General features: G+C 47.7%; 1 protein-coding gene across 1 annotated transcript; it reads left to right on the top strand.

Annotated features, from left to right (window-relative positions):
* Positions 1–16,031: 16,031 nt before the first annotated feature.
* Positions 16,032–71,246, top strand: LOC134965213 (potassium-transporting ATPase alpha chain 2-like). Its single transcript, XM_063941721.1, has 22 exons — positions 16,032–16,124; positions 51,633–51,767; positions 52,818–52,877; positions 53,961–54,164; positions 54,279–54,392; positions 54,503–54,637; positions 54,731–54,848; positions 55,017–55,285; positions 55,393–55,591; positions 55,758–55,867; positions 55,988–56,122; positions 56,494–56,686; positions 56,863–57,038; positions 57,215–57,351; positions 57,446–57,596; positions 58,184–58,352; positions 58,767–58,921; positions 59,625–59,748; positions 61,691–61,836; positions 63,839–63,972; positions 70,872–70,973; positions 71,111–71,246. The coding sequence occupies exons 1-22, from the start codon at positions 16,032–16,034 to the stop codon at positions 71,244–71,246; spliced, it is 3,195 nt and encodes a 1,064-aa protein (XP_063797791.1).
* Positions 71,247–72,089: the final 843 nt, after the last annotated feature.

The raw sequence follows: 72,089 nt of genomic DNA, 5'->3' as shown, positions 1-72,089 counted from the left end.
CCTGAGGTAGCTGTATGACTAAGCCAAGCGACACAAACAATTCCCACTTGAATTATACGTCCAAATCACTGGAATTATATGTCCAAATCACTGGAATTAAATGGCAAAATCACTGGAATTATACGTCCAAATCACTGGAATTAAATGCAAAATCACTGGAATTATACGTCCAAATCACTGGAATTAAATGGCAGTACCACTGGACTTATACGGAAGTGTCAGACAGGATGGCACTTTAAAAAAAATAGTCTCCAAACAGCACATGATGATAAGAAGATAAGAAGAAAAAAAGGTGCCCACCCTTATGTTGTATAAACAGGACATGCACACTTTAACAAACCAATCATTTCAGCGACAGGGTCTCCCACACGACTGTGGCTGAAATGACTGGTTTGTTTGGGGCCCCACCAATAAAAAGAGGGTAATTGAATAAAGCCTGTTAATACTTCACCAAGAAAGGCTGGTGGATGTAATGTTCGATGGTATGGCTGAATGTTAAACGTGCCAATCCCGCAGCTGTCTCCTATAGATAGAACTTATTTGGTTCACTCACTGTTTGAATGGATGTCCGCACTGCGGCGGTTCTCCTGAGCAATACTTGCTGTAGTGTGCTATCTTGTAGCACTGAGCCTGGACAGGAGCGGAGACGGGGATTCGTGCATGCAGGTCCTGGATGGCAGGGGACGCTGTGATGCCGCGATCCGCGGCTTCCGGGTTCGGGGCTTCCGGCTTCCGGTTGCAGTCCACCTGCGTTCCACAGTCGTAACAGGTCACCTGACACGTTTCTCCGCCTCCAAAGTGGGCGGTTTCATCAGAGGAAGTATTAACAGGCTTTATTCAATACTACATAGCCTCCTTTCCGCAAAGTGCAATTTGAACATATTATGCACTAACCCTAATTGCAACTAACAACAAGCTTTTGCATGCAAGAGAACTAACTCATATTAGGGTGGGTACCTAAATATTTACAAGTCCTGAGGCCCTGGACACAGTCATTATTATTTTTAATCATTGTATTAATTTGTCTTGTAATTATATGCATCTTTTTATTTAAATGTGCATATGTATTGCTAATGGCCTTATAGCCACTTAATGTCTATTTGTGAGAATTTTTTTTACCATTAAACAAAGTTTTTTACTTACAAAACCAGCAGCTGTTGATTCACGATCCCCTTTGAGCGCCCACATTACCCTCTTTTTGTTTCTGTTCTGTACGGTGGACACCCAGGTCCACCTTTGTAGGCAGCTAGAAGGGTGATATATATATATATTATATAAAGAAATTCTTTTTTATATATAAAGAATTGATATAATAGTATTTACTCAATTTCTAAGTTAAATACATTTTTAATCAGCGCCCACTGTTGTCTTCGGACTTCCCCCACCAATAAAAGAAGCAATCAATCTCTCCTTGCACAAACTGGCTCTACAGAGGCAAGATGTCGACCTCATCCTCATCCTCCAATTCCTGACCCCTTTCACTGTGTACATCCTCCTCCTCACAGAGTATTAATTTGTCCCCACTGGAATCCACCATCACAGGTCCCTCTGTACTTTCTGGAGGCAATTCCTGGTAAAGGTCTTCCTGGAGGAATTTATATTTCATTTTGATGAACATCATCTTCTCCACATTTTGTGGAAGTAACCTCCTACGCTGACCGCTGACAAGGTTACCGGCTGCACTAAACACTCTTTCGGAGTACACACTGGAGGGGAGGCAATATAGGTAAAATAAAGCCAGTTTGTGCAAGGGCATCCAAATTGCCTCTTTTTCCTGCCAATATACATATGGACTGTCTGACATGCCTACTTGGATGCTGTCACTCATATAATCCTCCACCATTCTTTCAATGGTGACAGTATCATATGCAATGACAGTAGACATGTCAGTAATCATTGGCAGGTCCTTCAGTCCGGATCAGATGTCAGCACTTGCTCCTAACTGCCCTGCATCAGGGTGGGCTAGGAAATCTCAATTTACTCACCAGCAGGTCTTTGCACCTCTGCAGACTTGTGTCTGCCGGAAAGAGAGATACAACATAGGCTTTAAACCTAGGATCGAGCACGGTGGCCAAAATTAAGTGCTCTGATTTCAACAGATTGACCACCCTTGAATCCTGGCAAAACGAATGAAGGGCTCCATCCACAAGTCCCACATACTTTGCAGAATCGCTCCGTCTTAGCTCCTCCTTCAATTTCTCCAGCTGCTTCTGCAAAAGCCTGATGAGGGGAATGCTGAAGAAAAAGTTGATGTACCTCTGTGCGCTAATGCTCTGCAGCCTTGGCAATATATTTTAAAATGGAAACACATCAAATCCCAACCATACAAACAATCAATAAATTACAAATATAACGCCTAGGCGCTCACAAACATGAATTTGCACTTCCCTTAGTTTTTAGGCGATGTGGATCAGATAATTCCCATTTTCCTATTCCAGGATGTATTCATACATATAAAAAATAAAACACAAAACAAGATCCTTGTGTGGTACAGTACAATAGTATTGGCTTTCACACTATATTAAGACTGATGGAACAGATTAGAATTTCGGGGAGATCCCCCTTCCCAACCACTCACAATGGTGCAGAGGGTGAAAAGCATATAGACTCAAGTTTTTTACACCAGGGTGGTCCGTCACCACGTGGAAAATGATCTTGGGGTTGCCCCCTTTATATAGCACTCACAATCAGATGATATTCAGCATGCATATCTGATGGATCTCTTTCCTTCACTCATGCAAGTTATTCTCCTCCACAGAGTAATCTCCAAAATATGTTAAAATATAAAGATGTTTTATTTTTATACAGACAACATATTAAAAACAAGTAAGCTCATACCCGGGGTTCACAGAGTGAAACAGAAAAAACGGGACCCCGTCTCTCCGATGTTCTCCGTCTCCCTCAGGGTAAGTATGTCCAAATGCAGGCCTCCCCACCAAATTGCGGGCCACTTTTGACATTCTGCCACCGCGTGCCGAAGACTGGAGCACCAGCAAACACTCTATATGCTTCAGAGGATGGAGGAGCAGCAAAAGGCCATTAAAGCCTATACATCCACCTACGATATAGGCAAAGGAGGGGGAATGACCTGACTCAAGCTGGCAGTGTCTGAACTGACTTCACGTGTGACTTCACGAACCTTGCACAAGACAGAAAGCATTCTCCACTGCGCTTGAGTCAGGTGCATTCCCCCTCCTTTGCCTATATCGTAGGTGGATGTATAGGCTTTAATGGCCTTTTGTTGCACGCGGTGGCAGAATGTCGAAAGTGGCCCGCAATTTTTCGGGCCACCGACAGCATCTCCTGTACACCCCTGTCATTTTTCAAAAAATTCTGCACCACCAAATTAATTGTTTGTGCAAAACAAGGGACGTACTGGAATTTGCCCAGATGTAATGCACGCACAATATTGGTGGCATTGTCCGATATCACAAATCCCCAGGAGAGTCTAATTGGGGTAAGCCATTCTGCGATGATGTCCCTCAGATTCCGTAAGAGGTTGTCAGCTGAGTGCCTCTTACGGAAATCTGTGATACATAGCGTAGACTGCCTAGGAACGAGTTGGCATTTGCGAGATGCTACTACTGTTGCTGCTGCTGTTGCTGCTTTGGGGGGTCGTACATCTACCCAGTGGGCTGTCACAGTCATATAGTCCTTAGTCTGCCCTGTTCCACTTGTCCACATGTCCGTGGTTAAGTGGACACTGGATACAACAGCATTTTGTAGGACACTGGTGACTCTTTTTCTGACATATTTGTACATTCTCGGTATCGGTTGCCTAGTGAAGTGGAACCTAGATGGGATTTGGTACCGGGGACACAATACCTCCATCAATTATCTAAATCCCACTGAACTAATGGTGGATACCGGACACACGTCTAACACCAACATAAGTGTCAAGGCCTCAGTTATCCGCTTTGCAACAGGATGACTGCTGTCATATTTCATCTTCCTCACAAAGGACTGTTGGACAGTCAATTGCTTACTGGAAGTAGTACAAGTGGTCTTTCAACTTCCCCTCTGGGATGACGATTGACTCTCAGCAGCAACAACAGCAGCAGCAGCAACAGCAGGCGTACCACTCAAGGATCCTACGGAGGAATCCCGGTTAGGAGAGTACTCCTCAGTCTTGACAGTGACATGGCCTGCAGGACTACTGACGTTCCTGACTGAGGAGGAAGTTGACGTTGAGGGAGTTGGTGGTGTGGCTTGCAGGAGCTTGGGTACAGGAGGAAGAAGGGATTTAGGTGTCAGTGGACTGCTTACGCTCTTACCCAAAGTTTCATAACTTGACACTGACTTATGATGAATGCGCTGCAGGTGACGTATAAGGGAGGATGTTCCTAGGTGGTTAACATCCTTACCTATACTTATTACAGATTGACAGAGGCAACAGATGGCTTGACACCTGTTGTCCAGATTTGTGGAGAAATAATTCCACACCGAAGAGGTGGCTTTTTTGGTAGTTTGCCCAGGCATCACAATGGGCTTCTTCATCCCATGGACAACAGGTGTTTCCCCCGGTGCTTGACTTAAACAAACCACATCACCATCAGAATCCTCATCGTCAACTTCCTCCTCAGCACCAGCAACAACCATATCCTCATCCTGGTGTACTTCAACAGTGACATCTTCAATTTCAATATCAGGAACTGGACTGTGGGTGCTCCTTCTAGCACTTTCAGGGGGCGTGTAAATAGTGGAAGGAGCCACCTCTTCCCGTCCAGTGTTGGGAAGGTCAGGAAATCACAACCGCTGACACACTTGGACTCTCCTTGGGGATTTGTGATACCATCTCAGAATGCACAGTTCTTTTCTGTGCTTTTTCCATCTTAACTCTTTTAATTTTTTCTAGCGGGAGGATGAGGGCTTCCATCGTCATTTGAAGCTGAACCACTAGTCACGGTCCGTATCGTAAATGGCATATTGGCAAGTTTACGTTTCTCCTCAGAGCATTCAAATTTCTTTTTTTTTGGTCTTTTTACTGAACTTTGGCTTTTTGGATTTTACATGCCCTATATCTATCACATTGGGCATCGGCCTTGGCAGACGACGTTGATGGCATTTCATCGTCTATGTCATGGCTAGTGGCAGCAGCTTCAGCACTAGGAGGAAGTGGTTCTTGATCTTTCCCTATTTATCCTCCAAATTTTTGTTCTCCATTATTTTTCTGGAGTTATATAATACAATATGCGGCACAGGGCAGCGTACCCCCACACCTCACAGGGCAAACCCTGTAAAAATTATTTGGATTAAATATTAATAACCCCTTCATTTGGAGTAAATAATATACAGCACAGGACAGCACCACTGAACTTATGTGGCAGCACCACTGGACTGGATTTATACGGAATTATATGGATTTATATGGAATTATATGGCAGGATAACTGGAATTATATGGCAGTATCACGGGAATTATATGGCAATATCACTGGAATTATACGGCAATATCACAGGAATTATACGCCAGTATCACGGGAATTATATGGCAGTATCACAGGAATTATACGCCAGTATTCCGAGAATTATATGGCAATATCACAGGAATTATATGCAAGTATTCCGAGAATTATACGGCAATATCACGGGAATTATACGCCAGTATCACGGGACTTATATGGCAATATCACAGGAATTATACGGCAGTATCCCGAGAATTATACGGCAATATCACTGTAATTATACGACAGTATCACGGGAATTATATGGCAATATCACGGGAATTATACAGCAATATCACTGGAATTATACGCCAGTAACACTGGATATATGGCAGCAGAGGACACCACCACTGTGACTGGTCACTGAACTGATGCTGCACAAGAGAGACACTACCCATGGTCTGATGCAAGACAACACAGCAAAACTGCAAGGGACTTATACAGCAGCACTGGGGACATATAGCAGCAGAGGACACACCACTGTGACTGGCTGGACTGATGCAGCATAAGACACTGACTACACCAGAGCCGGATTAAGAGGGGGGCCCTGGGGATAAGTACCCCGGGCCCCCTTTTTGAAAGGGCCCCCCGCTGCCACCACAGATCGGATCTCTGGTCCAATCTGCGGCACTGCGCTCCCGGTCCCATCTCCCGGCGCTACGCACAGCAGATGAGCGATGGCTGTCCCCAGCGGCTCCCCACGCTAGCATTGAAAGGCTGGCCACTGGCGCCGCACGCAAGGAGTGTATACAGGAAAGGACAGCTGAGCGGCGGCTCAGCTGTCCAATGACTTGAAGAGCAGCAGCCTGCGGCTCAGCCATTGGCTGGGCGGGCAGGCTGCAGGTTCAGTCAGTGAACAGGAAGGAAGACAGCGCATCGAGGCAGCCAGCACCCAGCCAGCAGAGTAAAAAATAATAATTTACTCACCGGTAATTCTATTTCTCGTAGTCCGTAGTGGATGCTGGGAACTCCGTAAGGACCATGGGGAATAGACGGGCTCCGCAGGAGACTGGGCACTCTAAAGAAAAGATTAGGGGGGTCATTCCGAGTTGTTCGCTCGCAAGCGGATTTTAGCAGATTTGCTCACGCTAAGCCGCCGCCTACTGGGAGTGAATCTTAGCATCTTAAAATTGCGAACGATGTATTCGCAATATTGCGATTACACACCTCGTAGCAGTTTCTGAGTAGCTTCAGACTTACTCGGCATCTGCGATCAGATCAGTGCTTGTCGTTCCTGGTTTGACGTCACAAACACACCCAGCGTTCGCCCAGACACTCCTCCGTTTCTCCGGCCACTCCTGCGTTTTTTCCGGAAACGGTAGCATTTTTCTTACACGCCCATAAAACGGCCTGTTTCCGCCCAGTAACACCCATTTCCTGTCAATCACATTACGATCGCCAGAACGATGAAAAAGCCGTGAGTAAAATTCCTAACTGCATAGCAAATTTACTTGGCGCAGTCGCAGTGCGAACATTGCGCATGCGCATTAAGCGGAAAATCGCTGCGATGCGAAGATTTTTACCGATCGAACAACTCGGAAAGACCCCCTAGGTACTATCTGGTGTGCACTGGCTCCTCCCTCTATGCCCCTCCTCCAGACCTCAGTTAGGGAAACTGTGCCCGGAAGAGCTGACATTACAAGGAAAGGAAATTTGAATCCAGGGTAAGACTCATACCAGCCACACCAATCACACCGTACAACTTGTGATAACCTTACCCAGTTAACAGTATGAACAACAACTGAGCCTCACTCAACGGATGGCTCATAACAATAACCCTTAGTTAAGCAATAACTATATACACGTATTGCAGAGAGTCCGCACTTGGGACGGGAGCCCAGCATCCACTACGGACTACGAGAAATAGAATTACCGGTGAGTAAATTCTTATTTTCTCTGACATCCTAGTGGATGCTGGGAACTCCGTAAGGACCATGGGGATTATACCAAAGCTCCCAAACGGGCGGGAGAGTGCGGATGACTCTGCAGCACCGAATGAGCAAACACAAGGTCCTCCTCAGCCAGGGTATCAAACTTGTAGAACTTTGCAAATGTGTTTGAACCCGACGAGTCCTCAATTCTGCCCTGTCCATATGGAAGATCAGATATGGGCTTTTTCATGACAAAGCCGCCAATTCCGACACACGCCTAGCCGATGCTAAGGCCAACTGCATGACCACTTTCCACGTGAGATACTTTAGTTCCACGGTCTTAAGTGGCTCAAACCAGTGGGATTTCAGGAAATCCAACACAACGTTAAGATCCCAGGGTGCCACTGCATACCCTCCACCTACCTTTTTGGCAGGTACAGCACCCGCAGCGCCTCCAGACCCCTCCCCAATGCACCACACCTCTGCACCTTCCCCTCCACCACATGCGGCACTCCACCCCTCCCCCACATGCACAGCCTCCAGACCCCCTACACCACCCGCGGCTCCCACTCCTCCGCCCCTTCACCACCCACAGCACCTCCAGACCCCCTCCACCATCCACCCCCCATATATGTCTCCCCCCACACCTGCCCCCCTCCACCCGCAGCATCTGCAGAACCCTCCTCCATCCGCGGTCCCCCCCTCCCCCACCCCTCCCCCACCCATGGCACCCCCGCATTTGACCCTCCACCACCTGCAGCACCTCCGGACCTCCTTCCCCATCCGCTGCACCACCCGTACCTGCCTCTCCCCTACCCACGGCACCTGCAGTACCCCTACCCCACCCCCGGCACCCCCGCCCCTTCCCATCCCACAGCACCTCCGGAACCCTTCACCCATCCGCAACATCCCCACACCTGCCCCTCTCCCACCCGTGGCACCCCTGCCCCTCCCGCACCTGCAGTGCCTCCGGACCCCTCCCCCATCTGCGGCCCCCACTCCTCTGCCCCTCCCCCACCCACAGCACCTCCCGACCCTTCCCCATCCGGGCCGCCCCGCTTCCGCCCCCCCTCCACCGCAGCATCTACAGACACCCTCCCCCATCCGCAGTCCCCTCCGCACCCGCTACATTCTGTACATCGTGCCCTGCAGGTGCTGTTTACGCCGTCGCAAGGGGCTGCGCCTCCTTCACCATCGCACGTCCTTTCATTGTGCAATATTTAACCACTAACAAAGGAATGCAGGTAATACTCCATATAATACAAATATTGACCCCCAGAAAGGCATGCAAGGGTTAAGGGGGCGTAGCCCCTTGCGACGGTGTGAAGAGCACCCGTAGGGCGCGATGAAGCACCTAGTATATATATATATATATGTAACAACACACTGCTTACGGTACCGACCTCCTGTCTTCTTCCCTACACGTTGTGGGCAACTACTAGTACAGTATAATGGGCTCTGAGAATCGTACCTTCTTATCTAAGACCTTCGTCCTCTTCACAAGAATAAGGGATCAATCAATGAATTATCAATAAAACAAACCTGTATTTTATTTCCCAATAACAGGACTCTCATATACTTGTACGGTATAATAAAACATAGAAGGCAATAGATGGCATTGAATACAGTTCGATTATATACAATACATTTTTATATCATAGTACCATGCAACAACATTCCATCATACACTTAATGAAATGAATACACGTTCTTGCTTTATTTTACTGCATATTAGGGATCCCAGAAGATCTCGGTCCTTGAGGGTAAAAGAAAGGTTAAGGTATCAACCCCAAACAAGCCCACATATATTTTTACCTGAATACCCTTGCAGTGTGCCAGATACAATACAATGTTGTAACCAATAAGACTTTTGAGTATCTGCAATTGTATCTATTCTATACTCTATACTAAATAGTCTAATAACCCTTAAGTATTTATACTGCGCAGTGAACTATGGCCATTCAGTTGGTGCACATGGAGTCTTTTAAGCATTAATGCATTACAGGTGAAGCTCAGTGAATGGAATCCTTGTTTATATTGTAGAGTTATTCCTGAATAGATACTCCTAATAATTCCTCGTATCCTATCCAATATGCGCGGGTGCTGCGGTCCTCAGCCGTTACTGTCATCTAAATAACTTTGACTACTAGGAAGTGTTCAGTAGCTGTAGGATTTATTAGATTATTTGTCGTATGTATATCTTAAAATGTGTAATTCTCTTGTCTACTCTGTACTGGGTTGGTTACCTTGAAGAACACCTGAAGAAAGCTGATGTAAATTATTTTGTTCTTTCTGTTTCCTTTACTGTAGTTTTCTACAATGTGCAAGGAAGGCTCACTGACTCTACAGCAGCGTGTCAAGATAGCAAGGGAACGGCTTTATAACTATAAATCTGTGTGTGCAGAGGTAATCTCACTCCGAACAAAATTACAATATTATATCCAGTTAACTATTATTGCTTCTCCTCACTGGTTATTATTTTCCTTTTCTTACTGACAGTCAGTTTATGTTAGGAATATCCCTCATCTGTCACTCATGGATTAAATGCATGTCGAGTCGTGAGGTGTTGCAGCAATGTTCCTTCAGGGAGAGTTAGCTGTGAATGCTGTCTCACCAGTTCTCATGCGTTAGAGCACTGTACTGATAAATCTAGGTATTTCTTTTCTAGCTTATAATTTATCAGAGTTTTAGTGTTGACCTTGATAACTCTCTGTAGTGTACTGCTCTCCTAATCCACTGCCTCTCTATTCCGCTTTGTGCCTGCCTCTGACCTGGTACGGAGTCTCAATGAACTACCTCCCGTTCTCCCTTGTCCTGTCACTCACATACACCGGGTCCCTGTTAGCCAGGGCAGGGTAGCCGATTCTTCCTTTGTTACGTCCCTCAGGGTATCCCCAGGGCGTTTTTTCCCAATCGGTCCGCCCAAGGTACCTCCTCTGTTTACGTCGTCACCTCACGGACCTCCTCTTTCAGTAAGATCTCAGGAGACTCGTTGTGCCGCACGGGATCCCTGGAGGCAGCCTCAGGTATGTGTCTGGGTGTCTCTCCGTCACGATCACCGGCTCAAGCTCCCTCTCTCTTTACTTAACTCTCTGACGGTCACAGGAACACAGCTCTGGCGTTCACTCTCTCCTCCGCCGACATCCAGGACATCCCACCGGCCCGCTCTGTGACCACACACTGTGCCAGGGACAGCTGCCGCACCTCCGTATCCCGCGATCACCTCAGCACCACACACACTCCTTTTCAGTTCTTATTCTTTTTATAGGCTCTGTTCAAATGCCCGGATCAGTCCCGCCGTTATTTTTCCTGCACGCGCCGACTATATCTTAGGCTTATAGGGGACCAGAGCTCCCCTATAGTCAGGTTAATAAGCAAGTCTGAAAGTCACGAGCCCGTCTAACCCCTGGGCCGTTAACTGCTCGGCCTGTCCCATTTACTCTCCATGAGGGTTATAAACTACTTCATAAGTTCTTTGCCCTCTGTGAGGGTAACATAACCTTTAATATATTACTTTTAATTTATATTTTAATATTAATATTTTATAGTTATATTAACATTCTATTAACTGCTCAAATTAACTTATTACAAGAACAGGGTATTACACGTTTCCCCTCTGGAACTATGCGTGTCCCCACGCATCCTATAAATTTGTACTTGGATCAACTCATGTATACATTTACAAACACAATAAGTACCAGTATGTTCCAAAGTATCTTAATCACGATATCTTAGAGGTAATATACCTTTAGTACTTCGTTTTGATCTTCTATTTGTTGGGGTAAGTACCCCATTATTGACATGACCATCCTCAACACAAGAAAAGTCATTGTCTTCAAACAATTTCTCTACCCTGGTTTTTGGGACCATACTTCTTGCTGAACTCTGTGGACCGGTGCCGCCCATGAACAACAGGAGCTCTATAGGGTCATGTAGTGGAATATTCTCTGTGATTGGTGATTCGGCTGTCACCACCACGTCTTCCTTTACTCTCGTGGCTTCCATTGTGCAGGGTTTTAATTGATCTCTGGATACAACTCTGACTGGTCCTTTTTGACCACAACGAATTCGATATGTGTAGATATTACCGGCTGGAACACTAACCACGATGTATGGAACGTTTTCCCACATGGCATCAAGTTTGCTATAGCGATGATTCTTTTTCAACCAAACCTTATCTCCTTCATGTAACGGAAGGGGCCGAGCATTGGCGTTATAAGCTTTCTCCTGCCGTTGGTGAGCTGCCTCCATCCTTTGTTCCACAATACGTCTGGCGGTTTCAATTCTCTGCTGGTGTTCCTGTACCCAATTAACTCGAGGATCTACAGGGTCGATCACAACGGGGTTCAATTCCAAATCTCGGGGCAGCTTGCCTTGCCTGCCAAACATTAGGTAGTAGGGTGTGAACCCAGTGGAACAGTGTTCGGTGTTGTTATATAAATAGGTAAGTTCAGGGAGAAGGGTAGGCCATTGAGTACGCTTCTCTGCGGATAGACTTCGGAGCATTCCAATGATGGTTCGATTTACTCTTTCACATAACCCATTCCCCTGTGGGTGATAGGCTGTTGTCCTAACTTTTAGATAGCCGTATAGAGTACACAGTTCATTGAACAGCTGTGATTCGAAGGCGGGGCCCTGATCGGTCAGGATTCGGTCAGGATACCCATATGGTCTTACAAAATGTTTTAAAAAGAGCTCGGCCGTGGTTCTTGCAGTTAAGTCTCTGGTTGGAACAACAACAATGAACTTGCTGTAATGATCCGTCATGGTTAGCGCATATTGATACCCAGTGTTGCTGGATTCAAATTTCACATGATCTAGGGCGACGATCTCCAGGGGACACCGGCTTTTAATAGAATGCAGAAGATCTTTTTGACTGTTGTCCGGATACCTTTTGATATTGCAAGGTACACAGTCACGGCACCATTTCTCAATATCTTCCCTCATCCCGATCCAGAAGTACCTTTTTCGCAATATTGACTCGGTTTTCTGGGTACCAAAATGTCCAGACCTATCGTGATAGGCCTCTAGCAGAAGAGTCGCCTGACGTTTTGTAACTACTACTTGGGTAATGGTTTGATGTGTATTGGGGTCAAGGCTGCTACGTATAATCAGCCCTTGCTTTATCCGGATGCGATCTCGATGTCTTAATAATTTAATTAATTCTGGATCAGCTTCGAATCGCTGTGTTTTGTTCAGGTAGCGCTTCTGCTGAATAAGACTCATCAGTTCATTCAAAACTGGGCTCTCTTGTTGAATTTTTTTTCCATTCTCCTGCAGAAAAACCCAGATGATGACTTTCGGATTGTGTAGGAGCATCAACAGAGACCGAACCAGACATCCAAACCCATACTTTACCCCCGAGATGGAACACCGGGGTCTCTACCTCCTCCATGTCGTCTTTATCCAATTCGGGAAGGTCGGCAATGGGTAGGCGGGATAAGGCATCGGCATTCCCATTCATCTTTCCGCTCCGGTAGTTGACGGTGTATTGAAAGTTGGCTAGGCGAGATACCCAACGTTGCTCGAGTGCTCCCAACCGTGCATTGGACAGGTGAGCCAACGGATTATTGTCGGTCATAATAATGACGGGAGAAGCAGCCAGATAGTTCTTGAACTTCTCGGTGATGGCCCATACGAGAGCAAGTAACTCTAACTTGAATGTACTGTAATTCTCGTTGTTGCGCTCTGTTTTGCGAAGGCCTCTACTGGCATATGCTATTACCCTTTCACGACCATCCTGCATTTGTGATAGCACAGCTCCTAATCCCCGATGACTTGCATCTGCATAAACTTGGAAAGGTTTTTCAAAATCCGGATAGGCGAGTAGAGGAGCAGTGACCATAGATGTCTTAAGCAACTCGAAGGCACGTTGCTGATCTTCACCCCAGGGGATTAACGATGAACTCCTCCTTTCCTGTCCAGACTTGCCACGCAGCAATTCTTGTAGCGGAGCTGCCAGTTTAGCAAAACCTTGTACAAATCGCCTGTAATAACCCACAAAACCAAGAAAGCTTCGGACATCCTTCACTGTCTTTGGTATAGGCCACTCTTGTACGACACATATCTTCTCTGGATCTGGCTTAACACCCTCAGCGCTGACTATATGTCCCAAATATTGGACCTCTGGTTTGAGTAGATGACATTTTGCTGGTTTAAGCTTCAATCCTGATTTGATGAGTTGCTTGAACACCTCCTCTAGATGTTTGAGATGCTCTTCATAACTCCTTGAAAAGATGATAACGTCATCCAGATACAGCAGGACCATTTCAAAGTTATGATGTCCCAGACAGTGCTCCATAACACGTTGGAAGGTAGCCGGCGCATTGCAAAGTCCAAAGGGCATTCTATTGAATTCAAATAACCCCATTGGCGTGGTGAAGGCAGTTTTTTCCCGGTCCTCCGGTGCCATCGGAATTTGCCAATATCCGCTAGTGAGGTCTAGAGTAGAAAAGTAGGCCGCGGTCTTCAAAGCCGTCAATGACTCCTCTATTCTTGGTAACGGATAGGCATCTTTATGGGTCACAGCATTCAATTTGCGATAGTCCACGCAAAACCGGAGACTTCCATCCTTTTTCTTGACGATAACTAGAGGAGCTGCCCATGGACTGTAACTCTCACTGATGACACCTGCGGCTCTCATATCTGAAATCATTTTTCGCACGGGTTGATACATGGCTGGTGGTAGGGGTCGGTGTCTCTCCTTGATGGGCGGAGTACTCCCTGTATGAATAGCATGATACACCCCTTCAGCCATTCCAAAGTCAGAAGGGTTCTGACTAAAAGCCCCTGAATTCTCTCGTACTAGTTGTAGCACCCCTGCTCGCTGCTCCTGGGAAATGTTCAAGTCACCTATTTGGATTTCATTCCACCAAAGATCCTCATTTTCGGCAGCAGAGACGTTTCTGGTTGTGGCTCCTTGATGTGCCGATGGTATGTTTTCCTCCAATACATCTTGGAAATTGACTTGAGACACCCTTGCTACCATGCAGTGTCGAAAGAGTCGTATAGGGTAGTTTTGAGGATTCAAGATGCGAACGGGTACTCAACCTTTCTCTACCCTTGCCAATGTCCGGGCTACTACAAATGGTTGCTGACCATCTGAGTCACAAGATTCTATGAGGGCATCATAGCCTTGTCCGCCAGGGCCAATCCGAGCTTTGCACCAAACTACATGTTCTGAGTTGGACATTAACGTTACAGGCCGTCGGTCAGCAATTCGTGCCTTTCCAACCTCCCCTCTGTCATTTGTGAATTTCCTCTGACCCTCCAGTAGCCGAACAGTCTGTTGAAGTGTCCTCCGCTCCCGCGGGGCTGCTGTCTTCATTTCTATGCGCAAGGCTTGGACTAATTCATCGGGACAATTTCTGAGGACATTCATCCCGAGAATGACTGGGGGCAGAAAGTCATTTGGAACCGTTGTCACTAAACATCCCTGTCTGATTAAGTTTGCTCTACCCACTTTCATGTCGGCTTCCCAGTAACCACGGTATGTGATAGGTTGTCCGTTACTGGCTAATAGATGTAACCAGGTAGTTGGTGGGATGACTATGTTTTGCTCTTCCCAATGTTGGAGGAATTCATGAAGTCGAATGGTCGAAACTTGAGATCCTGTATCCAGGAGAGCAGCCATCTCCACACCATTGATCTGAATGTTCAGGCGAGGACACTCACCGACATACCTTGGCCACCACTCCTGCGACGTCGGACCTATTGGTACATTTCCTCCCGAGGGTCGGTCCCCTGCCTCGGGGTCTCCTCGTTTAAAGCTTCATTGGGACAATTTCTCTCAATGTGGCCACTTTGCCTACAACCCCTGCATATAGGCTGTCCTTGAGCGTCAAACTGGTCGGTGGAACGTCTACCTGTTCCCCTTGGTGTATCCCATCGAGAACGATTTCTGGCACCCCTATCTTGTCGCCATTCCCGACGTCGTCCGACGTTTTGGCCTTGACTCAACTCCTCGAGTTTCTGATCCATTCTAGCTAGGTGCAAGGTAAGTTCCGTCAATTTAGAGTTTAGGGTCCCAATTGGATCCTGATTGGATGGAGCTTGTGCCTGTTGAGTGACTGCCTTAGGCAATACCACCTCAGTTTTGGTGTGAGATCTTGTTTCCTTTATCCCTTCATCTGACTCAACTGACGCCTCATACTCAGCATCATCACAGGAATTTAGTCCAAGAATTTGAAGGATTTCTTCTTTGAACTTAGAAAAGGAGCACTTTGGCTGTTGACGCCGCACCATTCTCATTTGGGCCTGAATGGTTTCCCCTTGAGCCCCTTCGATAAAGAGATTAATTAATGTCTCATCAGCCTGTTGTACTTCACATGGGTCTAAGGCTTGAACTGCCCTCATGGCTTCCTGCAATCCCAACGCAAAGTCCCGTAAAGTTTCGCCACCTCTTTGTTTTCTAGCGTATAGTCGACTTTTTAAATTGGAAATTGTCTTTAGGGCGAAGATGCACCCCAATTTTTCCAAGATGCCTTCCGCAGTCTCTTTCTCTTCTTCCGTCCATGCCTCTGCCTCACGCAGCGCAGAACCTTTTAACTGTCCCAATACTATCTCCACTTTCTGTACCTCGTTCAGCGGGTACAATCTAAACATGGAACGCATCTTATTCCTAAACTCCTTCAGCTGACTGGTTCCTGGGGTACGCTTGTCTCCCGAGTAAGTAGGAAGCCATGAAGCGCCAAAGTAATATGGCATCGTAATAGGTGATGCCATCCCTTGGTTCTGACCTGCCGGAGATTGACCAGGTGACGCGGGCAATCTCCTCCGGGTGGATGTTGGTGCCGGAGTCTGATGTTCCGGTGATTGCGACATTCTATCCTGTTCGCAGACGCCAAATTTTCTGTAACAACACACTGCTTACGGTACCGACCTCCTGTCTTCTTCCCTACACGTTGTGGGCAACTACTAGTACAGTATAATGGGCTCTGAGAATCGTACCTTCTTATCTAAGACCTTCGTCCTCTTCACAAGAATAAGGGATCAATCAATGAATTATCAATAAAACAAACCTGTATTTTATTTCCCAATAACAGGACTCTCATATACTTGTACGGTATAATAAAACATAGAAGGCAATAGATGGCATTGAATACAGTTCGATTATATACAATACATTTTTATATCATAGTACCATGCAACAACATTCCATCATACACTTAATGAAATGAATACACGTTCTTGCTTTATTTTACTGCATATTAGGGATCCCAGAAGATCTCGGTCCTTGAGGGTAAAAGAAAGGTTAAGGTATCAACCCCAAACAAGCCCACATATATTTTTACCTGAATACCCTTGCAGTGTGCCAGATACAATACAATGTTGTAACCAATAAGACTTTTGAGTATCTGCAATTGTATCTATTCTATACTCTATACTAAATAGTCTAATAACCCTTAAGTATTTATACTGCGCAGTGAACTATGGCCATTCAGTTGGTGCACATGGAGTCTTTTAAGCATTAATGCATTACAGGTGAAGCTAAGTGAATGGAATCCTTGTTTATATTGTAGAGTTATTCCTGAATAGATACTCCTAATAATTCCTCGTATCCTATCCAATATGCGCGGGTGCTGCGGTCCTCAGCAGTTACTGTCATCTAAATAACTTTGACTACTAGGAAGTGTTCAGTAGCTGTAGGATTTATTAGATTATTTGTCGTATGTATATCTTAAAATGTGTAATTCTCTTGTCTACTCTGTACTGGGTTGGTTACCTTGAAGAACACCTGAAGAAAGCTGATGTAAATTATTTTGTTCTTTCTGTTTCCTTTACTGTAGTTTTCTACAATGTGCAAGGAAGGCTCACTGACTCTACAGCAGCGTGTCAAGATAGCAAGGGAACGGCTTTATAACTATAAATCTGTGTGTGCAGAGGTAATCTCACTCCGAACAAAATTACAATATTATATCCAGTTAACTATTATTGCTTCTCCTCACTGGTTATTATTTTCCTTTTCTTACTGACAGTCAGTTTATGTTAGGAATATCCCTCATCTGTCACTCATGGATTAAATGCATGTCGAGTCGTGAGGTGTTGCAGCAATGTTCCTTCAGGGAGAGTTAGCTGTGAATGCTGTCTCACCAGTTCTCATGCGTTAGAGCACTGTACTGATAAATCTAGGTATTTCTTTTCTAGCTTATAATTTATCAGAGTTTTAGTGTTGACCTTGATAACTCTCTGTAGTGTACTGCTCTCCTAATCCACTGCCTCTCTATTCCGCTTTGTGCCCGCCTCTGACCTGGTACGGAGTCTCAATGAACTACCTCCCGTTCTCCCTTGTCCTGTCACTCACATACACCGGGTCCCTGTTAGCCAGGGCAGGGTAGCCGACTCTTCCTTTGTTACGTCCCTCAGGGTGTCCCCAGGGCGTTTTTTCCCAATCGGTCCGCCCAAGGTACCTCCTCTGTTTACGTCGTCACCTCACAGACCTCCTCTTTCAGTAAGATCTCAGGAGACTCGTTGTGCCGCACGGGATCCCTGGAGGCAGCCTCAGGAATGTGTCTGGGTGTCTCTCCGTCACGATCACCGGCTCAAGCTCCCTCTCTCTTTACTTAACTCTCTGACGGTCACAGGAACACAGCTCCGGCGTTCACTCTCTCCTCCGCCGACATCCAGGACATCCCACCGGCCCGCTCTGTGACCACACACTGTGCCAGGGACAGCTGCCGCACCTCCGTATCCCGCGATCACCTCAGCACCACACACACTCCTTTTCAGTTCTTATTCTTTTTATAGGCTCTGTTCAAATGCCCGGATCAGTCCCGCCGTTATTTTTCCTGCACGCGCCGACTATATCTTAGGCTTATAGGGGACCAGAGCTCCCCTATAGTCAGGTTAATAAGCAAGTCTGAAAGTCACGAGCCCGTCTAACCCCTGGGCCGTTAACTGCTCGGCCTGTCCCATTTACTCTCCATGAGGGTTATAAACTGCTTCATAAGTTCTTTGCCCACTGTGAGGGTAACATAACCTTTAATATATTACTTTTAATTTATATTTTAATATTAATATTTTATAGTTATATTAACATTCTATTAACTGCTCAAATTAACTTATTACAAGAACAGGGTATTACATATATATATTTTGTATAGACATATTTATGTTATAAATTGTGATGAGCGGATTCGGTTTTACTCGGTTTTACTCGGTTCTCAAAACCGAATCTTATTGGCTCACTGATGTCACGTGTTTTGGATAGCCAATAAGATTCAGTTTTGAAAACCGAGTAAAACCGAATCCGCTCATCACTAGTTATCTCCTATATAATAGCCCAGATCTGTGACTTTGTGATTCATTTGCTAACGCTGGGCGGAGTCACAACACTGGGCGGAGTTAGTCAAATGAGTCACAGATCTGGCCAAATCTATAGGAGACTAGGAGCAGAAGCAGATAGTATGGGCATGGCACAGGCAGGAGTGCACACCTCCCAGCTTTCTGCAGGAGCTTTCTTCAGGCAGAAGGAGGGACACACACTCGGCGAAAAGGGGGCGTGGCTTCACGGGAGGGCACCCGTTTTCGTCAATGAGGGGGCATGCCCAGTGCTCTGTGAGCTGCTGGCATGCCCCCAGGGGCTTGTTATGAGTCCGGGGGGCCCAGGGCACTTGTGACAGGGGAGCCCTATCTCATTGCTGTGCCTGCTGTGGGTTGGGGGCGTGGCCTAATCGCGGGACGCGAGGCCACGCCCCCTTACGCAAATGCCGTGGTTTTTTTTTTTTTTACATGGAATTTTGGCCCCTCAGCTAGGGGTAAATCCAGAGAGGGTGGTCGCTCCCCACTACACACCCGCACAGGCAGAAGAAAGCAGGGAGACTGCTGCCTCTCTGCAACACCACAGACCTGCCAATACGCAGCAGCATGTGCTGACAGTAGCACAATGCTGCCGTTGTTGCTGGCAGGACAGGGGGGGGAGGAGCTTCTGAGCTGGGACAGAGCTACTCGAGCCGGGGGGCCCCCTAAAACTGTGGGGCCAACGGTACGTACCCCTGCCCCCCCCTTAATCCGGCTCTGCTGCTGGAACCCCCCCTTAATCCATACCCCCTGATGCACCCTCTCCCTCTGTCTCCACTATTCACCGCTGCTCTGCTAAGCAGAACAGCGAGTACAGGAGCTTTCCAACTGACCCGCCCGTTACCGCGGGACACTGCGACCCGCGGGTGGGACAGCGGGACAGACCCAAAAAAATGGGACTGTCCCGCGAAAATCGGGACATTTGGGAGGTATGGGGGTGTGTGAGGGGGTATGCCGTACAGACAGACGGGCACCGGCTCACTGTGTGCTTGACCCCCCCCCCCCCTCTTTGGCGCTGAGGAGCGTCACTTTCTGGCACACTCCACGCTTCTTAGCTGCAGTTTTGTGGGGCACCTGCCACTGTGCAGGTTCCGTACTGCCTCTGTTATCTCCAGCCCCGGCAACCCCACCGCTAGCTGCAGCGCTGCCACCCACAGTGAGGTGCGCCCAGCTCCTCCACACACTTTAGCCGGCGGGTAACGCTGCAGAAGTCCGAGCTGCTTGCAGGCTCCGACCCCCTCCTCCCTCCAGCCGCAGCATCTCCTGGGGGCTAACCAGTCACTTCCAGTCTCCCCTTACCACAGTGCCCGGCAGCTGTGCGAGGTCTGCGGTGTGTGACTGAGGAAGGGGGGAGGGATGCGGACGGGCAGAGGAAGCAGGACTCCAGCCTAAGAGAGTCAGCCATGCCAAGTCTCCACCAGCAGCAGATCCCAACAGGTTGGAGTGGAACAGCAGCAGCCAGCAGCAGTGACTCTGGTAAGACACATCTGTCTGTCACCACTGTTTTGTCCCTAATACCAATCTCTCCCGTGCCCTGTGTTCTGTCATGTCCCTGGCCTTGCCCTGCCACCCTTATCCTGGCCCTTTCACCCTTATCCTGGCCCTGTCACCCTTATCCTGGCCCTTTCACCCTTATGCTGGCCCTGTCACCCTTATGCTGGCCCTGTTACCCTTATGCTGGCCCTGTTACCCCTATCCTGGCCCTGTTACCCCTGTGCTTGCCCTGTCAACCCTATACTGGCCCTGTCACCCCTGTCCTGTTCCTGCCACCCCTACCCTGGCCTGTCACCCCTACCCTGTCCCAGTCATTTCTGTCCTGGCCCGTCGCCCCTGTCCTGGCCCCGTCACCCCTTTTCTGACCCTGTCACCCCTGTCCTGGCCCCGTCAACCCTGTTCTGACCCTGTCACCCCTGTCCTGGCCCTGTTACTGCATACCCTCCAACTACCTTTTTGGCAGGTATAGTACCGGCAGCGCCTCCAGACCTCTCCCCAATGCACCACACCTCCGCACCTTCCCCTCCACCACATGCGGCACTCCACCCCTCCCCCACACGCTGTGCCTCCAGACCCCCTACACCACCCGCGGCTCCCACTCCTCCGCCCCTTCACCACCCACAGCACCTCCAGGCCCCCTCCACCATCCACCCTCTTTATATGTCTCCCCCCACACCTGCCCCCCTCCACCCGCAGCATCTGTAGACACCCTCCTCCATCCGCGTTCCCCCCCTCCCCCACCCCTCCCCCACCAATGGCACCACCGCACCTGCCCCTCCACCACCAGCAGCACCTCTGGACCTCCTTCCCTATGTGCTGCACCACCCGTACCTGCCCCTCCCCTACCCATGGCGCCTGCGGACCCCTACCCCACCCCGGCACTCCCGCCCCTTCCCATCCCACAGCACCTCCGGAACCCTTCACCCATCCACAACATCCCCACACCTGCCCCTCTCCCACCCATGGCACCCCTGCCCCTCCCCCACCTGCAGTGCCTCCGGACCCCTCCCCAATCTGCATCCCCCACTCCTCGGCCCCTCCCCCACCCGCAGCACCTCCCGACTCTTCCCCATCCGGGCCCCACCCCCACTTTTGCCCCCCCTCCACCTGCAGCATCTACAGACACCATCCGCAGTCCCCCCCGCACCCGCTACATTCTGTACATCGCGCCCTGCAGGTGCTGTTCACGCCGTCGCAAGGGGCTGCGCCTCCTTCACCATCGCACGCCCTTTCATTGTGCAATATTTAACCACTAACAAAGGAATGCAGGTAATACTTTATATAATACAAATATTCAACCCCAGAAAGGCATGCAAGGGTTAAGGGGGCGTAGCCCCTTGCGACGGTGTGAAGAGCGCCCGTAGGGCGCGATGAAGCACCTAGTAATATATATGCATGTATAATAATTAGTATTGATTAGTCTTATAAATCAGTGTTATCGTGTGTATGTTTATCGCAGTACTTGTATGCAGGGACGTAGCCAGAACATTTGTGCGCCCCATAGCAACATTTTGAAAGGGCCCCTGTTGCAATGCTCTAGAGAGACACCTTTCCTCAGCATTTGGTAATTTTATGCCCTATAATTGCATAGTAGTGCCTCAGTTAATTTTATGTCCCATAGCTTGTTTTATGAACCATAGCAGTGCCTTAGTTTATATTATGTCTTATTGTAGGGCTGCCAGTACACATTATGCCACACAGTACCCCCAATTCATATTATGAAATTTTTCAAGTTTTGTGTTTTGGTTTTGGATTCGGTTCCGCGGCCGTGTTTTGGATTCGGGCGCGTTTTGCCAAAACCTCCCTGAAATTTTTTTGTCGGATTCGGGTGTGTTTTGGATTCGGGTGTTTTTTTACAAAAACCCCTCAAAAACAGCTTAAATCATAGAATTTGGGGGTCATTTTGATCCCATAGTATTATTAACCTCAATAACCATAATTTACACTAATTTTCAGTCTATTCTGAACACCTCACACCTCACAATATTATTTTTAGTCCTAAAATTTGCACCGAGGTCGCTGGATGGCTAAGCTAAGCGACACAAGTGGCCGACACAAACACCTGGCCCATCTAGGAGTGGCACTGCAGTGACAGGCAGGATGGCACTTCAAAAAAATTGTCCCCAAACAGCACATGATGCAAAGAAAAAAAGAGGCGCACCAAGGTCGCTGTGTGGCTATGCTAAGCGACACAAGTGGCCGACACAAACACCTGGCCCATCTAGGAGTGGTACTGCAGTTTTCTAGCGAGAGGATGAGTGCTTCCATCTAGAGATGAGCGGGTTCGGTTCCTCGGAATCCGAACCCGCCCGAACTTCATGTTTTTTTACACGGGTCCGAGCGACTCGGATCTTCCCGCCTTGCTCGGTTAACCCGAGCGCGCCCGAACGTCATCATCCCGCTGTCGGATTCTCGCGAGGCTCGGATTCTATCGCGAGACTCGGATTCTATATAAGGAGCCGCGCGTCGCCGCCATTTTCACACGTGCATTGAGATTCATAGGGAGAGGACGTGGCTGGCGTCCTCTCCGTTTATAGAGAAGAGAGTGAGACAGTAGAGAGAGACACAGTAGTAATTTTGGGGAGCATTAGGAGGAGTACTAGTTACTTGCTGAAGTGATAGATAGTGTGACTGTATATTATCTGACTTGTGGGGGAGACACTGACAGTGGGGAGCAGTTAGAGTCTGAGAGCAGGACTCAGGAGTACATATAACGTACAGTGCACACTTTTGCTGCCAGAGTGCCACACTGCCATTGTGACCACACTGACCACCACTATAATATATATTGTGATTGTCTGCTTAGGAGTACTACTTGCAAGTTGCTGATAGTGTGACCAGTGACCTGACCACCAGTCACCACCAGTTTAATATATATATATATAATTGTATATAATATATATATAATATTGTATACCACCTACCCGTGGTTTTTTTTTTCTTTCTTCTTTATACATACTACTATAGTAGCTTACTGTAGCAGTCTGCGGTGCTGCTGAGCTGACTGTGTCCAGCAGGTCCGTCATCAGTCATTACATAAATATATATACCTGTCCGGCTGCAGTACTAGTGATATTATATATATATATATATATATTGATTTCATCTCATTATCATCCAGTCTATATTAGCAGCAGACACAGTACGGTAGTCCACGGCTGTAGCTACCTCTGTGTCGGCAGTCGCTCGTCCATCCATAATTGTATACCACCTACCCGTGTTTTTTTTTTTTCTTTCTTCTTTATACTTACTACTATAGTAGCTTACTGTAGCAGTCTGCGGTGCTGCTGAGCTGACAGTGTCCAGCAGGTCCGTCATCAGTCATTACATAATAAATATATATACCTGTCCGGCTGCAGTACTAGTGATATTATATATATATATATTGATTTCATCTCATTATCATCCAGTCTATATTAGCAGCAGACACAGTACGGTAGTCCACGTCTGTAGCTACCTCTGTGTTGGCAGTCGCTCGTCCATCCATAATTGTATACCACCTACCCGTGGTTTTTTTTTTCTTCTTCTTTATACATACTACTATAGTAGCTTACTGTAGCAGTCTGCGGTGCTGCTGAGCTGACAGTGTCCAGCAGGTCCGTCATCAGTCATTACATAATAAATATATATACCTGTCCGGCTGCAGTACTAGTGATATTATATATATATATATATATATTGATTTCATCTCATTATCATCCAGTCTATATTAGCAGCAGACACAGTACGGTAGTCCACGGCTGTAGCTACCTCTGTGTCGGCAGTCGCTCGTCCATCCATAATTGTATACCACCTACCCGTGGTTTTTTTTTTCTTTCTTCTTTATACATACTACTATAGTAGCTTACTGTAGCAGTCTGCGGTGCTGCTGAGCTGACTGTGTCCAGCAGGTCCGTCATCAGTCATTACATAATAAATATATCTACCTGTCCGGCTGCAGTACTAGTGTGATATAATATATATTGATTTCATCTCATTATCATCCAGTCTATATTAGCAGCAGACACAGTACGGTAGTCCACGGCTGTAGCTACCTCTGTGTCGGCAGTCGCTCGTCCATCCATAATTGTATACCACCTACCCGTGGGTTTTTTTCATTTTCTTTCTTCTTTATACATACTACTATAGTAGCTTACTGTAGCAGTCTGCGGTGCTGCTGAGCTGACAGTGTCCAGCAGGTCCGTCATCAGTCATTACATAATAAATATATCTACCTGTCCGGTTGCAGTACTAGTGTGATATAATATATATTGATTTCATCTCATTATCATCCAGTCTATATTAGCAGCAGACACAGTACGGTAGTCCACGGCTGTAGCTACCTCTGTGTCGGCAGTCGCTCGTCCATCCATAATTGTATACCACCTACCCGTGGTTTTTTTTTCTTTCTTTCTTCTTTATACATACTACTATAGTAGCTTACTGTAGCAGTCTGCGGTGCTGCTGAGCTGACAGTGTCCAGCAGGTCCGTCATCAGTCATTACATAATAAATATATATACCTGTCCGGCTGCAGTACTAGTGATATTATATATATATATATTGATTTCATCTCATTATCATCCAGTCTATATTAGCAGCAGACACAGTACGGTAGTCCACTGCTGTAGCTACCTCTGTGTCGGCAGTCGCTCGTCCATCCATAATTGTATACCACCTACCCGTGTTTTTTTTTTTTCTTTCTTCTTTATACATACTACTATAGTAGCTTACTGCAGCAGTCTGCGGTGCTGCTGAGCTGACTGTGTCCAGCAGGTCCGTCATCAGTCATTACATAATAAATATATCTACCTGTCCGGCTGCAGTACTAGTGTGATATAATATATATTGATTTCATCTCATTATCATCCAGTCTATATTAGCAGCAGACACAGTACGGTAGTCCACGGCTGTAGCTACCTCTGTGTCGGCAGTCGCTCGTCCATCCATAATTGTATACCACCTAAACGTGGTTTTTTTTTTTCTTTCTTCTTTATACATACTACTATAGTAGCTTACTGTAGCAGTCTGCGGTGCTGCTGAGCTGACAGTGTCCAGCAGGTCCGTCATCAGTCATTACATAATAAATATATCTACCTGTCCGGCTGCAGTACTAGTGTGATATAATATATATTGATTTCATCTCATTATCATCCAGTCTATATTAGCAGCAGACACAGTACGGTAGTCCACGGCTGTAGCTACCTCTGTGTCGGCAGTCGCTCGTCCATCCATAAGTATACTAGTATCCATCCATCTCCATTGTTTACCTGAGGTGCCTTTTAGTTGTGCCTATTAAAATATGGAGAACAAAAATGTTGAGGTTCCAAAATTAGGGAAAGATCAAGATCCACTTCCACCTCGTGCTGAAGCTGCTGCCACTAGTCATGGCCGAGACGATGAAATGCCAGCAACGTCGTCTGCCAAGGCCGATGCCCAATGTCATAGTACAGAGCATGTAAAATCCAAAACACCAAATATCAGTAAAAAAAGGACTCCAAAATCTAAAATAAAATTGTCGGAGGAGAAGCGTAAACTTGCTAATATGCCATTTACCACACGGAGTGGCAAGGAACGGCTGAGGCCCTGGCCTATGTTCATGGCTAGTGGTTCAGCTTCACATGAGGATGGAAGCACTCAGCCTCTCGCTAGAAAACTGAAAAGACTCAAGCTGGCAAAAGCACCGCAAAGAACTGTGCGTTCTTCGAAATCCCAAATCCACAAGGAGAGTCCAATTGTGTCGGTTGCGATGCCTGACCTTCCCAACACTGGACATGAAGAGCATGCGCCTTCCACCATTTGCACGCCCCCTGCAAGTGCTGGAAGGAGCACCCGCAGTCCAGTTCCTGATAGTCAGATTGAAGATGTCAGTGTTGAAGTACACCAGGATGAGGAGGATATGGGTGTTGCTGGCGCTGGGGAGGAAATTGACAAGGAGGATTCTGATTGTGAGGTGGTTTGTTTAAGTCAGGCACCCGGGGAGACACCTGTTGTCCGTGGGAGGAATAGGGCCGTTGACATGCCTGGTGAAAATACCAAAAAAATCAGCTCTTCGGTGTGGAAGTATTTCACCAGAAATGCGGACAACATTTGTCAAGCCGTGTGTTGCCTTTGTCAAGCTGTAATAAGTAGGGGTAAGGACGTTAACCACCTCGGAACATCCTCCCTTATACGTCACCTGCAGCGCATTCATAATAAGTCAGTGACAAGTTCAAAAACTTTGGGCGACAGCGGAAGCAGTCCACTGACCAGTAAATCCCTTCCTCTTGTAACCAAGCTCACGCAAACCACCCCACCAACTCCCTCAGTGTCAATTTCCTCCTTCCCCAGGAATGCCAATAGTCCTGCAGGCCATGTCACTGGCAATTCTGACGAGTCCTCTCCTGCCTGGGATTCCTCCGATGCATCCTTGCGTGTAACGCCTACTGCTGCTGGCGCTGCTGTTGTTGCTGCTGGGAGTCGATGGTCATCCCAGAGGGGAAGTCATAAGCCCACTTTTACTACTTCCACCAAGCAATTGACTGTCCAACAGTCCTTTGCGAGGAAGATAAAATATCACAGCAGTCATCCTGTTGCAAAGCGGATAACTGAGGCCTTGACAACTATGTTGGTGTTAGACGTGCGTCCGGTATCCGCCGTTAGTTCACAGGGAACTAGACAATTTCTTGAGGTAGTGTGCCCCCGTTACCAAATACCATCTAGGTTCCACTTCTCTAGGCAGGCGATACCGAGAATGTACACGGACGTCAGAAAAAGACTCACCAGTGTCCTAAAAAATGCAGTTGTACCCAATGTCCACTTAACCACGGACATGTGGACAAGTGGAGCAGGGCAGGGTCAGGACTATATGACTGTGACAGCCCACTGGGTAGATGTATGGACTCCCGCCGCAAGAACAGCAGCGGCGGCACCAGTAGCAGCATCTCGCAAATGCCAACTCTTTCCTAGGCAGGCTACGCTTTGTATCACCGGTTTCCAGAATACGCACACAGCTGAAAACCTCTTACGGCAACTGAGGAAGATCATCGCGGAATGACTTACCCCAATTGGACTCTCCTGTGGATTTGTGGCATCGGACAACGCCAGCAATATTGTGTGTGCATTAAATATGGGCAAATTCCAGCACGTCCCATGTTTTGCACATACCTTGAATTTGGTGGTGCAGAATTTTTAAAAAAACGACAGGGGCGTGCAAGAGATGCTGTCGGTGGCCAGAAGAATTGCGGGACACTTTCGGCGTACAGGCACCACGTACAGAAGACTGGAGCACCACCAAAAACGCCTGAACCTGCCCTGCCATCATCTGAAGCAAGAAGTGGTAACGAGGTGGAATTCAACCCTATATATGCTTCAGAGGTTGGAGGAGCAGCAAAAGGCCATTCAAGCCTATACAATTGAGCACGATATAGGAGGTGGAATGTACCTGTCTCAAGCGCAGTGGAGAATGATTTCAACGTTGTGCAAGGTTCTGCAACCTTTTGAACTTGCCACACGTGAAGTCAGTTCAGACACTGCCAGCCTGAGTCAGGTCATTCCCCTCATCAGGCTTTTGCAGAAGAAGCTGGAGGCATTGAAGGAGGAGCTAAAAGGGAGCGATTCCGCTAGGCATGTGGGACTTGTGGATGGAGCCCTTAATTCGCTTAACAAGGATTCACGGGTGGTCAATCTGTTGAAATCAGAGCACTACATTTTGGCCACCGTGCTCGATCCTAGATTTAAAACCTACCTTGGATCTCTCTTTCCGGCAGACACAAGTCTGCTGGGGTTCAAAGACCTGCTGGTGACAAAATTGTCAAGTCAAGCGGAACGCGACCTGTCAACATCTCCTCCTTCACATTCTCCCGCAACTGGGGGTGCGAGGAAAAGGCTCAGAATTCCGAGCCCACCCGCTGGCGGTGATGCAGGGCAGTCTGGAGCGACTGCTGATGCTGACATCTGGTCCGGACTGAAGGACCTGACAACGATTACGGACATGTCGTCTACTGTCACTGCATATGATTCTCTCACCATTGAAAGAATGGTGGAGGATTATATGAGTGACCGCATCCAAGTAGGCACGTCAGACAGTCCGTACTTATACTGGCAGGAAAAAGAGGCAATTTGGAGGCCCTTGCACAAACTGGCTTTATTCTACCTAAGTTGCCCTCCCACAAGTGTGTACTCCGAAAGAGTGTTTAGTGCCGCCGCTCACCTTGTCAGCAATCGGCGTACGAGGTTACTTCCAGAAAATGTGGAGAAGATGATGTTCATTAAAATGAATTATAATCAATTCCTCCGTGGAGACATTGACCAGCAGCAATTGCCTCCACAAAGTACACAGGGAGCTGAGATGGTGGATTCCAGTGGGGACGAATTGATAATCTGTGAGGAGCGGGATGTACACGGTGATATATCGGAGGATGATGATGAGGTGGACATCTTGCCTCTGTAGAGCCAGTTTGTGCAAGGAGAGATTAATTGCTTCTTTTTCGGTGGGGGTCCAAACCAACCCGTCATTTCAGTCACAGTCGTGTGGCAGACCCTGTCACTGAAATGATGGGTTGGTTAAAGTGTGCATGTCCTGTTTATACAACATAAGGGTGGGTGGGAGGGCCCAAGGACAATTCCATCTTGCACCTCTTTTTTCTTTAATTTTTCTTTGCGTCATGTGCTGTTTGGGGAGTGTTTTTTGGAAGGGCCATCCTGCGTGACACTGCAGTGACACTCCTAGATGGGCCAGGTGTTTGTGTCGGCCACTAGGGTCGCTTATCTTACTCACACAGCTACCTCATTGCGCCTCTTTTTTTCTTTGCGTCATGTGCTGTTTGGGGAGTGTTTTTTGGAAGGGCCATCCTGCGTGACACTGCAGTGCCACTCCTAGATGGGCCCGGTGTTTTTGTCGGCCACTAGGGTCGCTTATCTTACTCACACAGCTACCTCATTGCGCCTCTTTTTTTCTTTGCGTCATGTGCTGTTTGGGGAGTGTTTTTTGGAAGGGCCATCCTGCGTGACACTGCAGTGCCACTCCTAGATGGGCCCGGTGTTTGTGTCGGCCACTAGGGTCGCTTATCTTACTCACACAGCTACCTCATTGCGCCTCTTTTTTTCTTTGCGTCATGTGCTGTTTGGGGAGTGTTTTTTGGAAGGGCCATCCTGCGTGACACTGCAGTGCCACTCCTAGATGGGCCCGGTGTTTGTGTCGGCCACTAGGGTCGCTTATCTTACTCACACAGCTACCTCATTGCGCCTCTTTTTTTCTTTGCGTCATGTGCTGTTTGGGGAGTGTTTTTTGGAAGGGCCATCCTGCGTGACACTGCAGTGCCACTCCTAGATGGGCCAGGTGTTTGTGTCGGCCACTAGGGTCGCTTATCTTACTCACACAGCTACCTCATTGCGCCTCTTTTTTTCTTTGCGTCATGTGCTGTTTGGGGAGTGTTTTTTGGAAGGGCCATCCTGCGTGACACTGCAGTGCCACTCCTAGATGGGCCCGGTGTTTGTGTCGGCCACTAGGGTCGCTTATCTTACTCACACAGCTACCTCGGTGCAAATTTTAGGACTAAAAATAATATTGTGAGGTGTGAGGTATTCAGAATAGACTGAAAATGAGTGGAAATTATGGTTTTTGAGGTTAATAATACTTTGGGATCAAAATGACCCCCAAATTCTATGATTTAAGCTGTTTTTTAGGGTTTTTTAAAAAAAACACCCGAATCCAAAACACACCCGAATCCGACAAAAAAAATTCGGTGAGGTTTTGCCAAAACGCGGTCGAACCCAAAACACGGCCGCGGAACCGAACCCAAAACCAAAACACAAAACCCGAAAAATTTCAAGTGCACATCTCTACTTCCATCCTCATGTGAAGCTGAACCACTAGCCATGAACATAGGCCAGGGCCTCAGCCGTTCCTTGCCACTCCGTGTCGTAAATGGCATATTGGCAAGTTTACGCTTCTCCTCAGACGCTTTTAATTTTGATTTTTGGGTCATTTTACTGAACTTTTGTTTTTTGGATTTTACATGCTCTCTACTATGACATTGGGCATCGGCCTTGGCAGACGACGTTGATGGCATTTCATCGTCTCGGCCATGACTAGTGGCAGCAGCTTCAGCACGAGGTGGAAGTGGATCTTGATCTTTCCCTATTTTACCCTCCACATTTTTGTTCTCCATTTTTTAATGTGTGGAATTATATGCCAGTATCAATAGCAATGGCCTACTACTATATATACTGCGCACAACTGAAATGCACCACAGGTATGGATGGATAGTATACTTGACGACACAGAGGTAGGTAGAGCAGTGGCCTTCCGTACCGTACTGCTATATATATATACTGGTGGTCACTGTCAGCAAACTGCAAAACTAAAATGCCCCACAGGTATAGAATCTAGATGGATAGTATACTTGACGACACAGAGGTAGGTAGAGCAGTGGCCTTCCGTACCGTACTGCTATATATATATACTGGTGGTCACTGTCAGCAAACTGCAAAACTAAAATGCACCACAGGTATAGAATCTAGATGGATAGTATACTTGACGACACAGAGGTAGGTAGAGCAGTGGCCTTCCGTACCGTACTGCTATATATATATATACTGGTGGTCACTGTCAGCAAACTGCAAAACTAAAATGCACCACAGCTAAAGAATCTAGATGGATAGTATACTTGACAAAACAGAGGTAGGTAGAGCAGTGGCCTTCCGTACCGTACTGCTATATATACTGGTGGTCACTGTCAGCAAACTGCAAAACTAAAATGCACCACAGGTATAGAATCTAGATGGATAGTATACTTGATGACACAGAGGTAGGTAGAGCAGTGGCCTTCCATACCGTACTGCTATATATACTGGTGGTCACTGTCAGCAAACTGCAAAACTAAAATGCACCACAGGTATAGAATCTAGATGGATAGTATACTTGACGACACAGAGGTAGGTAGAGTAGTGGCCTTCCGTACCGTACATCTATTTATACTGGTGGTCACTGTCAGCAAACTGCAAAACTAAAATGCACCACAGGTATAGAATCTAGATGGATAGTATACTTGACGACACAGAGGTAGGTAGAGCAGTGGCCTTCCGTACCGTACTGCTATATATACTGGTGGTCACTATCAGCAAACTGCAAAACTAAAATGCACCACAGGTATAGAATCTAGATGGATAGTATACTTGACGACACAGAGGTAGGTAGAGCAGTGGCCTTCCGTACCGTACTGCTATATATACTGGTGGTCACTGTCAGCAAACTGCAAAACTAAAATGCACCACAGGTATAGAATCTAGATGGATAGTATACTTGACGACACAGAGGTAGGTAGAGCAGTGGCCTTCCGTACCGTACTGCTATATATACTGGTGGTCACTGTCAGCAAACTGCAAAACTAAAATGCACCACAGGTATAGAATCTAGATGGATAGTATACTTGACGACACAGAGGTAGGTAGAGCAGTGGCCTTCCGTACCGTACTGCTATATATATATATATACTGGTGGTCACTGTCAGCAAATTGCAAAACTAAAATGCACCACAGGTATAGAATCTAGATGGATAGTATACTTGATGACACAGAGGTAGGTAGAGCAGTGGCCTTCCGTACCGTACTGCTATAAATATATACTGGTGGTCACTGTCAGCAAACTGCAAAACTAAAATGCACCACAGGTATAGAATCTAGATGGATAGTATACTTGACGACACAGAGGTAGGTAGAGCAGTGGCCTTCCGTACCATACTGCTATATATACTGTTGGTCACTGTCAGCAAACTGCAAAACTAAAATGCACCACAGGTATAGAATCTAGATGGATAGTATACTTGACGACACAGAGGTAGGTAGAGCAGTGGCCTTCCGTACCGTACTGCTATATATACTGGTGGTCACTGTCAGCAAACTGCAAAACTAAAATGCACCACAGGTATAGAATCTAGATGGATATTATACTTGACGACACAGAGGTAGGTAGAGCAGTGGCCTTCCGTACCGTACTGCTATATATACTGGTGGTCACTGTCAGCAAAACTCTGCACTGTACTCCCCCTATATAATACAGCTGCTCCCCAGTCCCCACAATTAAGCAGTGTGAGCACAGATATATGCAGCACACTGAGCACAGATATGGAGCGTTTTTCAGGCAGAGAACGGTTAAAACTGGTGGTCACTGATCAGCAAAACTCTGCACTGTACTCCTCCTATATAATACAGCTGCTCCCCAGTCCCCACAATTAAGCAATAAGCACAAATATTTGCATCAACATTAATAAACGGAGAGGACGCCAGCCACGTCCTCTCCCTAACATTTCCAATGCACGAGTGAAAATGGCGGTGACGCGCGGCACCTTATATAGAATCCGAATCTCACGAGAATCCGACAGCGGGATGATGACGTTCGGGCGCGCTCGGGTTAACCGAGCCATGCGGGAGAATCCGAGTGTGCCTCGGACCCGTGTAAAATGGGTGAAGTTCGGGGGGGGTTCGGTTTCCGAGGAACTGAACCCGCTCATCACTAGTTTATATTATGCCACATTACAGCGCCCCCTTACCTTTATAACATCTACTAGACAATATGATTTTAATTTTAAATCTTAGGGCCCCCCTGTCTTAAGTACCCCAGCCCCCCAGAAGCCTTCATCCAGCTCTGGACTACACTGGACTGAGCAGCAAAAGACAGCACTAGAATCGCCACCCCACTTTCCCGCCCCTACACAGACACTGAGGAAGAAGACACGTCCCCCTCCGTCGCCGGAGACCGGATGTTCACTGAGGCAGGAGCAGAGCGGGCTGCGCGCTCCTTCCCTCACACAGTAGAGGTGAGCGGCGGAGGGGGTGCGGGTGTATTTGGCAATATGGGGACATATCAGGCACTATGGGGGCATATGTTTCACTGAGGGCATATGTGTACCTTGCATTTGGGGGGGCATACGTGTATCTGCACTGTGGAGGCATATCTGGCACTATGGGGGCATATGTGTACCTTGCACTGGGGGACATATGTGTATGTGCACTGTGGGGACATGTTTAGCACTATATCCTATATAATAGCCCAGATCTGTGACTTTGTGATTCATTTGCTAACGCTGGGCGGAGTCACAACACTGGGCGGAGTTAGTCAAATGAGTCACAGATCTGGCCAAATCTATAGGAGACTAGGAGCAGAAGCAGATAGTATGGGCATGGCACAGGCAGGAGTGCACACCTCCCAGCTTTCTGCAGGAGCTTTCGTCAGGCAGAAGGAGGGACACACACTCGGCGAAAAGGGGGCGTGGCTTCACGGGAGGGCCCCCGTTTTCGTCAATGAGGGGGCATGCCCAGTGCTCTGTGAGCTGCTGGCATGCCCCCAGGGGCTTGTTATGAGTCTGGGGGGCCCAGGGCACTTGTGACAGGGGAGCCCTATCTCATTGCTGTGCCTGCTGTGGGTTGGGGGCGTGGCCTAATCGCGGGACGCGAGGCCACGCCCCCTTACGCAAATGCCATTTTTTTTTTTTGTGTGTGTTTTTTTTTACATGGAATTTTGGCCCCTCAGCTAGGGGTAAATCCAGAGGGGGTGGTCGCTCCCCACTACACACCCGCACAGGCAGAAGAAAGCAGGGAGACTGCTGCCTCCCTGCAACACCACAGACCTGCCAATACGCAGCAGCGTGTGCTGACAGTAGCACAATGCTGCCGTTGTTGCTGGCAGGACAGGGGGGGGGGAGGAGCTTCTGAGCTGGGACAGAGCTACTCAAGCCGGGGGGCCCCCTAAAACTGTGGGGCCAACGGTACGTACCCCCTGCCCCCCCCTTAATCCGGCTCTGCTGCTGGAACCCCCCCTTAATCCATACCCCCTGATGCCCCCTCTCCCTCTGTCTCCACTATTCACCGCTGCTCTGCTAAGCAGAACAGCGAGTACAGGAGCTTTCCAACTGACACCCCCGTTACCGCGGGACACTGCGACCCGCGGGTGGGACAGCGGGACAGACCCAAAAAAATGGGACTGTCCCGCGAAAATCGGGACATTTGGGAGGTATGGGGGTGTGTGAGGGGGTATGCCGTACAGACAGACGGGCACCGGCTCACTGTGTGCTTGACCCCCCCCCCCCTCTCTGGGGCGGAGGAGCGTCACTTTCTGGCACTCTCCACGCTTCTTAGCTGCAGTTTTGTGGGGCACCTGCCGCTGTGCAGGTTCTGTACTGCCTCTGTTATCTCCAGCCCCGGCAACCCCACCGCTAGCTGCAGCGCTGCCACCCACAGTGAGGTGCGCCCAGCTCCTCCACACACTTTAGCCGGCGGGTAACGCTGCAGAAGTCCGAGCTGCTTGCAGGCTCCGACCCCCTCCTCCCTCCAGCCGCAGCATCTCCTGGGGGCTAACCAGTCACTCCCAGTCTCCCCTTACCACAGTGCCCGGCAGCTGTGCGAGGTCTGCGGTGTGTGACTGAGGAGGGGGGGAGGGATGCGGACGGGCAGAGGAAGCAGGACTCCAGCCTAAGAGAGTCAGCCATGCCAAGTCTCCACCAGCAGCAGATCCCAACAGGTTGGAGTGGAACAGCAGCAGCCAGCAGCAGTGACTCTGGTAAGACACATCTGTCTGTCACCACTGTTTTGTCCCTAATACCAATCTCTCCCGTGCCCTGTGTTCTGTCATGTCCCTGGCCTTGCCCTGCCACCCTTATCCTGGCCCTTTCACCCTTATCCTGGCCCTGTCACCCTTATCCTGGCCCTTTCACCCTTATGCTGGCCCTGTCACCCTTATGCTGGCCCTGTTACCCTTATGCTGGCCCTGTTACCCCTATCCTGGCCCTGTTACCCCTGTGCTTGCCCTGTCAACCCTATACTGGCCCTGTCACCCCTGTCCTGTTCCTGCCACCCCTACCCTGGCCTGTCACCCCTATCCTGTCCCAGTCATTTCTGTCCTGGCCCCGTCGCCCCTGTCCTGGCCCCGTCACCCCTTTTCTGACCCTGTCACCCCTGTCCTGGCCCCGTCAACCCTGTTCTGACCCTGTCACCCCTGTCCTGGCCCTGTTACTGCATACCCTCCAACTACCTTTTTGGCAGGTATAGTACCGGCAGTGCCTCCAGACCTCTCCCCAATGCACCACACCTCCGCACCTTCCCCTCCACCAGATGCGGCACTCCACCCCTCCCCCACACGCTGTGCCTCCAGACCCCCTACACCACCCGCGGCTCCCACTCCTCCGCCCCTTCACCACCCACAGCACCTCCAGGCCCCCTCCACCATCCACCCTCTTTATATGTCTCCCCCCACACCTGCCCCCCTCCACCCGCAGCATCTGTAGACACCCTCCTCCATCCGCGTTCCCCCCCTCCCCCACCCCTCCCCCACCAATGGCACCACCGCACCTGCCCCTCCACCACCAGCAGCACCTCTGGACCTCCTTCCCTATGTGCTGCACCACCCGTACCTGCCCCTCCCCTACCCATGGCGCCTGCGGACCCCTACCCCACCCTGGCACTCCCGCCCCTTCCCATCCCACAGCACCTCCGGAACCCTTCACCCATCCACAACATCCCCACACCTGCCCCTCTCCCACCCATGGCACCCCTGCCCCTCCCCCACCTGCAGTGCCTCCGGACCCCTCCCAAATCTGCATCCCCCACTCCTCTGCCCCTCCCCCACCCGCAGCACCTCCCGACTCTTCCCCATCCGGGCCCCACCCCCACTTTTGCCCCCCCTCCACCTGCAGCATCTACAGACACCATCCGCAGTCCCCCCCGCACCCGCTACATTCTGTACATCGTGCCCTGCAGGTGCTGTTCACGCCGTCGCAAGGGGCTGCGCCTCCTTCACCATCGCACGCCCTTTCATTGTGCAATATTTAACCACTAACAAAGGAATGCAGGTAATACTTTATATAATACAAATATTGAACCCCAGAAAGGCATGCAAGGGTTAAGGGGGCGTAGCCCCTTGCGACGGTGTGAAGAGCGCCCGTAGGGCGCGATGAAGCACCTAGTGGGGGCATATGTGGCACTGGGGGCATATGTGTACCTTGCACTGGGGGAGCATATATGTATCTGGTATGGTAGGGGCATATGGGTATCTAGCACTCCACTATTGGGGGCATACGTGTATGTGCCACTATTGGGGGCATATGTATATCTGGCACTGTGCTATTGGGGTCATATGTGTATCTGGCCCCCCATATGTGTATCACACCCTTATTTTCATTGGCCACACCCATTTTTTGGCGTGTGTGCGCACACACAGTACCACTAAGAAATTTTTCCTACTTGCACCACTGCCTACCCCTGAACTTAAACCCCACTCTCACTGCCGCTGGACCTAATTCCCACCTCCCGGTGACGCAGCCATCAATCACTGGGCAGCAGGGAGGCAAGGGCTGCAGATCCCACAGCCAGACCAGTGGTGCTGAGAGGAGAAATGAAGCGGGTACTTATTACCCAGGCCCGGGCTGCTGGTGCGGCTCAAGATGGCGCTAGCTGAGGGGAAGGGACCCACTTCCCACTAGCAAGAAACGGAGCAGGTGCCCCTCTCCCGATCAGAATGCGCACCCCTGTGGAGCTGATTTTTTACATTATATTATTTTAGGGTGCATGGACAGTCCCCTTTTTTAGGTCACGCCCCCATTCATTACCAGGGCCCGGCATGGCTCTCTACTCTCCTGGGCCAGACAGGTAACGAGCCACTGCTGATCACAACTATAGTGTAAAGAAAGCACACAGGTCTTATATCTTCTAATCGGATTAAAATGATAATACTGTACAATAACACTTATGTATCAACTAGGTGCTTCATCGCGCCCTACGGGCGCTCTTCACACCGTCGCAAGGGGCTACGCCCCCTTAACCCTTGCATGCCTTTCTGGGGGTCAATATTTGTATTATATGGAGTATTACCTGCATTCCTTTGTTAGTGGTTAAATATTGCACAATGAAAGGGCGTGCGATGGTGAAGGAGGCGCAGCCCCTTGCGACGGCGTGAACAGCACCTGTAGGGCACGATGTACAGAATGTAGCGGGTGCGGGGGGGACTGCGGATGGGGGAGGGTGTCTGTAGATGCTGCGGTGGAGGGGGGGCGGAAGCGGGGCGGGCCGGATGAGGAAGGGTCGGGAGGGGCTGTGGGTGGGGGAGGGGCAGAGGAGTGGGCGCCGCAGATGGGGGAGGGGTCCGGAGGCACTGCAGGTGGGGGAGGGGCAGGGGTGCCACGGGTGGGAGAGGGGCAGGTGTGGGGATGTTGCGGATGGGTGAAGGGTTCCGGAGGTGCTGTGGGATGGGAAGGGGCGGGGGTGCCGGGGGTGGGGTAGGGGTCTGCAGGTGCCGTGGGTAGGGGAGAGGCAGGTACGGGTGGTGCAGCGGATGGGGAAGGAGGTCCGGAGGTGCTGCAGGTGGTGGAGGGGCAAATGCGGGGGTGCCATGGGTGGGGGAGGGGTGGGTGAGGGGGGGACCGCGGATGGAGGAGGGTTCTGCAGATGCTGTGGGTGGAGGGGGGCAGGTGTGGGGGGAGACATATATGGGGGGTGGATGGTGGAGGGGGTCTGGAGGTGCTGTGGGTGGTGAAGGGGCGGAGGAGTGGGAGCCGCGGGTGGTGTAGGGGGTCTGGAGGCTGTGCATGTGGGGGAGGGGTGGAGTGCCGCATGTGGTGGAGGGGAAGGTGTGGTGCATTGGGGAGGGGTCTGGAGGCGCTGCGGGTGCTGTACCTGCCAAAAAGGTAGTTGGAGGGTATGCAGTAACAGGGCCAGGACAGGGGTGACAGAGTCAGAACAGGGGTGACGGGGCCAGGACAGGGGTGACGGGGCCAGGACAGGGGTGACGGGGCCAGGACAGGGGCGATGGGGCCAGGACAGAAATGACAGGGACAGGATAGGGGTGACAGGGCCAGGGTAGGGGCGGCAGGACCAGGACAGGAGTGACAGGGCCAGTATAGGGTTGACAGGGCAAGCACAGGGGTGACAGGGCCAGGATAGGGGTAACAGGGCCAGCATAAGGGTGACAGGGCCAGGATAAGGGTGAAAGGTCCAGGATAAGGGTGACTGGGCCAGGATAACAGTGACAGGGCAAGGCCAGGGGTGACGGGTACATGACAGAACACAGGGCACGGGAGAGATTGGTATTAGGGACAGAACAGTGGTGACAGACAGATGTGTCTTACCGGAGTTACTGCTGCTGACTGCTGCTGTTCCACTCCAACCTGTTGGGATCTGCTGCTGGTGGAGACTTGGCATGGCTGACTCTCTCAGGCTGGAGTCCTGCTTCCTCTGCCCGTCCACATCCCTCCCCCCCTCCTCAGTCACACACCGCAGATCTCGCGCAGCTGCCGGGCAATGTGGTAAGGGGAGACTGGGAGTGACTGGTTAGCCCCCAGGAGACGCTGCGGCTGGAGGGAGGAGGGGGTCATAGCATGCACGCGGCGCGGACCTCGCGGCAGCTGGTCACTGTGGTAAGGGGAGACTGGGAGTGACTGGTTAGTTCCCAGGAGTCGCTGCGGCTGGAGGGAGGAGGGGGTCGGAGCCTGCAAGCAGCTCGGACTTCTGCAGCGCTACCCGCCGGCTAAATTGTGTGAAGGAGCTGGGCGCACCTCACTGCGGGTGGCAGCGCTGCAGCTAGCGGTGGGGTTGCCGGGGCTGGAGATAACAGAGGCAGTACGGAACCTGCACAGCGGCAGGTGCCCCACAAAACTGCAGCTAAGAAGCGTGGAGTGTGCCAGAAAGTGACGCTCCTCAGCGCCAGAGAGACCCTGCTGAGTGTCCTGATGTGGGGGGTCAAGCACACAGTGAGCCGGTGCCTGTCTGTCTGTACGGCATACCCCCGCACACACCCTTATACCTCCCAACTGTCCCGATTTTTGCGGGACAGTCCCATTTTTTTGGGTCTGTCCCGCTGTCCCACCCGCGGGTCGCAGTGTCCCGCGGTGGGGGGGGGGCAGTTGGGAAGCTCCTGTACTTGCTGTTCTGCTTAGCAGAGCAGCGGTGAATAGTGGAGACAGAGGGAGAGGGGGCATCAGGGGGTACGGATTAAGGGGGGGTTCCAGCAGCAGAGCCGAATTAAGGGGGGGGGGGCAGGGGGTACGTACCGTTGGACCCACAGTTTTAGGGGGCCCCCCGGCTCGAGTAGCTCTGTCCCAGCTCAGAAGCTCCCCCGTCCTGCCAGCAACAGCAGCAGCATTGTCCTACAGTCAGCACACACTGCTGCGTGGTGGCAGGTCTGTGGTGTTGCAGGGAGGCAGCAGTCTCCCTGCTTTCTTCTGCCTGTGCGGGTGTGTAGGGGGGAGCGACCACCTCCTCTGTATTCCATTTAAAAAAACAACAACAGGAATTTGCATAAGGGGGCGTGGCCCCGCGCCCCGCAATTAGGCCACGCCCCCAACTCCACAGCAGGGTCAGAAATGAGATAGGGCTCCCCTGTCTCAAGTGCCCTGGGCCCCCTGGACTCATAATCAGCCCCTGGGGGCATGCCAGCAGCTCACAGAGTGCTGGGCATGCCCCCTCACTGACGAAAACGGGGACCCTCCCGTGAAGCCACGCCCCCTTTTCGCCGAGTGTGTGTCCCTCCTTCTGCCTGAAGAAAGCTCCTGAAGAAAGCTGGGAGGTATGCACCCCTGCCTGTGCCATGCCCATACTATCTGCTTCTGCTCCTAGTCTCCTATAGATTTGGCCAGATCTGTGACTCATTTGACTAACTCCGCCCAGTGTTGTGACTCCGCCCAGCGTAAGCAAATGAATCACAAAGTCACAGATCTGGGCTATTATATAGGAGATTGTGCGTTCATGTTATTGTACAGAAATGCAGTAATTCACTAGGAACAGCAATAATTGATGCATGAGTATTATTAGGCACGTGTGGAGTACTGCGACCCCAGCGTTATCTCTCAAAAAGGAAACTGGGATGTGGAACCACTAATAACCCTTTCACACCGCACAAATAACCAGGTATTGACCGGGCATATTGCCGGGACGACACGGGTCAGTGTGTGGTGTGAAAGGGCTATGGGGGTCATTCCGAGTTGTTCGCTCGTTAGTTTTTTTCGCTATGGAGCGATTAGTTGCAAACCGCGCATGCGCAACGTTCGCAGTGCGCCTGCGCCAGGTAAATTAGCACAAAAGTTTGTTATTTTATTCACGGCCTAACGAAGTTTTTTCATCGTTCTGGTGATCGTAGTGTGATTGACAGGAAGTGGGTGTTTCTGGGCGGAAACTGGCCGTTTTATGGGAGTGTACGGAAAAACGCAGGCGTTTCAGGGAAAAACGCGGGAGTGTCTGAAGAAACGGGGGAGTGTCTGGGCGAACGCTGGGTGTGTTTGTGACGTCAAACCAGGAACGAAACGGGGTGAGCTGATCGCAGTGTGGGAGTAAGTCTGGAGCTACTCAGAAACTGCTAAGAAATTTCTATTCGCAATTCTGCTAATCTTTCGTTCGCAATTCTGCTATGCTAAGATACACTCCCAGAGGGCGGCGGCTTAGCGTGTGCAATGCTGCTAAAAGCAGCTAGCGAGCGAACAACTCGGAATGAGGGCCAATGGTTGAATTCCCGGGTTGCCTGACCCGGTAATTCAACCCGGGAATAAAGCAGTGTTATTCCCGGGTTGAATACCTGGTCAGTGGCAGCGTGAACCGTTCACTACATAGGGAGAGGCGGCGCGGAGATGAGCTCATCTCTCAGTGCCGCCTCCGCCCCTGCTGCCAGCTCCGCCCCCCGCAGCTATGGCAACCGTCCCAGGAAATTGCTATCTCCTATATAATAGCCCAGATCTGTGACTTTGTGATTCATTTGCTAACGCTGGGCGGAGTCACAACACTGGGCGGAGTTAGTCAAATGAGTCACAGATCTGGCCAAATCTATAGGAGACTAGGAGCAGAAGCAGATAGTATGGGCATGGCACAGGCAGGAGTGCACACCTCCCAGCTTTCTGCAGGAGCTTTCTTCAGGCAGAAGGAGGGACACACACTCGGCGAAAAGGGGGCGTGGCCCCCGTTTTCGTCAATGAGGGGCATGCCCAGTGCTCTGTGAGCTGCTGGCATGCCCCCAGGGGCTTGTTATGAGTCCGGGGGGCCCAGGGCACTTGTGACAGGGGAGCCCTATCTCATTGCTGTGCCTGCTGTTTTTTTTTTACATGGAATTTTGGCCCCTCAGCTAGGGGTAAATCCAGAGGGGGTGGTCGCTCCCCACTACACACCCGCACAGGCAGAAGAAAGCAGGGAGACTGCTGCCTCCCTGCAACACCACAGACCTGCCAATACGCAGCAGCGTGTGCTGACAGTAGCACAATGCTGCCGTTGTTGCTGGCAGGACAGGGGGGGGAGGAGGAGCTTCTGAGCTGGGACAGAGCTACTCGAGCCGGGGGGCCCCCTAAATCTGTGGGGCCAACGGTACGTACCCCCTGCCCCCCCCTTAATCCGGCTCTGCTGCTGGAACCCCCCTTAATCCATACCCCCTGATGCCCCCTTTCCCTCTGTCTCCACTATTCACCGCTGCTCTGCTAAGCAGAACAGCGAGTACAGGAGCTTTCCAACTGACCCCCCCCCCCGTTACCGCGGGACACTGCGACCCGCGGGTGGGACAGCGGGACAGACCCAAAAAAATGGGACTGTCCCGCGAAAATCGGGACATTTGGGAGGTATGGGGGTGTGTGAGGGGGTATGCCGTACAGACAGACGGGCACCGGCTCACTGTGTGCTTGACACCCCCCCCCCCCTCTCTGGCGCGGAGGAGCGTCACTTTCTGGCACACTCCACGCTTCTTAGCTGCAGTTTTGTGGGGCACCTGCCGCTGTGCAGGTTCCGTACTGCCTCTGTTATCTCCAGCCCCGGCAACCCCACCGCTAGCTGCAGCGCTGCCACCCACAGTGAGGTGCGCCCAGCTCCTCCACACACTTTAGCCGGCGGGTAACGCTGCAGAAGTCCGAGCTGCTTGCAGGCTCCGACCCCCTCCTCCCTCCAGCCGCAGCGTCTCCTGGGGGCTAACCAGTCACTCCCAGTCTCCCCTTACCACAGTGCCCGGCAGCTGTGCGAGGTCTGCGGTGTGTGACTGAGGAGGGGGGGAGGGATGCGGACGGGCAGAGGAAGCAGGACTCCAGCCTAAGAGAGTCAGCCATGCCAAGTCTCCACCAGCAGCAGATCCCAACAGGTTGGAGTGGAACAGCAGCAGCCAGCAGCAGTGACTCTGGTAAGACACATCTGTCTGTCACCACTGTTTTGTCCCTAATACCAATCTCTCCCGTGCCCTGTGTTCTGTCATGTCCCTGGCCTTGCCCTGCCACCCTTATCCTGGCCCTTTCACCCTTATCCTGGCCCTGTCACCCTTATCCTGGCCCTTTCACCCTTATGCTGGCCCTGTCACCCTTATGCTGGCCCTTTTACCCTTATGCTGGCCCTGTTACCCCTATCCTGGCCCTGTTACCCCTGTGCTTGCCCTGTCAACCCTATACTGGCCCTGTCACCCCTGTCCTGTTCCTGCCACCCCTACCCTGGCCTGTCACCCCTATCCTGTCCCAGTCATTTCTGTCCTGGCCCCGTCGCCCCTGTCCTGGCCCCGTCACCCCTTTTCTGACCCTGTCACCCCTGTCCTGGCCCCGTCAACCCTGTTCTGAGCCTGTCACCCCTGTCCTGGCCCTGTTACTGCATACCCTCCAACTACCTTTTTGGCAGGTATAGTACCGGCAGCGCCTCCAGACCTCTCCCCAATGCACCACACCTCCGCACCTTCCCCTCCACCACATGCGGCACTCCACCCCTCCCCCACACGCTGTGCCTCCAGACCCCCTACACCACCCGCGGCTCCCACTCCTCCGCCCCTTCACCACCCACAGCACCTCCAGGCCCCCTCCACCCTCTTTATATGTCTCCCCCCACACCTGCCCGCCTCCACCCGCAGCATCTGTAGACACCCTCCTCCATCCGCGTTCCCCCCCTCCCCCACCCCCACCAATGGCACCACCGCACCTGCCCCTCCACCACCAGCAGCACCTCTGGACCTCCTTCCCTATGTGCTGCACCACCCGTACCTGCCCCTCCCCTACCCATGGCGCCTGCGGACCCCTACCCCACCCCGGCACTCCCGCCCCTTCCCATCCCACAGCACCTCCGGAACCCTTCGCCCATCCACAACATCCCCACACCTGCCCCTCTCCCACCCATGGCACCCCTGCCCCTCCCCCACCTGCAGTGCCTCCGGACCCCTCCCCAATCTGCATCCCCCACTCCTCTGCCCCTCCCCCACCCGCAGCACCTCCCGACTCTTCCCCATCCGGGCCCCACCCCCACTTTTGCCCCCCCTCCACCTGCAGCATCTACAGACACCATCCGCAGTCCCCCCCGCACCCGCTACATTCTGTACATCGTGCCCTGCAGGTGCTGTTCACGCCGTCGCAAGGGGCTGCGCCTCCTTCACCATCGCACGCCCTTTCATTGTGCAATATTTAACCACTAACAAAGGAATGCAGGTAATACTTTATATAATACAAATATTGAACCCCAGAAAGGCATGCAAGGGTTAAGGGGGCGTAGCCCCTTGCGACGGTGTGAAGAGCGCCCGTAGGGCGCGATGAAGCACCTAGTATAGGAGATAATAGCTTGGGTTGAGTATGTGAGATGCCGGTGTTTAGCTTATAGCTACTGTACCTACAGAGATTTATAACAAAGGTTTAGATAATAAGTTAATAACAGCTGCAGAATGATATAGCAAAGTCTTAATAATTAATCCCGTATTTGTTTCCATAAAGGTTTCAATGCAAAATGTTGTGATTATTTTCTAAGAAAAAAATTAGCTCAATTTTAAAAACTGCATTAGGCTGAAGAATTGCACTTTTTATTTTCTGGGGGTTTATCCCAATACAGCAGTAAATGCCTGGCGACAGTTTGGGGTTATATGTTAAGCATTTTGCCCATACAGCCTGCACTGAGGGTGATTTGGGAGAGGGCAGGGTCTAGGTGGGGTTACGGTGATATTTGGGGATTGGGTAGTGGAAGGACAGATGAATTTAGGATGGCAATTGGGTGTAATCTCGCCTACAGTGTAATAAAAGGTAGTTAGTTCCCATTCTCCATTTGATCTGTTCTTCATATGTGACTGTACATCTTAGTATTCTTGCTCCTGGGAGTAATAGAACCTTCTGTAAACACATGCCACGGCCGACATTGGTTGAGAATTAATTCATTATTCTAGTAGATTGTGGATTGGTAAGAAAACATTTAGCTTAATGTAATGTTAATGAAGTAAAGCTGTTTTTCCCACTCCTCTGTGTCCTTTATTGGGTAAAAGGGAATACATATGATTTACCGGCAGACGGGAATGCCGGCTGTCACTATACCGACAGCAGCAGCTCGCTGTCGAAAATCCCGTCAGCGAGTCCTCTCGCTGGCTCGCTGTGCTCAGTGTGGTTCAGGCCCAGTGGATCGCTTTGATCGCCACAGGTTATATTCCCACTTGATTGGTGGCGTAGACCCACAAACCGAGTGGGAAATTGAATACCCGCATTTGTCGTTTAATTTCACCAGCTGTCGGGATTCCGGTGTTGGTCTCCTGAACAGCCGGTATAACTGCATCCTGGTAAAAGTACTGGGTATGGAGACTGATTGGGTGGGGGGATATGGTATCATTGCAGTCACACCTTCAGCTGTTGGCATGGACATGCAGTATGTATACCTCTTCATCTTAATGGTCCTGTAAGATCAGATCTTACCCTCTACCTCCCATTTTCAAAATGTTAAGTACCTAGAAATAATTTAGACTATTTAAAATATTAAAAATAAACTATAAACCTAGAAAATGAAAACAATACAAACAATGAGGCGTGTAGTGCGTAATCTTTTGTGTCGCTCACCTTGATTTGCACAAGTGTGCCTAGATGTTAACTAAAGTGCCAAAGTTTGGGAAGTACGGTTCAGCCTAAGAAGTTGGGTGGAGAATGAAAGGGCATCCAGTACTCTCTTTTTAAAATGAGAGAAAGTGGTAGAGATCACACATTCCTTGCTGTTCAAAAAGGCAATTAGTGCCAAAACGACCTGCTCTTTGTACTTTCCAGTTACACCTCAGTGGGAATTGCTTTGCTTGGAGCACTTGTTACTAAATGAGACTATAAGCTTAATACTCACTAAATTGCATACCGTCATTCTCTGGGTAGTCCCATTGGGCATGCAGGACGCCCAACAAGAGACAACCCAGGGAACGACCCGATGGAGCGAGCGATCGCGAGTATACACTGAGTGATGACATCGATATATTACTCCGATCTGCGTTGGGACAATGGGGGTGATTCTGACCCGATCGCATGCTGCAGTTTATCACAGCGGCACAGGCAGGCAGAGGCGTCGCTGGGCGGGGGCGGAACGACGGTAGGCAGAGGCGGTCGCTGGGCAGTGGGGCGTAATGGCGGCATTTGGTCGCCGTTTTGTGGGTGTGGTCCAGCCGGACCAAACCGGAGGCGGGCCGCAGCGGCTGCGTGACATCAAACGCAATCGCTGCGGGCCAGGGAGCGACGAGTAACTCCCGGCCAGCATGCTAAAGCTGCGCTGGTCGGTAGCTACTCTTGAAGTACAAAGGCATCGCCGCTGTGCGATGCCTTTGCACTTCTGCAGGGGGGGGGGGGGCGGCACTGACATGCGGGGCGGGATAGCCCTGTGCTGGGCTTCCCCCCGCATGTCAGTGTGAATGATCATAGCTGTGCTAAATTTAGCACAGCCACGATCATCTCGGAAAGACCCCCAATATATCATCCGATTAATAACCTGGCCTTAGGTGCACAGTGAAATGGATACGCTTTGTAAGTGAGGGTTTTGGCGGATTTCTCATCCATAGTCCTGGTGACATCATATCTGACCCATGATTCCTGATTCATATGAACCAAAAGCAGGCAACTAACTCTGAAATAGAGGAGCCTTGGGGTTCCAGTACTCACCATTCTGGTATTTTGGGAGGATATTTTATCAAGAACGTACTATTTTGTGACAGTATTTCATCTTTTACCTGTGTTTTGTTGTGTAATTGATGTCTTTGTCATTCTAATTCTATAGTTTCATTGTGTAACTTTGCTCCCACCTTGGATCAGCAGATACCCTTTCACAGCTCTATTTCCACCTGAATTCCTTTGCTTGCATATCTCTACAAATCTTCTTTTTAACTGAACCTCTTCTCTCGTCTTCTCATCATCTCTATAGCTCTTCTACATAATGAACTGTCTCTTCCGGGAATTTTGACTGGCCAGACTTCCCTGATAATAGAACCGGAGTTCACCAGCTCTAGGTTCTGCAGTCAGTCGCACTAGTACAACCTGTATCATCCTCTTTCCTGCCTCTAGGGAAGGGCAGACCATTATCATGCAGGTAATGAGCATATAGTTCACTACAACTGGATAATACAAGCTGCAAAATAGTTTCTAAAAAAAAACCTGTTCACATTGTGATCATTCCTTATACATAATGAATAGCTTGCATAATTAATTGGGACAAAGCTTGCTTTTTAAATATGTTACATTATTCATATACAGTGGCATATCTATAATTGGTGCAGTGTGTATTGTGCACATGGGCCCTTGAGACCAGTGGGGCCCACATCACACACACTGCACCCATGTTTAATTACTTACCTTTCAGGAGTCCTGCAACGTTGGCGCTGCAGCAGCTGCAAAAATCACTGGCAAAATGGCCGCCGTACATGCAAAAGGTCAACATGAGTTTTTTAGGGTGTCAGTTTATAACTGTTAGCACATGGACCCCCAGTTGGTGTACAGCATCCCCTCGTCATGCTTTGGGCAGGTTACCTGCCCAATCGTAGTCCACGTGGATGGTAAAGTATGAAAAAGTTATAAAAATTAAAATAAAATTGTGAAAACTTCATGTCGACCACATGCTGTGCAATACATTGTTATGTTGACCTTTTGATCACGTCAACCTACTTCATGTCGACCAATAGTAATGTTCTATAAGCAAGATTTAAAAAAAAACCTGAAACAGGAATAGGGTGAATTATACATATAATCAGAGGTGTAGCTAGGCGCCATGGTGCCCGGAGCAAGGGTATGTTTTGGCATCCCTCTCCCCTGTACTGAATTGGGGGCCTGGCCAACATGTGATGGCATTTTACATTTGAAAAGAAACACTATTTAAAATAGTGACAGGGTCAGTTCTAGACCTTGTAGAGCTCACTGCAAAAGTTTCTTTGGGTGCCCCCATGTATAAAATATGGACAGTACGCGCTGAAAGCACATAACTAAAATATTGGGGCATGGCCACCTAATAGTACCAATTCACATTACACCACACAGTATTCTCTATTATTCACATTACACCACACAGTAGAGCTGCTTATACATGTCACATCATAGTACAGCCACTTATATACGTTATGCCACGCAGGAGAGCTGCTTATACATGTTACACCATAGTAGAGCCGCTTATAGACATTACCCCACAGAAGAGCTACTTATACACATTACACCACACAGAAGAGCTGCTTATACACATTACACCACACAGAAGAGCTGCTTATACACATTACACCACACAGAAGAGCTGCTTATAAACGTAACGCCACACAGTGGAGCCGCTTAAACACATTATGCCACAGTAAAGCTCCTTATACTGCACATATTATGCCACAGTAAAGCCCCTTATACATGTTACACCATGGCAAAGCCACTATGGAAGTAGCTGTATTCAATAATTTACTTTTTTAATTCAAATAAATTAAAAACACTATGTATGCCCTGACTGACCTGACCTCACAACACTCACAATACCTTAATGAAAATAATGCCCCACACATGACCTCCTACAGACCTGAAAATACCCCCAATCTCTCAATGAAAATAATGCCCAAAACTGCCCCCCTCCCCAGATCTGATAATCTCCCAATTTATCAATGAAAATAATGTCCCAGAATTGCCTGAGGAGCAGAAATACCTGCTCTGCAGCAGCTTGAGGGGCAGGGAGAGATCTAGCATGTGCTGGCTGTCAGTGCCTCCTGCTGTCACCTCTGCCTGCCCTTTTCCCTACCTAGTCTCAGAGTCTGAGTCAGTGTGTGTCTCCTCTGCTCCTCCTCCTCTGTGGTGCACCCTCTAACTTTACAGCGCCTAGAGCTCGCGCTCCAACGGAGCCACCCTCGCTACACCCCTGCATATAACGATTTATACAAATATAAATAAATTGACAATAAAACTATAGTCCACTTCTTTCAAAGGAATATACTTTATTTATCAGAGTCGTCCTACTATGATGAATGGCAGTCCAGCCCTGCTCCACTATTACAGAACATTTTTCAAGTACCCCTTACTGTCACAGCGAGTATCACTCCGGGTACCAGTGCCCCAGATTGAGAACCACTGCTATACCTCATAAGTTCTCAATAATAATTAAATCAACGGAGTTCCCAGGCCATAGAAGTATGTTTGTTTTCAGGTTTTCAGAAATGTTCTTCATTATTCTTGAAGAATCAAGGAGCAAGGTCATGCTGTAAAATTCTACCACCAAAATGTCTTCTTCATAGCTGCTTTAGAGGCCATTGTATTTTTCACTCTTCCATAATATGATGATGATGATGATGATGATTATTATTATTATTATTATTATTATTATTATTATTATTATTATATAATTATCTATACATTTATTTTGTCAGCATGATTGTTGGTTGCCCTGTTGAAAGCGATGAACACTTATCTATTGCACAGATAGATAGATAGATAGATAGATAGATAGATAGATAGATAGATAGATAGATAGACAGACAGACAGACAGACAGACAGACAGACAGACAGGCAGGCAGGCAGACCGACAGGCAGGCAGACAGACAGACAGACAGACAGACAGACAGACAGACAGACAGACAGACAGACAGATAGATAGATAGATAGATAGATAGATAGATAGATAGATAGATAGATAGATAGATAGATAGATAGATAGATAGAGGGGGGAATTTCAATTGTTTCGCGTGCCCGGTCTCCCATCGAAAGTGACAGGAGATCGTGGGGTGCAATTCAATTATGTTGTCATCATACTGTACAGTTACAGATCGTGCCCAGATAGGCCAGGTTTAGCCGTGCAAATAGACACGTCCTGTTTGTGATCTGCTGCTGCGTCTGAAGACGTAGCATCGGATCATCTGCTTGAACATCGGTCATCTGCGTAAACCTCATGTTACTCAGGATGACCTGTATTTTCAGGCAGACAGGGCCAGAAAAGCTGCACCCAATAGGGCAGCTACCAGCTTTTGCATGCCCAGTATATGTTGTCGACATGCCCCCGATTTCTGGAATGCTGGTCGTAGCCCCTTCTCTGCCCACATATGGCTGCAACATGTCAATCATGCTATGGCTTAGGGGGACTGCGACCATCGTCTCATATAGAGATCTGCGCATGCACAGTGTTGATCCTGCAGATGTTCAGACCAGAAAACATTGAAGACGTTTTGTATACAACTCTGAATCTGGCCCTCAGAAAAGAAATGGCAAGAATATGGAATAAAGGGTACTGTACAATTACAAGACAGATGCCAACATGCTTTGGGTTTTTTTTACGCTGATAGCGCCCAGACAGGCCGGGTTTAGTCGCATCAAATGGTTAAACCTGACCCAAGTGCTGGGTGAATATGAAGAGCTGTTTGTGTGCCCTGCTCTCCAGCACGGGGGGGCTTCCAGCGGAAATGTCAGTGCCAGTGGCCGTTCGAGCCCGAACGGAGCAACAATTGAAATGCTTCATCGGGGCCCCCTCTACTGGCTACTGGTGCAAACAACAATTGAATTCCTCCCATAGATATATAGAGACTTGCAATCTGTAAAATTCTAACAATTTAAAATGAAAAACAAGTATATAACATAGTAAAATTATAATATAATGATGGTAAGTGAAATTAAATAAAATAGGATAAATCTATCAAGAGCCCTGTGTATAGTGGACAATACTTTTTTTATTTCATTTATCATCTTTTTTTATATAATTATAGAATCATTTTTACAATTGGTTTTAATTTTACATTTTTATCGTTTCATACATTTTTTAGCCATATTGTATTATCTAATTAATTAGCAGCACATTTAAACTGTGAGCGCAGTCTTTATTGTGACTCTACATTCCTATCATCCATTTCTTAACTAAGAACATGAAGATGTACAGTAGTGCAATAATTAATTATACATACCACTTCTGAACACCACACCTGGCTATAAAGGAATAATCTGCAGTTTGTACGGTATATACTTTATAAACCTGTAGTTTTAGTATATTTGTTTCTATATATTTGTCTCGTGTACTAAAGGTTATCAGTCTCTTACTCATAGTACACAGAATAGAAAGTACATCACTAACATCTGCCATCTGCACATTGCACAGTATAAATACCTGTCTATCTGGAGAAAACCTGGTGTAGCTGGATTGTAGGTGTATTGTACTCATTACCTGGAGGTGGTGTCACAGGGAGGGGCCAGACCATATATATAATCTCAGCATTTGGTCCTTCTTAGGCAATGGCATCCTTGGCCAATCAATAGCTAGGACTGCAGTAGGTAACAGTACTGTTCTTCCGCTATCTCCTTTGGAGAACTATCACAACTGCTACACTTGGGACTATCTGCTACTCCTCATCATACAAGAATGTCTTCCATGGTAAGATCTCTTCCAGTATTTTCTTGATTAAATATGTACAGTGTATTTGATGCTAGATGTTGGGTTGATTTCAGAAAGGGATTGGAAACATAATGGGAGAATAATATAATATGCCAGTCTATACTGTCATAGATTGTATCTAGAGTTGCCCAGTTAGTACAATTCTGTAACATTATCACTAAATGTCACTAACGTTTGTTTGTTTGTTTGTTTGTTTGTTTGTTTGTTTTTTCCAAAAATTGATTAGAATTAGATTGGAGAATTTGTATATGTTCAGAAACAATTGTGTATTTCTCATCTCCAAAGCGAACGTCCACTTTCTAGTACCATTCCTATCAAAAAATGGTTTATGTCTACTTATAGGAGAGCTCACAGATGTATAATTTCTTATTAACAGTATTGCACTTTTTGCAACACCTGAGCATACAGAACAGGTTATATTGCTTTCTCTGGCTTTCTTTTCAAGACAGAAGCCTACAGAATTAGCAATTCTTGTTCAGATGATTACAATGATAAAAGTAGAGACATAGCAGTGACTGGCAGTCTATTGAGGGATGCCGAATGCTGTAGAACCACAGCACGCCTACCACTACTGCAAGGTCCATTTATAGCAACTGGTTTAAATTCACATTTTATGTCAGATTTGTCATTTCATTCTATATTGGTATAAGTGTGCCATCTATTTTATATATTATTTTTTTATCTTGCATCATTCGGGGCACATGCCACAGAATGCTGCCATCACTTTAAATGGAATTGCCCCCATTGTGTTTTCATTGTATCTCCCAGCCCTTTGTCTACCTGCCTATAATCAAAAATCTCTGTTCATTGACTCAGACTGAGATTCTGTTTCTCTTTGTCGTGTATGATAAATCAGATCATTCTTACCAAAGGAGAGTGTCATATTGTTATACTATCTGTAGTTAGGCACTTGAAATGAAGACATGGTGTACCATATGAACGTCATATCCTAAAAGGTTTCTTTTTTTTTTGTCTTGTCCTACCTGCAGAAGCCACCTGATGTGTCTGTCATCACTGTTAAGGAAGAACCAAAAACTGAGAAATCTAAGGGCATCGCGCTACCTTGGAAGAAAGGAAAGAAATCAGATGCCAAAGTACAGAAACTCAAACAGGAGTTGGAGATTGTAAGTTAAAGCTAAGGTCATCTACTGTAAGTTGTGGAAGGATGATGGAATTCTTGAGATTCTCATGGTTCTGTCTGGCACTTTAGAGCCACAAATTGAGGTCCAGACTATATACAAGATGTGTCCACATACATCTTTGCTATATCCCGCCATGTATGGCTTGGTTTTGCATGCGATAGACTCAGAGATTTAGCCATGCCTTGTGATTTTTCTTAACTTGCTTCTTTACTATGTTACTTTATACAAATTCTATTATGGCAAGCAAAAATTTTGAAATCCATCCACTCGCTACTCATGAAAAACAGCTTAGCCGTGTTTTACATGTTGTGCCAAATTTAGCAAAATAGCAAAGATGTAAGTGGACACATCTGTAGCTTTGGTTCAGGACAGTGGGAGTTCAGAAGACACACACTCTATGATTGTGGGCAGAAGACACAGGTCCAATAGAATTATAGAAGTAGGAGTTGTAATACAGACAGGACCTGATTCAGATGGACACAGTGGCTTATCTGCTATGTCTTTGTGTGCAGCAGCTGTATTAAAATGTGTCAATGCGGCAGGAGGTGCCTTGTGCAAAAAGACACCCCGTGTCTGTGATCTGCTGCTGCATCTGAAGACGCTGCATCGGATCATTTGCATGAACATCAGTCATCTGAATAAACACCAGGTTACTCAGGATGACCTGTGTTTTCAAGCCGCCAATGTCGGCAAAGCTGCATCCAATGGGGCAGCCCCCAGCTTTTGCAATAAATGGGGTTGACATGCCCCCGTTTTCTGGTATGCTGGTCATAGCCCCTTCTCCGCCCCATATGGCTGCAACATGTCACTCATGCTGTGGCTTAGGGGGACTGCGACCGTCATCTCATACAGAGATCTGTGCATGTGCAGTGTTGATCCTGCGCATGTGTAGATCAGAAAACATTGAAGATGTTCTGTATACAAACCATGGGTACATCTCTGAATCTGGCCCTCAGAAAAGAAATGGGAAGATTATGGAATAAAGGGACCTGCAGAATTACAGGTATGATGCTAACACGCTTTCTTTTGCAGACGGACCACAAATTAAGTGTTGATGAATTGGAAAGGAAATACTCAGTGGATATCAAACTGGTAAGGCTTACACCCTAGGGTTATAGCATTTTGGATGGTCTCGCTTACTGTCTATAATCTTGCATTATCTTTATTTTATTTTTAGCCATTCTTTCCGGTTTATTTAAATTTGCACACAAAGAGGCTAATTCTGAGTTAGGAGCAAAGCAAATGATAGGAAGTATCTTTGCACAGTCTGGAACACGTCATGCTGAACTTAATGGGTGCAAATACATAGGTGCATCACTAGCCTTGGTGACACCCAGTGGTCTCATGGCCTGACCCCCATTTTCATCACCCTGAGGCCCTGGAGATGCTGGGCTGCACCCGGAGAATGTCTGCAGTGCTGGTTACTACACTGTGACAGGAGCCGAGTGCTGCATGTAGTGTGATGTCACAGTGCAGCACCTGGTTCCTGTCACTGAAGAGGAGCAGGCATTTTGGTGTCACCCCTCGGTGGGTGACCCCAGGGAGCAGCCCGCACCTCTGTAGTGACGCCACTGCAAATACATTTATTTATTTTGCATGCAGGGTAAATACTGGCTGCTTTTACATGTCACCTACATATGCTGGCCAGCTTTATTTTTACACAGCAACTTAGATTTGAGTTTGGACATGCCCCTCTCAAATCTAAATCCCTCTGCACATTTTGAATCTGCCCCACCTGAAGGGTAACCTAGTTTTAACAAGGTGCAAAGTTATTTGCTTATTATTTGCTCACAGGTCACAATCAGCCCTCCAATTGTTTTTGTTCGTGCCTATTATAATGGCAGTATAATTAAATATTCATATACTGTATGGCAGAGCACAATATACTGCTATAAATCCATGTAAATTTGATTGTGTGCATCAAGCTCTTAGTTTCAAATAGGTAATTAATTACATTTATCAAATCAAAGTTTTTCTATCTATTCCAAATCAATGAAATCAATCATAATCGATGTTTGGTTTCAGGGGCTAAAACATTTAGTCACATGATTTTTTTATATTAATCTTTACATGTCAGTAAATGTGTTTTAGCTCTGGAAACCCAGCATGGATTTAGAAAATCGATCTTAAGTAAATATACCCCAAACGATATTCTGACATGCTGTTTTATTTTAGGGCCTGAGTACTGCTTCTGCCCAGGAAATTCTTGTCCGGGATGGACCTAACAAACTGAGTCCTCCGAAAGGAACCCCTGAGATCGTCAAATTTATGTTGTTAATGACTGGTGGATTCTCAATTGTCTTCTGGATTTCATCAGCATTATGTTTCCTTGCGTATGGCCTACAAGCTGCTCAAGATCCCAATGTTGCTAAAGACAATGTAAGGATAAAAAAGATATTGCCTGTACTTGCTTACATTTTAAGTTGTGTAAGCCAAATGCTTTGCTGGTCTTTTCTGCGTATTTTATAACTCATAATCCATTTGTGTCTCCAGCTCTGGTTGGCACTCATCCTAATTGCAGTGGTGGTGATGACGGCCCTCTTTGCATATTACCAGGAAGCCAAAAGTACCAACATCATGGCTGGCTTTAAGAACATGGTACCCCAGGTGAGAAGGGCACCAGGGCTATTGTTTGATTGATTAGCATTGATTAGCAATGTTCTTAAATTATACTTTCAGATGAGTTTTGTTTCCAACTGTCTTTTTTGTCAATTTAGCAAGCCTTGGCTCTTCGTGATGGAAAACGGATTGAGATGCTGGCGGAGAACCTTGTCGTGGGAGATATTGTCTTTGTAAAAGGAGGTGATAAAATTCCTGCTGATTTACGTATACTGGAGAGCCATGGTTGCAAGGTGAGAATACCTGGATGTCTAACTTTGTAAATGTTTTTTAGATCATGCCAAATAAAATTAAGCCCTTGAAAATAACTTTGTTCCACTGCACAGGTTGACAACTCATCCCTCACCGGTGAATCTGAGGCTCAGCCTCGTGGTGTGGAATGCACCGATGATAATCCCCTAGAGACCAAAAACCTGGGATTCTATTCTACAACCTGCTTGGAAGGTGAGTACTAAGCCACTATACCGACTTGATTCCATTTATATGCCCTTCCAATCACATGTTCACAGCTCCATCTCTGAGAATTTTTGAGCATTAGATTGAAATGTTAACACTTAGTGGCCGTGATAAGTGTTTTTACAACATAATGAAGTCTTTATTTTTGATCTGCAGGGGCAGCATCTGGTATTGTAATTAACACGGGTGACAAAACAGTGATTGGACGTATTGCCTTACTGGCATCACAAGTCGGGGACCAGAAGACACCCATTGCCTTGGAGATTGAGCATTTTGTGCATCTGATCAGCGCTCTGGCAGTGGGAGTTGGAGTGCTTTTCTTTATAATTTCTATCGCTATGGGATACAGCCCTCTCAATTCCGTTATCTTCTGCATCGGCATTGTGGTAGCATATGTGCCTGAGGGACTACTGGCAACTGTGACCGTGAGTACTACTTGTTTACTATGCCATTCATAGAAGACTGTCGTCGTCGTCATCATCAATACCTTAAAAACACTTTAGCATTCCATAATACATGTGTGGTCTTCTAGGTTTGTCTTTCACTCACTGCAAAGCGTATGGCAAGGAAGAACTGTTTAGTAAAGAACTTGGAAGCTGTGGAGACTCTTGGATCTACCTCTGTCATCTGCTCTGACAAAACCGGAACCCTGACACAGAACCGTATGACGGTGGCACACATGTGGTTTGATATGTATATCCACAATGCAGATACCAGTGAAGACCAGACCGGTAAGACTCCAAATACCTCCCATATAAAACAACTGTGTAGTGTTACAATATACAGAATAACTATTGTATGAGACACACCTGTCCAGGGTACAATGTCATTAGATAACACACTATAGAAAGCACAATACACAACCCAATAACCTTTGTTACCTGTTTGTCTCTCTAGGGGAAATATTTGATCAGAGTTCGCCCACCTGGCAAGCACTGTCAACAGTTGCCACCCTATGCAACCGGGCAGAATTCTGTGCCAATCAGGAGGAGGTTCCGATTAGCAAGGTAAATATACATACTGATAAAACAATGCATACACAGATATAGCCCATTGTGATTGGCATTCCATCAGACATTGGGTCCATCAAGATAGCCATCTAAGTTGCTCTCACCTTTCTTGTGCAGAAAACGGTCAATGGAGATGCCTCAGAAGCAGCTTTATTGAAATTTACAGAACAATTATTGGGAGATGTGATGGAAATTAGAAAGAGAAATGAGAAAGTATTGGAAATCCCATTCAACTCAAGCAATAAGTACCAGGTAAATTATCGAAACTTTCTTACTTCTCTCCTAAAAGCTCTCTTTGTTAAGGATTTTGTTTGTAAAACAGACCCTAGGGGGCTTTAAAACCCCTATTATATTTAGAATGATTTCATAAATATACACTTTCTAATAGACTACATAGAGAACTTACCTTCCTGTAGTTGGCACTATATTCAGGTAAGGGAGAGTGGCTACTTTCATGGGTCATCAGTCTGCAACTAGCCTCACAACTAGCCTCACAAACCCAACTTTAAACCCAGTCTGCATCACAAACCCAACTTTAAACTGAGTAGCCTGAATCAACACTGATTCATACTTTCTCTCTCCTCTTCTTTACACCTCTAAGTTTATCTCTGTATTCGACCCAGGTCTCTATCCATATCCCAGAGGATCCTGCTCAGAAGGGCTACTTACTGGTGATGAAGGGAGCTCCAGAGCGGATCCTGGAGAGATGTAGCAGCATCATGGTAAAAGGACAAGAATTGCCACTAAATGAAGAAATGAGATGCGACTTTGAAAAGGCATACTTATCCCTGGGGAGTCTGGGAGAAAGAGTTCTTGGTTAGTGCAAATACTGGCATTGTTGCTTGGCTTATGAACACTTCTGTACATTATAGTATAAGTGAGCCTCAAGGCCCCACTTATTTTCACTCTGGCTCCTTTCTGGATTCAAATGTTTCCTCTTACCTATGGTTCTTTTTGCTATTTTCAAATTATATCTTCTGTTATATCCACAGGGTTTTGTCAGTTGTTACTCCCATCTTCTACCTATGGACCTGGTTATTTGTTTGATGCAGAAAGTGGAAATTTTCCACTAAATGGACTATGCTTTGCTGGTCTCATCTCCATGATTGACCCACCTCGTTCCAGTGTTCCAGATGCAGTCGCAAAGTGTCGCAGTTCAGGCATTAAGGTTGGTAATCACAAACAGTTGTATGTCTCTGATGTATGCAAAGCTTATAATTCTCAGTAGATATCTGAACATTTAAGGTTCTGCAAGCAGCTAATAGTCACTAGGCAGGTAATAGACATTAGGCACCTGGTAAAATATCTCTGATAACTGAATGTATTCCATCATGTCTCTGGCAGGTTATCATGGTGACTGGGGATCATCCAATTACAGCTAAAGCAATTGCAAGAAGTGTTGGTATAATCTCAACCGGCACTGAGACAGTAGAAGACATTGCAAATAGACTGTCAATCCCAATTGAAAGTGTTAATCCAAGGTTAGTACTTCACCAATTCTTTATCCAACCACCCACAGCTTATCCCAAGGTTTCCCTTGTGTCAATGTATTCACACATTTATTACAATTTACAGGGATGCTTGTGCTGCTGTTGTTAATGGCGGTGAAATCATTGACATGAGCTCTGATGAACTGGACGACATCTTGAAGTATCACCAGGAAATTGTATTTGCACGGACATCACCACAGCAAAAGCTACTCATTGTAGAGGGATGTCAGAGACTGGTAAGTAAAAGATTAAGACATGCAAGATATGAATGAGAAGGATTCATACAGGTGATGCATAAGAATCAATGTAAAAGAAAACATACGCCTATTACCAAATATCCCAAAGTTAATGTGCAGATTACGATACTCTGGAATGTCTCTGAGAGATTGTGGCTGCTGATGTTCATAGGCCTAAACTCGATCATACATTCCCTTTTGGTTGATCATATGGCAGTTAATCTTTATTACTGTATGTACTGCCTTTCCTTACATGTTCCAAGAGTGATTTCATGAATATATGCTTTTGATATACATTTGGTGAGCAAAACATTTTAAGGTGATACATAAACTTCAGTTAGAAACTGAGATGATGATTAAACAAAATACAGTAGAACATAATGGGGGAGATTCAATTGTTTGAAAAGTCAGTTGGGTGTCTGTTTTTTCCTATCTAATAGACAGGACAAAACAGACACCCAACCGACTTTTCAAACATTTGAATTCCCCCCTAAGACTATTATGGCTAAGGTTGCCATTTGGGTGTAGTCAAGGAATGGGAGGTAGGTAGCACAGTATCTCAATGACATTTTATCTTCCATTTACAGGGGGCCATTGTGGCTGTTACTGGTGATGGCGTGAATGACTCCCCAGCACTGAAGAAAGCAGATATTGGTGTTGCGATGGGAATTGCTGGCTCAGATGCTGCCAAACATGCGGCAGACATGATTCTTCTGGATGATAACTTTGCCTCAATAGTGACTGGCGTGGAAGAAGGTGAGATACGAACATTAGGAACCAATCTGATAATCAACAAAAACAACCAAAAATGTGTACTCATTCCCATCTCTGTGGCAGAAAGGATCTCAATGATGCTGCTTTCTCAAGGAAATATGGAAATATATAACTATGTGATATTTTTAGTATTGATTCTCCCTTTTATAAATGGGCAAATATCCCACTTGAAATACAGGGGGATATTCAATTGTTTGAAAAGTCAGTTGGGTGTCTGTTTTTTTCCGAATAGACTTTTCAAACATTTGAATTCCCCCCATAGAGTCCTCCCAAATACACAGTACCACTGCTTATCTGCTATGTTATATATGCACCTCATCCTAGTTTTTGCCTCCTCCATTTCTCTCTACCTCATGGCTTATGCCCCAGTAACTCACAAATGCCGTTTTCCCGCAGGACGCTTGATATTTGACAACCTGAAGAAATCTATTTCATACACAGTGACCAAGAACATCCCAGAGATGATTCCATTCATGGTCTATGTCATCATTAGCTGCCCCTTGCCCCTTGGAACCATCACCATCCTCTTCATAGAACTGGGCACTGACATTGTGAGTTACCCTGTTAGATATAGAAGTTACTGATGTAAGGAAAGGATACAAGAGACAACTGGAAACCATGGATGGGATGTATCAAACCTTCTGAAGAGTATAGGTTTAGAAGTTGTTCAAAGCACCCAATCAGCTTCTAACATTCATTTTATGGAATGCACTTGATAAATGGTAGTTAGGATCTGATTGATTGCTATGGGCAACTTCTCCATTTATCCTCTTTTTAAGGTTTGACATATCTCCACCGTGAGTACAGCTGAGGCTATCTGTAATTCTGATTTACCTACTGTATTCATGAGAAGATAGTGGAATCATAAGTTGATGACTTTGTAAAAAAGTAAAATTTTTATACAACACTTCATACTGGGGGAGATGTATCAAGCCTTGGAGAGAGATAAAGTGGAGAAGTTGGCCAGAGTAACCAATCAGCTACCAACTGTCATTTATCTAGCACAGTCTGCAAAATGACCGTTACAAGCTGATTGGTTGCTTTGGAAAACTTCTCCACTGCATCTCTCTCCAAGGTTTGATACATCACCCCTACTGAGTTATTCTCACAGCTTTAGAAATATCTATTCTTATGAAATAAGACAAAAAAAATTAAGTAGAAAGCTGCTATATTTAGTCATTGCTTTATTCCCTATTTCCTCTTTTATCTTTAGTTTTCTTGAGCCTTTTAACTAGTTTCCCCATTTTTCCCTAGATCCCATCCATTGCTTTAGCTTATGAGAAAGCTGAAAATGACATTATGCTGAGAAAGCCCCGTAACCCGTACCAGGATCGACTGGTGAACATGGAGTTGCTGTCATATTCCTATTTTCACATAGGTATGAATTTTCATTCCTCACCAGAAAATAAAACAAACAAATTCTAACATTAATAGCTATTGAGCACCTCCGGTGGGGGCTGCACTGTGTATACAGTGGGGACATTGTAACCATATTAGGGGGGGGGGGGCTATTTTATTGGAGGCAGCGCCCACAACTTACTTGCCCCGGGGCACACACAAGCCTTAATCTGGCCCTGTACTGACTGTTACATCTTCTCCTCTGCATTATCATCTGGCTCCTTCTCAGCCTCCTTCTGCCCATCAAGATGTGTCTGTTTTATTTAATTCCCCTAAAGGCTTATTTACATAGAGTAGGTGCTAATTAAAACTCTGTATTGCCAAGGTGGACTGGCCCACTGGGGTACAGGGGAACCCTCCATTGGGCCCCACTGCCTGAGGGTCCACCTCTTTCTCTATGGATCAGATTCTAGACTGTGCACTTGAATTATACATTATATATATGTTACAGTATACTGCACAGGACTGTGGTGTATTGTGAACAGTGCATTGCTGTTATTAATCTGGTACATTATCATGTATGCACCAACAGTATTTACTACATATATTTATAAAGGGGCCCAGATCATGCACTCGCTAATGTTTAACCAAACCCCTGTGGTGATAGGCCAAACCCCTAAGCATCAGCCGCTACCACTACATTCCCCTATTGGGCTCTTTATGCCCCAGTCCGACACTGTATATTGCTGCTCATCATAAAGAGCACCGGCTTCAGCTGCCCCACAATTTACTAAGCTGGCGCAAATTCCTGCACCAGCACCAATCAACTTCTACCTATCATTTTATTATCGGCATAGATAAATGATTTCTAGAATGGAATTGGTTGCTAAGGACAACTTCTCCACATATCCTATTTAGAAGGTTTGATACACCTACCTCTGTATGTTCACCTCACTCCATATTTGGGGCATAATTTCACTAGTGGAAAATGGCCTTAAGTGGTCCGCACAGAATTTGCCACTATTGGACATCTCCCCAATCTCACCACAAAGAACAAGGAACTGACCCCTGCCCAGATCTACTTATAGAATCTGATTGGTATAATCAGCTATGGATATATTAAGTTGTGTGGGGTCCGTGGTGTTATGGAATTTGCGTGGGAAACCCAATTAATGAAAACGACCTAATTAGTATTTAGAACCAGCCTTAGGCAATACATTCCTTTTAAGCAGTTTGTAATCTGTTTCCACATTTAAATGAATAAAATTAGAATTGTGATTACAAATGACTAAAAATAATTCATAAACAGTAAAAATAGTAAAAAGTGCGTTACCAGGCAACCTATGTGCAATACCTTATGTGTGACACCTGTTCACTTCATTTGGGAGAAATCTATTAAGACATACTATATTTGTATATTATACCAATCCTTCCAGACCAACACCATACACCCAAGTAACATCTGCATGCCCACTGCCTCAAATGTTCATACTGTAATTAGCCGATGTGTGTACTCGGCAATATTGGCTGCTGTGGGGTCCGACACTTGGCGATGCCAGCGGGGAGGGAGCGACGGCCCTTATTTACTAGGTCCTCCGTCATCTGAACTGTTCAGACGAGGGAGGGGGTCATTAACGATGCAATGATGTTGAGTGTACACACTAGACGAGATAGTCAAAGATATCGCTCAGATCAGCCCTTCTAAACGATATCTTTTACTTTCTCGTCTAGTGTGTATGGGGCTTTAATATTTCTAATATCTGTGATACACACAGTTATTTTTACAGCTAAATAATATAATTGTTTGATTTACAAATACAGTGTGGGAAGGCCTTTCAAGTTGATGGCAAAGTATAAATGGAACTTGAATAATACGTTTCCAAAACTGCACATCTGCAAAATTATCTGTCTTAATGGGGTATTCAGAGATCCAGCCATAACCATACTATAAACTCATCTGTAGTACTCTGCTTCTTCATCAGCTGCTATGGAAACATATGCCGGGTTCGTGAACTATTTCACTGTCATGGCTGCACAGGGATGGCTTCCAATCATAACTATCAATCTTCGTGTCAACTGGGAGAATAACAAACTTAATGACTTGGAGGACAGCTACGGACAAGAATGGGTAAGCAGCTAGCACAGGCAGGCAGAGGGAGAGATTAATCGAAGCTTGGAGACAAATAAAGTGGAGAGAGTGTGTGTGTATATATATATATATATATATATATATATATATACATACACGGTCGAGCCACATTATTATGACCACCAGCTAATAGCCAGAGTAACCGCTGTTTGCAGCACGGACAGCAGCTAGACGGGCCGAACTATAATTTTAGACACTCGTCTGGTAGCCCGCAGGTTAATTTTGACGGTGAGCTGCTCCACTGTAGCGTGTCGGTCAGCCCTCACGCACCTTCGTAGCTGATGTTCACCTCTCACACCAATGGCACGTGGTGCTCCGCAGTTTCCATGTCTGTTATTAGCAATGGCACCATTTGTCCAGTCACGATACACATTAACCACAGCAGCACGCAAACAATTCACAATCTCCCTGTTTCAGAAATACTTCCACCCTTGGCCCAAAAGCCGATAATCATCTCCTTTTTGCAATTCGGATAAATCGCTCCTTTTACCCATGACAGCAATGAGTGATATGTGTGCAGACGGCCTATCGCACACCTTATATACCCACCAAGCCAGCGCACGACACGTGATGTACTTTATGGACTACGCGCTGCCGACGTCAGATGTAGAAGGTGGTCATAATAATGTGACTGGACTGTGTATAGAACACCATTTCAGGGTATGCAGTCAAAATGTCCCTGTTTAAAATGTTGACATTCACAATGTATTGGTTGACACTGATGATGTTGACATGGTTAAAATTTCAACATCATTATTGTCGACACCTACAAAATGTCGTCATTTGCACAATTTCGATATCAGAAAAATGTTAACATTGTCAAAACGTCGACATTTCCATCAGTGTTACAATTAGGGCTAGTGCTACCGGAAAAGGTTAGGGATAGAATTAGACTAAAGCACACTGTCAATATTTCATGTCGACATTACATCATTGTTGACAATGATGAATTTCGGCATATTCAATCTCCACATTACAGCCATGCCAACATTCTCATGTCAGCATAATGAATGTTACCATTGTGAACATTGACACAATGGGGGTCATTTCAAGTTGATCGCTAGCTGCCGTTTTTCGCAGCGTAGCGATCTGGCTAAAAATCGGCTGTTCTGCGCATGCGTATGGGCCGCAGTACGCATGCGCCAAGTAGTTTCACACAAAACTATGCAGTTTTACACAAGGCCGAGCAACGCTTTTCAGTCGCTCGGCTGGTCGGTGAGTGATTGACAGGAAAGGGGCGTTTCTGGGAGGCAACTGACCGTTTTCCGGGAGTGTGCTAAAAAACACAGGCGTGTCAGCAGATAACGCAGGCGTGCCTGGAGAAACGGGGGAGTGGCTGGCCGAACGCAGGGCGTGTTTGTGACGTCAAAACAGGAACTAAACTGTCTGCAGTGATCGCAAGGTAGGAGTAGGTCTGGAGCTACTCTGAACTGCATGAAAATATTTAATAGCAGAACTGCTAACCTTTCTGTCGCACTTCTGCTAAGCTAAAATACACTCCCAAAGGGAGACGGCTTAGCGTTTGCACTGCTGCTAAAAGCAGCTACCGAGCGATCAACTCGGAATGAGGGCCAATATACCACACCCTGTCTGAGAATGTCAAATCTATCCTGCAGAACATTCACAAAGAAGTTGAACAAACATTTGTTCTGGGTCCTAACCCCAATCGCACCACACAGCAGAATGAATGGCCAATGCGTAACTTAGCACTATTTGTAGAGTATAACTTCATACAAATGCAAATTTACTAAGGCATTGCAGAATGGCACTCCACGGAACAGTAATGTAACAGCAGAAATCGCTCACCTTTGCTCTTCTCTACTCCTGGGCGAGCGCGCCTAGTAATGTGTAGCGCCATTGTGATAAATGACATGCCATGCCAGCCAGAGACAGACTCCTTCGACACAAAGTGAAATTTATGAGCGTATTTGAAACCTGTGCTCTGATTGGTTAACACTGTGAACTTGTCTCTCCTTCCCAGACATACAGACAGCGCCTGGAGCAGGAGTGGTATAACTACTCAGCCTTCTTTATATCTATAGTGGTTTGTCAGATGATCAACACTCTTATCCGAAAGACCAGAAGGAACAGCATCATAACCCGCAATTTCTTCAGGTAACATTGAGTGACAGTCCATGTAACCGTGTCCTGGTTTTACAGTAAATATTATGTTGTAGAAGCTGTCAGTGTGGCTGGGTTATACGTTACTCTATACTATGGTTCCCAACATGGGGGCCATCAATTCAGGGTTGGACTGGGGAATCCAGGGTTGGTACTAGGGAAACCCCCAGTGGGTGCCAGGTTTCAGACTGTGAACTTAAATTATACATTATACACATGTTACATTATAATGAACAGGACTATGGTGTATTTTCTACAGTGCACTACTGTTATTAACCTGGTACATTATAATGCATGTACTAGCAGTATTTTATATATTATATATATATCTCAAGGAGCCCATACCATGCATTCTCTAATAGTTAGTCAAGGCTAATTTGGTGGCTGGCCACACCCCCTCTGGTAGCTGGCCACACCCATAAGAATGAGCCCCTAAAATTGCATTTCCCCAGTGGGCCCCTCATGCTCCAATCTCACACTGTATCAATCCCTTAGGGTGGTGCATTGACCTAGGGGTCCGGATTGGATTCTGAATAATGTTAATTCAGTAGTTACTATTTTGAGTTATTATTCCTCAGTGGGGTCGGGGGTTGCTTGGGGATGAATTTATACAACCAGGAGGGCAGTGGACTGAAAAAATAGGATTTTAACACCTACCGGTAAATCCTTTTCTCCTAGTTCATAGAGGATGCTGGGGACTCCAAAAGGACCATGGGGTATAGACAGGATCCGCAGGAGCTTGGGCACACTAAAAAGACCTTTACTGGGTGTGAACTGGCTCCTCCCTCTATGCCCCTCCTCCAGACCTCAGTTATAGGAACTGTGCCCAGGAGAGACAGACATTTCGAGGAAAATTATTATGATAACTAAGGGCGATAAACATACCAGCCCACACCACAAACATACCGTACAACCGGAGTAGCAAGAAACCAGAGAACAGTATGAATTAACAACAGCAACAAGCTGAACATAACTGATACACAAACCACGTGTAACCATAAGTAACCAGTATTAATACAACTGCAAGGAACAGTCAGCACTGGGATGGGCGCCCAGCATCCTCTACGGACTAGGAGAAAAGGATTTACCGGTAGGTATTAAAATCCTATTTTCTCTTATGTCCTAGAGGATGCTGGGGACTCCAAAAGGACCATGGGGTCTATACCAAAGCTCCAGACCGGGCGGGAGAGTGCGGACGACTCTGCAGCACCGATTGAGCAAACATGAGGTCCTCATCAGCCAGGGTATCAAACTTGTAGAACTTAGCAAAAGTGTTTGAACCCGACCATGTAACTGCTCGGCAAAGTTGCCGAGACCCCTCGGGCAGCCGCCCAAGATGAGCTCACCTTCCTGGTAGAATGGGCCTTTAGTGACTTCGGTACCGGTAGTCCAGCCGAAGAATGAGCTTGCTGAATCGTATTACAAATCCAGCGTGCAATAGTCTGCTTAGAAGCAGGATTTCCAATCTTGTTGGAAGCATACAGGACAAACAGAGCCTCTGTCTTCCTAGTAAGAGCCGTTCTAGCGATATAAATTTTCAAAGCTCTTACAACGTCAAGAGATTTGGGACCGCCACAGCATCCGTAGCCACAGGCACCACAATAGGTTGGTTAATGTGAAACGAAGAAACCACCTTTGGCAGAAATTGTTGACGAGTCCTCAATTCCGCCCTATCCGAATGGAAGATCAAATATGGGCTCTTGTGAGACAAGGCCGCCAACTCGGACACTCGTCTGGCCGACGCCAGAGCCAAAAGCATGACCACTTTCCAAGTGAGAAACTTTAACTCAACCTTACGCAAAGGTTCAAACCAGTGAGACATAAGAAATTGCAACACTACTTCAAGATCCCACGGCGCCACGGGTGGCACAAATGGAGGATGGATATGCAGCACTCCCTTCACAAAAGTCTGAACCTCAGGAAGGACGGCCAATTCCTTTTGAAAGAAAATAGATAAGGCCGAAATCTGCACCTTGACGGAACCCAATTTCAGACCTGCATCCACGCCTGCCTGCAAAAAATGGAGGAAGCAACCCAAGTGAAACTCCTCCGCAGGAGCTGCTTTGGTTTCACACCACGACACATATTTTCTCCAAATACGGTGATAATGTTTTGCCGTGACCTCCTTTCTAGCTTTAAGGAGAGTGGGGATGACTTCCCCGGGAATACCCTTCCGAGCTAAAATCTGGCGTTCAACTTCCATGCCATCAAACGCAGCCGCGGTAAGTCCGGAAAGAGGCAGGGCCCCTGCAGTAACAGGTCCTCTCTCAGAGGAAGCGGCCAGGGATCTTCCACTAGTAACTCCTGAAGATCCGGATACCAGGCTCTCCGCGGCCAATCCGGAACGACAAGTATTGCCTGGACCCTTGTTCGTCTTTTGATCCTCAGCACCTTTGGAATGAGAGGAAGAGGAGGGAACACATATACCGACTGAAACACCCACGGAGTCACCAGGGCGTTGCAGTGGGCACAGGCTTGGGGGTCTCTTGACCTGGAACAATACCTCAGAAGCTTCTTGTTGAGGCGAGACGCCATCATGTCTATCTGAGAAATTCCCCAACGCCTTGCCACTTCTGCAAATACCTCTTGATGAAGAGACCACTCTCCTGGATGGAGATCGTGTCTGCTGAGGAAGTCTGCTTCCCAGTTGTCCACGCCCGGGAGGAAAACTGCTGACAGAGCGCTCACATGTTGTTCCGCCCAGCTGAGAATTCTTGTGGCTTCCGCCATTGCCGCCCTGCTCCTTGTTCCGCCTTGGCGGTTTACGTACGCCACCGCTGTGATGTTGTCCGACTGGATCAGAACAGGGAGACCCTGAAGAATGTCCTTCGCTTGCAGGAGGCCATTGTAAATGGCTCTTAACTCGAGAACATTTATGTGGAGAGAAGATTCCTGGCTTGACCATTTACCCTGGAAACTTCTTTCCTGCGCGACCGCGCCCCAGCCGCGGAGACTTGCATCTGTGGTCAGCAGGACCCAGTCCTGGATTCCGAAACGGCATCCCTCTAGTAGGTGAGAGCTTTGCAGCCACCACAGGAGAGAGATCCTGGCCCTGGAAGATAGACTTTTTTTCCGGTGCATGTGTAGGTGAGACCCGGACCATTTGTCCAGCAGGTCCCACTGAAACACCCTGGCATGAAACTTGCCAAACGGAATGGCCTCGTAAGCCGCCACCATCTTCCCTAGCACTCGAGTGCAGTGAAGAATCGACACTCTTGTCGGTCTCAAAAGCTCCTTGACCATGGACTGAATTTCCAGAGCTTTGTCCTCCGGAAGAAACACTCTCTAAAGCTTCGTGTCTAGGATCATGCCCAGGAAGTGCAATCGAGTCGTCGGAAGTAACTGAGACTTTGGCAAATTTAAAATCCAACCGTGATTTTGCAGAACTGTCAGGGAGAGTTCCACATTCTTTAACAATTTTTCCTTTGACCTCGCCTTTATCAGGAGATCGTCCAAGTACGGGGTAATTGTGACCCCTCGCTTGCGAAGGAGTACCATCATTTCTGCCATAACCTTGGTGAAAACCCTCGGGGCCGTGGAAAGCCCAAACGGCAACGTCTGAAATTGGAAATGAGAATCCTGCACCGCAAATCTCAGGAGGGCCTGATGCGGAAGAGAAATCGGGACGTGTAAGTAGGCATCCTTTATGTCGACTGATGCCATAAAATCCCCCCCTTCTAGGCTTGAGATCACAGCTCGAAGAGATTCCATCTTGAACTTGAAGTTCTTCAAGTATGGATTGAGGGATTTTAGGTTCAAAATCGGTCTGACCGAACCGTCCGGCTTCGGTACAACAAAAAGGCTCGTATAGAACCCCTCCCCCCATTGGGACGGGGGAACGGGAACAATGACCCTTTGTTGACACAACTTTTGTATTGCAGCATTTACCACTTCTCTTTCTGGAAGAGAAACTGGCAAGGCCGATATGAAAAAGGGGCGGGGGGGGGGGCATCTCCTGAAACTCCAGCTTGTACCCCTTGGACACTATGTCTACGACCCAAGGATCCAGGGCTGATTGAACCCAGACCTGCCTGAATATCCGGAGACGGCCCCCCACCAGCAGGGATTCCCCCAGGAAAGCCCCAGCGTCATGCGGTGGGTTTGGTAGAGGCGGGGGAGGACTTTTGTTCCTGGGCGCCTGACACTGCAGGCGACTTCCTTCCCCTTCCTCTACCTTTTGAAGCGAGGAAAGATGAGCCCTTACCTCTTCTGTATTTATTAGGTTGAAAGGACTGCATATGCTGATGGGGTGCCTTTTTCTGTTGTGTGGGAACATAGGGAAGAAAAGATGACTTACCCGCAGTAGCGGTAGACACCAGGTCAGCCAGGCCGTCACCGAACAAGACTCTACCTTTAAAAGGGAGAGCTTCCATAGCCTTCTTGGATTCGGCATCAGCATTCCATTGATGAACCCACAGCGCCCTCCTGGCCGAAATCGCCATGGCATTGGCTCTTGATCCCAAGAGGCCAACATCCCTCGCCGCATCCTTTAGGTAATCTGCAGCGTCCTTGATATAACCAAGAGTCAAAAGAATATTATCTTTATCAAGAGCATCCATATCAGAAGCCAAATTTTCAGCCCACTTAGCAACAGCACTACTCGCCCATACCGACGCCACAGCAGGTCTGAGCAATGCACCAGTATTGATGAAAATGGACTTCAATGTCGTCTCCAGCTTGCGATCCGCCGGATCCTTGAGAGCATCCGTGTCAGGAGACGGAAACGCCACCTTCTTGGACAATCGCGAAAGGGCTTTGTCCACATTTGGAGACGACTCCCATTTATCCCTGTCGTCAGAGGGGAAAGGATATGCCATCAAAATTCTCTTGGGAATCTGCCACCGTTTGTCAGGCGACTCCCAAGCCTTTTCACAAAGCGCATTCATTTCATGAGAGGGGGGAAATTTTAACTCAGGTCTTTTCCCTTTAAATAAACAAACTCTTGTGTCAGGAACGACAGGTTCCTCTGATATATGTAAAACATCTTTAATGGCTACAATCATATACTGAATACTCTTGACAACCCGTGGATGCAAAGAAGCTTCATTAAAATCGACGTCAGAGTCAGAGTCCGTGTCGGTACCTGTATCTGCCATCTGGGTAAAAGAACGCTTCTGTGACCCCGAAACTGTCTGTACCTGAGACAAAGCGTCCTCCACGGACTGTCTCCATGTCTGTGTCTGAGAATCAGATTTATCCAGCCTCTTAGATAATAAAGCCATATTTGCATTCAGTGTACTCAGCATAGTCATCCAATCAGCAGTCGACTGTGTCGACAGAGACATACCTAAATCCTTTTCTGCACCCCCAAAAACTTCCTCCGGGGAGGAAGACCCAGGCTCAGACATGTCGACACCGAGTGCCGACACACTCACACAGGCCACAAGCACGGGGACAGACCCACAGGGAAGCCCTTAGGGAGAAACACAGAGGGAGTATGCCAGCTCACACCCCAGCGCCCATACACTAAATGAATAGTATATATGATCAGCGCTGATTAAACATGAAAGCACCAAATTTTGTGTGTTCCCCCCCCCCCCGTTTTTCCCTCCCTGTTACTTGCGGGAGCTTGGAGGTCCGGGCCAGCGTCTCTGCAGCACTGTAGAAATAGGAGAAAATGGCGCTGGTGAGCAATGTGCAGCTAAGCCCCACCCCTTCCCAGCGCACTGTAGCCCGCTAATTTTCAAATCTTTATGCTGGCGGGGGTATGAAATACAGTGCCCGTGCACCTAATATGCCTGTTTGCCAGCCTCAAGTGACCCCAGCAACATGCTGCCCAGTGCACTCCCCCCCAGCGCCCTGCACCCAGCAAGTGCCGTTGGTGATGTGTGTGGGAGCATGGAGCGCAGCGCTACCGCTGCGCTGTACCTTCCGTTACTGAAGTCTTCTGCCGTCTGAAGTCTTCGGTACTTCTAATACTCACCCGGCTTCTTTCTTCTGGCTTCAGTGAGGGGGGTGACGGCGCGGCTCCGGGAACAAGCAGCTAGGCGAACCAAGTGATCGAACCCTCTGGAGCTAATGGTGTCCAGTAGCCTAAAGGCCCGTACACAATTGCCGATATATCGTCCGTTCTCTTGAACGTCCGATATATCGCGGGTCCGTCGGCCAGTGTGTACGGCCGATACGTCTGTGAACTCCGTCGTTCACAGACGTATCGCGTCGGCCCCGCAGCACAGCCGACGGCCAATATATCTACCAATATATTGGCGCGTCGCTGTGTGTGTACAGCGGTCGGCCGACTGCCCGTACACATGCTGCGGCGGCCGGCGGTGATTGACAGCTGAACTGGGCGGGCGTGTGTACACGCCCACCCAGTTCATGACGTCAGTCCCCGACGGATCGGGCAGTGTGTATGCACAGCACACTGCCCGATCCGTCCATAGATATATCTGCAGATCAATTGATCTGCAGATATATCTTTCCAGTGTGTACCCACCTTAAGAAGCAGTGCCCTTAACTAAGAAGAAGTGGGTCCTGTTTCTCTCCCCTCACTCTCACGCTGCAGGGAGCCTGTAGCCAGCAGGACTCCCTGAAAATAAAAAAACCTAACAAAGTCTTTCTGGAGAATCTCTGTAGAGCTCCCCTAGTGTGTGTCCAGTCACTGCTGGGCACAAAGTCTAACTGAGGTCTGGAGGAGGGGCATAGAGGGAGGAGCCAGTTCACACCCAGTAAAAGTCTTTTTAGTGTGCCCAAGCTCCTGCGGATCCCGTCTATACCCCATGGTCCTTTTGGAGTCCCCAGCATCCTCTAGGACGTAAGAGAAACTTTGTAAGCCACTACTCTACTCCAGCTGGATATACGTGTCTATATATGTGGGGTGAATTGTTGTGTTGTAAAAATAAAGAAAGGCAATTCAGTAAGTCCTTGCTTTACGCTCATTCTGTCACATGTAGGAATAAAATCATCTTCGTTGGACTGCTGTCACAAGTAGGCATTGCAACATTCCTGTGTTACGTCCCTGGGATGGGTGATGCCCTGCATTTTATGCCCCTCCGGTGAGTACCAGGAAACAGAAAGCATTTAATAATCTCTATTTTTTCCTTGTCTCACTTTTATTCACTCTGATCCTCGTAATTAATTTGTTCTAGGTCTGTGTCAAATCTTTAACACATCTTTCCTTATTTCCACACAGAATCCAATACTGGTTTGTTGGAATCCAATATACAGCCCTTATCTTGGCTTATGATGAAGTCAGAAAACTTCTCATAAGAAACTATCCTGGCAGTAAGTATCATTTGGTTTCAGTAGTTTTACCAATGAAGGGATGATAAGTAGAGATGAGCGGGTTCCGTTTCTCTGAATCCGAACCCGCCCGAACTTCATGTTTTTTTTCACGGGTCCGAGCGACTCGGATCTTCCCGCCTTGCTCGGTTAACCCGAGCGCGCCCGAACGTCATCATGACGCTGTCGGATTCTCGCGAGGCTCGGATTCTATCGCGAGACTCGGATTCTATATAAGGAGCCGCGCGTCGCCGCCATTTTCACACGTGCATTGAGATTGATAGGGAGAGGACGTGGCTGGCGTCCTCTCCATTTAGATTAGGGTTGAGAGAGAGAGAGAGAGATTGACCTGAGGCTGTGATACTGTAGAAGAGAGTGCAGAGTTTAGTGAATGACGACCACAGTGACCACCAGACAGTGCAGTTGTTTGTTTTATTTAATATATCCGTTCTCTGCCTGAAAAAAACGATACACACAGTGACTCAGTCACATACCATATCTGTGTGCACTGCTCAGCCCAGTGTGCTGCATCAATGTATATATATATCTGACTGTGCTCAGCTCACACAGCTTATAATTGTGGGGGAGACTGGGGAGCACTGCAGTGCCAGTTATAGGTTATAGCAGGAGCCAGGAGTACATAATATTATATTAAAATTAAACAGTGCACACTTTTGCTGCAGGAGTGCCACTGCCAGTGTGACTAGTGACCAGTGACCTGACCACCAGTATATATAATATTAGTAGTATACTATCTCTTTATCAACCAGTCTATATTAGCAGCAGACACAGTACAGTGCGGTAGTTCACGGCTGTGGCTACCTCTGTGTCGGCACTCGGCAGCCCGTCCATAATTGTATATACCACCTAACCGTGGTTTTTTTTTCTTT

Source organism: Pseudophryne corroboree, chromosome 10 (assembly GCF_028390025.1).
Source record: "Pseudophryne corroboree isolate aPseCor3 chromosome 10, aPseCor3.hap2, whole genome shotgun sequence".
Taxonomy (NCBI): domain Eukaryota; kingdom Metazoa; phylum Chordata; class Amphibia; order Anura; family Myobatrachidae; genus Pseudophryne; species Pseudophryne corroboree.
The sequence above is the reverse complement of the archived record's forward strand: the minus strand, read 5'-3'. Positions and strand labels throughout refer to the sequence as shown.

Coding starts and splice junctions, on each gene's coding strand:
- LOC134965213 (XM_063941721.1), top strand. CDS start 16,032: ATGCCATCCCTTGGTTCTGACCTGCCGGAGATTGACCAGGTGACGCGG. Junction 51,768..52,817: donor TCAAACAGGAGTTGGAGATT/GTAAGTTAAAGC, acceptor TTTCTTTTGCAG/ACGGACCACAAATTAAGTGT. Junction 54,165..54,278: donor CCAATGTTGCTAAAGACAAT/GTAAGGATAAAA, acceptor TTGTGTCTCCAG/CTCTGGTTGGCACTCATCCT.